We start from the raw sequence: 72,089 nt of genomic DNA, 5'->3' as shown, positions 1-72,089 counted from the left end.
CTTCCCATCCACGAGTGAAGAAGGGGGAGGTCTTTGAACTTCTCTCAGGTATTCAAACAAGTATTTTTTTTGGGAATTTGAACTAAGGCTCTATGGTTGTCGGTATCCTTCCACCATGGAGCTATCACTTGAAGCTTACTGTTTAAATGTTGATCAATTTGCAGGCTATCGATGCAGGATCGATGCTGAGTTTTCTGACCTATTCCTTAGCACACTTTAAGCATGTTCCTGAGACTACCAAGTACTGCAACATTATAGTAAGTTTTGGTTAGTTTCATCTTATGCTCAATTACAATTTTCTAAGATCATTTTTTCCTATTAAACTACTTCCTTATGACATTTTCCTTCTCAATCTTTTCCCTATTGATTATAGTAAACGTGCAAATATTCTTTTGCTTTTGTAGTCCCTCGTATTCTCTTTTGATATTTGGACTGTGAGGACACAACCTCATTTTTAGTTGGGGTTGCCTCCCTTGTACTCATTTTGTTGATTGTTTCTGCATACTGCGATTGTGCCCTGGTCAGGCGTACTTTTCTTTCTTTGTTATGGATTGGTGTGCACTTGTCGGGTTTTGATATTGTGGATGTTTCTATTTATATTGTATTAGATTGGTATATTTTAGTTTTTGATTTGTAGTTTGTAGCTTTTTTATTTTATTTTTTGTTAATATGATTTGGATTGACGATGCCTGATGATGGATAGAGTGACGACTTTCTAAAGGTTAAATCGTCGATTGCTTGTGAGTGCTTTATTGGCGTTGATTGTGACGAAGTCTGAGTAGTCGTTCCCGAATAGATGCAAGAGGTTGCTTGATGATGGATTGGTTGATAAGTTTCTTAAGGGCAAAATCATTGTCTTTTTGGGAAGGTTTTTACTTGGTTGGTACTAAGAGCATAGACATGCATCTGAACATTGTTGAGCATACCTCTATGTTTTTAAAAGGTTGAGAATGTTTTGAATGATTTTGTGACAACTCTAACTACTCTTTTTGTGACTTTTGATTCGTTAGCGGTACAAATGTTCACTGCTATTTGTATTTTAAAAAGGAAGTAAGATTTTGAACCATCTTGATTGATCTACAGGCCATGAGTGGTGAGTTGTTCAACAATTCGTGTGTTCACTTTTGTCACCTAGAACTTGCCTGTTTGGTCTTGAAATGTTGGTCTTGATTGAGTTTGGTTGGAGAAATGATCTTAGTCTTTCTTTGAAGTTCTTGAAGACCAATTGGCCTAAATATCCCATCTTTGCACTAAATATATCCTTAGTTGTCCCCTTTGAACGTAATCCTTTTTATTGGCAACCACATTACAGGCCTTATCTTTTTTGGAAAAGTAACCCTCTTTTGAAACTTCCTCTCCTTGAACTTGAGGTTGTGAAGGTTGAGGCAAAAAGCCTAAGTCGGGGGTGTTATGCGAAATTTATTCAAGAGGTGCTTTACCACATGAAGGTTTGATATAAAAAAAAAGGAAAAAGAAGAAGAGAGAAATTGAGGGATATATGGAAAGTCTTAAAGAAAGAAAAACCTTTGAAAAAGAAAGAAAGAAAGAAAGAAAATGAATAAATGAGACTTGAATCCTCCAAAAGTTTAAAATGGTTGCATGTGGGGCATCTAGAGTGGAAATAAGAAAATAAAAATGAAAAATATTGTGGAATGTGCATGGGTTTGAAAAGTGGAGAAAGTTGGAAATGATGAGTTGTTGTATAATGTTCAAGGAGGGTGTAGTCACTTATACCTAAATGATATCCTAACCTTCCCTAAGCCTATGTTACAACCTTCACAAAGTCCTTTGAGATTTCTAACTAAATGGAGTTGAGTAAATATTGATTGAAAATATGGGCAAGCCTATGGTGTGACATTTGTGTGCATGAGATGATTCTTTGTGAGTGTGAGTGTTGCATCTTTGTCCCTTGTCTTGTTTATATGTGTGTGTGGTTTTGGGACACTTCTTTCTTGTGAGGGCATGTAAGTTGAAAAAGTGGTGATTTTGAAAATTCCTAATGGAGTCAAGTGAGCATGTGAAAGAGTTAATTAGTTGAGTCATTTTTTGAGTTTGAGTTGTTGTCACTTAAATAATTCTTGGTTTTTGAAAATGTTTCATGAGAATGAGAGGATGTCTTTTGCGAAAAGTTTGCATGTGAACTATTTGTTAGTACCATCCGAAGCCATTACCTTTGTGCTTAATTGATAAAGGGAAATTGATTTGTGGTGTGTCTTGAAATAAGAGCCTTTTGTGTTTATGATTTTCCTTACTTTTGAGGACCAATAAAGTTTCTAAGTTGGGGGGGGGGGGGGGGGGNGGGGGGGGAATTGTTGATGAGTAGTGGATCTCCTCTCATTTGAGGCTCTTTTCGTAGTTATTTGGGCTTGCTTTAGTAAGAATTGGTGTTTTTAATGTGGTTTTATTCTTATTTGCATAAAAATGGAATGGAGAATTAATATAGGAGATATTTGAAGAAACCAAGTGAACTTGAGGCAAAAAGAGGTCAAGAGTTGAAAATGCAATTTTTGGCAGGGAAAGTATCCTTCGCGAACGCGCTTGTTGGGTATTTATATTGACGACTATCGCTTACTCTTTTAACTTATTTTGAGGGTACTTGGAACGTTATCAATTAGTTAAGATTTTTGTAAAAATTTATAAACATGTGTTTATATTACTTCCTAGTGATGCAAATCTCCAACTTCTTTTCACTGTTGTGGTGAATGCACCATCTGAAACAGTTTGATCAAATAGCACTGTTGCTCTTGGAGATTTGGCAGTTCATTTTCCTTATCTCTTAGAACTATGGACAAAGCTGTGTATGCATGATTAAGAGATCCATCAGTTTCTGTGTGGAAGAATGTTGTATTGGTTCTTTCTCAGATTATACTGAATGACATGATGGAGGTTTGACTGGATCATCAAACATTTATACATACCTAAATATAGCATTCTCAAATAGAGTTCTCTCTCTCTCTCTCTCTCTCTCTCTCTCTCTCTCTCTCTAATTCTATTAATTGAGTCTAGGTGAAACTTCTAAGCTTAATGGTTTGTTGCCTTTTCTTTTCTTAGATTAATTTTCATTTTGTGTTTTAAATTTGTGCAGATTCTCCCGCTGAGTTCTTTGCAGATAACAAAACATTGCTTGTTTTGACAATGTGGGTTTCTTATATGTTTAGGGTGCCTTAGAATTTCAACTTTTTTCTGATGTTATAATCACACATTAGTTTGATGATTAAGGATGTCAATGAAGTAATATTTCCCTGATGGCATTTGAGTGATATAGTTGTTGAATACAAAAATGCAGAAACACCAAAGGATTAGTGGAAAAGAAAAATGAATGCAATCAAAGAGTAATTGCAAAAAAAGAGAAACAAAGTTGCATAGTCTCCATAGAACTATAAATGGAATATTTTAGTTTTTAAGAAAATATTGATTTGCTAATTTATTTGGTTAATAGCCGTTATGTTGGAGAGCAACAACTAGTACCTTAAAATTAAGTAAAACTTAGGTACCTTCACAAAGAAAAGGTTTAAAATTTAACTTCCATGTGCCCCGTGGTTAGCATATAATCAGACTGTTGATAACTCATCAATGAATCTGTATGCCCCATGTTGAAAAGATGTTCTTATATTCATAATTATAGTAGAGTAGGTGGAGTATTTTTTTGGAATTGGTTTATTGTAGAGTAGGTGGATGATTTAAGGTCACACATTGTTGACATTTGCCAACAAAAGAGAATCAATCACATTGAAGGGCATGTTGAAGGCTAATGAAATAGGCTCTTCCTTTTTTAATAGCTCAAGATTTACATGAGGTGGAACTTACTTAAACAATGATACACTTAATGCGCTGTTAATCAAGTTAGCCTTTCCAAATTTTCAACCTAGGAAATGTCTTTACACTACTATGAGAGAACTTGTTGAGAATGCACTTGATTCTGCTGGCATTGTAGAGATAACCGTGTAAGTGATTATTTTATCTATTTTGGAAACTACTTCAATGAGCTAACCTAGAGTTATTGATGGGAACCTCTCTTCAAAGCTTAGTGTTGTTTTTTGTTTTTATTCAGTAGTGAAGAGATTGGCAGAAGTAAATTTACTTCCATGATTGGTCTGGCTGACCATGAATGTAGAGATGAAGCCCTGTATGATGATTTTGCGACAACAAAGGCTCGTGAGGTGTGTAAGCGGTGATTTACTCTCACTTAGATGACATTGTGATTTATATCTTATGCTCACTGTTTGACATTAAGCAAATTTGATTAGTGAAATATTTTTCTAATGAAATATATTTTTCTAGCAAATTTCATTAGATGACATTGTGATTTTTCTAACTATCGTGTCTAGAAATGACTTGCCAAGGAAGCTCGGGTTTTGGAGATTTAAGCAAAGAATGATGCTCTTGGGAAGAAAGTAAAAGACCCTGCAGCTACAAAGGAACCTAAGGGTAGGGAGGCATCATATTATAGGGTGGCATGCATGGTATCATCTGTTTCTCTTTGTTCTTCTATATGCTGACTCTGCTCTCAGTATTCAAGACAAGAATGGTACATTGTTGAATTAAATCAATTTGGCAAGTTAGTGGAAGATTATTCTTCCCTAAAAGACTTTAATTACTGTACTTTGTTTCTAATATAGGATAATGGAAGAGGAATGCCACATGATGATATCCTGATTATGTTTGGACGAGGTTTGATGTGCTTGCCTTTTCCAGTTATTTTACCAATGGAAACTTTTGCATGTTCCCCTTTTTTGTTATGTTCCAACTTCTTTCCTTTTATCTTGACCTTCAATTAGGCTGGACATGCATCAGAAATCAAGTAAATTAAAGTAATTCACATAGCATGCACAAACCCAAACCACTCAACTAGCAAGGTAATGTTCCCGCAAAAATGGCAATCAAACCTAAAACATGGTATCTAAGAAGAGAGGTAAGAATACTAGGTACCCGCCCCCAATTCACACTAATCAACATGAGTTCACACATTCAGGCCCAATCTAGATAGAAAGGAAGTTGTAGCATACCTGAAAGTCGACCGCGCGCGCTCCAAATCACAAGGCCGAAGCTTTTCCCTTTCGAACAACCTCTGAACGCTACCGCACTATCAAAAATAGGATCACAATGTCAATATAGTCGTTTAGATAGCAAAATCACCCAAAATCGAGCCGGGCCAATTTTTAGTGTCAAATGGGAATCATGGGACGGAGCCAAATTTTTGCAATTGACTCTGTCAAGTGGTCCTAAATTATGCCTCAAACTTGTATTCCAAAGATGAATGCAATTCGAGGCCTAAAATATCCCACAACAACACATGCAATAAAAACCCAATTCAAGCCAAAATTAAAGAGAGGGCAACAACTAAAATAAGAAATTAACCTCAAACGAGGCTTCCTAAACAACTTCTAATCATAAACCCAAGTATCCACACTCTCAACAATCATACAAGACTTCGAATCACTGAAATCAGAGCTTGGATGAAGGAGAAATCACTTTTTGAAAAGAAGAAATGAGGCTGCAATTTCGCTATACAAATAGCCCAGAACCAGTCGCTAAAAGTCTAATTCTAGTCGCTAAAGAGTCTGATTTCGGGTCGCTAAAACCCTGCACCAGATATCAACACTTCAGCTATTTTGCGTAAACTTCGAATTCTCTGATGCGGTGTCTCGGATTCGTTCAAAACCCCATGCACACAATCAAAATATGCTACCCCATTGAATTCGGCATTCCAAACTCAATGGAACAATCAAAACTTCCATTCGAGGTCGTTTCAATAAAAAGTGAGTCCCACACCCAATTTTCGTTTTAAGGACTGAAACATCCCACCGAACCATCTGATTATCTAAGGATTGAATGTTTAAAGCTAAAGGTCGCTCCATCGTAGATAAGAAGGCTAGACTTCCTATACTCAGTGCCTAGCGACTCAAGGAGTCTACTACTACATTCGCCTTTCCCGAATGATAGATAATAGAAAGGTCATAGTCCTTCAGAGAAGCTCAATGCAGAGAAACTGCCTAGAATTAAGATTCATCTGGCTCATAATATACTGAAAACACCTCTAATCAATGTAGATTTCATAACGAACTCCATACAAGTAGTGCTTTCAGATCTTAAGCGCGAAAACTACCGTTGCCAACTCCAAGTCATGAGTATGGTAGTTGTGCTCATGTAACCCTTGCCTCGACGCATGAGCAATGTCTGGCCTCGCTGCATCAAAACACAAGCCAAACCAACACCAGATGTGTTACAATAGATTGTGAAGCCCTTGCCCTCCTCAGCTGGAAGAGTCAATACATGAGTTGTAGACAGCAACTCCTTGAGCTTCCTAAAGCTCAAGTCACACTCCTCAGACTACTCAAAAGGAACATCAAGGCGAGTCAACCAGGTCAAAGGTGTAGAAATGGTGGAGAAGCCTTCCACAAACCGTCTATAGTAGCTTGTCAAACCGACGAAGCTCCGAGCCTGAATAATTGAAGTGGTCCTAGCCCAATCACGAATTGCCTCAATCTTTGTCGAATCTACCATGATACCATCCTTGGACACCACATGCCCCGAGAATGCTATAAACTCAACCCAAAACTTGCACTTTGAGAACTTGGCATAAAGCCGCTATTCTCTCAAGGTCTGGAACACAATCCTAAGATGCAACTCTTGATCAATCATGTTCCGCGAGTATACCCGAATTTCATCTTTGAACACGATGGTGAAAAATCAAGAAACGGTCTGAACACCTACATCATCAAGTCCATCAAGACGGCAGGAGCATTAGTCAACCCAAAAGACATTACTAGGAACTCATAGTGGTCATATCTAGTCCTAAATGCGGTCTTAGGGATGTCCGTTGCCCTAATCCTTCGCCGATGGTAACCAGACCTCAAATCAATCTTTGAAAACACTGCGGCACACTGAAGCTGGTCAAATAGATCATCAATCCTAGGCATTGGGTAGAGGTTCCTCACTGTCACCTTATTTAACTGCCTATAATCAATACACATATACATTGTGCCATCCTTCTTCTTCACAAATAAAACAGGAGCCATTCAACTCATTAAGCATATCATCTAATCTAGGGATAGGATGATGATGCTTTATCGTGATCTTGTTGATGGCCCGACAATCAACATACATGCGCCTGTTCCATCTTTCTTTGCAACTACTAGAACCGAAACGGCGCACAGACTCAATGCTTTCTGTCACATAGCCCTTGTTGAGGAGTTCCTCAACTTGCTTTTGTAGCTCTTTGGGGTCCTCCGGATTACTTCAATAAGCGCTTGTTTGGCAATTGGGAGCCCAACACGAAATCAATTTGGTGCTCAATTCCCCAAAGAGGGGGTAATCCACTTGGAAGCTCCTTAGGGAAGACATCCTCATAATCCTGCAAAAGAAGGGAAATAGAATGGGGAAAAGAAGAATGAGATTGGTTAGTTTGCAACACATGATCCCTATGTGTGCTAATGATCAAAGAACTTTTGGCCCCCACTTCCTCCATTATCTCTTTGTACTTAGCCAACACTTTAGGTATTTCCCTTCAACTTTATCCTTTCTTCCTCGGCCTCCACATGTTCTTCCTCACCCTTCATTTTCTCCCTCAACTCACTCATATTTTGATACACTTCATTGACTTGAGAGGGTGACATAGGATGAAGGACATATTTATGATAATCCAATAGAAGTGAATACTTGTTGGTTCTCGCCTCATGTTTGGTTGAACGATCATATTGCCAAAGTCTTCCGAGTAGCACATGACAAACTTGCATTGGGACTGCATCACATAGAATCTCATCTTGGTACTTCCCAATTTTTAACTTGATCAACACTTGTCTATGAACCCTTAACTCTCCACACTCACTCAACCATTGAAGCTTGTAAGGTGTAGCATTCTTAGTGGTAGGACGTTTTAAGAATTCCACTAAAGCGGTGCTAGTAACGTTTGCACAACTCCCACTATCAATGATCAAGGAACACACATTATCTTTGATGAGGCACTTGGAGTGGAAAAGATTCTCCCTTTAACTTGGGTCGTCCATGGCTTTGCTAATCATTACTCGCCTTAGCACATACATTGGTACGGTGAACTCTCCTTCTTAAGGCCAAACTTCTTCAATTGGGGCCTTTCTCATCAAACCAATAGGGACATCGACATCTTTACCCTCACATGGGTCTTGTTCCTCATCTTCATCACCTTCAAAGTCATTCTCTTCATGGGTTTCTTCTTTACAACCCTATTCTTGATCTACCCCTTCACCAAGATACAATTGCCCTCCTTGAACTAGAACATTCAATCGACTGGGACATTCACGCATCATATGACCCCATCCTCTACACTTGTGATACTGAATGCCTTTGAAATTTGGTTGGGTCATTATTACCTCCATCTCTTTGTGGGTATTTTGGAGTGTTTCCTTCAAAGGGTTTCTTCTCATAAGGCATATTGAAATCCTTATTCTTGTTCCAACTAGAAGATGTTTGAGCTGCCCCTTTGTTCTTAGGCGGAATGACCTGGGAGGTCCTCGTACGTGACTCCATTTGTAAGTTGGACCCTTGTACTTATGACTTTATCAACTGAACCCTTAAACTCATTCAAACACAATATTTTAAACCCCTTTCTCATCAGATGTGTGTGCGTGTATTACACTCGTTTTACACATGAAATTCCACGTCATTTTTTAATGACACATCAGTATAATTATTATTTTTTAATGACACATTAGAAATTAAATATTTAAAAATAAATAATGTTTTTTTTAAAGGTGAAAATTTTTCTCTCTCTCGCTATATTCATTTTCCATATTCCCACTTTATCTTCTTCCTCCCCACCCTATACCTTTCACCCCAAAAATAAAAATAACCATTTTTCGTCTTACTCACACTCAAAACTTTTCTCAAATGACAAAATGTGAAAGATAATAATTAGCTCTTAAACATGTTTTTGGATTTTATTTATTTAGATTTGGTAAAAAGATATATCAAGAAAGCTTCAAATTGAAAAAAAAAAATATGTTTATCAGTAAATTCAAGCAATAGATCTTGAAAAATTAACTTTTAAAAAAGGTGAATGAGATATTTTTTAACAAAGCCTTTTTATTATGATTTATGGTAATGGGGTGTATGTCAAAGAAGAAGAAAAGGAAAGGGGTAGGGGCGGGGGCGGGGGTGGGGGCGGGTGGAGTCTGGGGCCGAAAAGAAGAGGAAAAGGGTGTGGCTGGGAACTGGGCTAAAGAAGAATAAAAAAAGAGAAGGGGTAGGGGTGGAGATGGGTTGGGTGGGCTGAAGATGTCACACCCCAGCCCTAGGTGAGGCGGACAAGTACCACATGAACACATGCTTTACTAGTGACATATGATGAGAAAGTAAACTACTATGCAGGTAGATTTACTGATGAGAAGCTTCATATACAATACATGTTGACTTGCTGAACCGATACTCGTGACAAGTGAAACTATGAATATAGATGATAGCTTTACAATGTCTACAAAGCCTCTACTGGAATCCATGAAGGTACCACTATGAAAATACGGATAGAAAAGACTCGGCAAAGCCCCAAATCAACCTGATTCTCACCAACAACCGCTGAGTATCATGTGCTTCTATTGGGGAGATCTACTAGTTGAGTACCTGTACCTGCAGCATGAAATGCAGCGTCCCCAATAAGGGACATCAGTACAAAAGATGTACTGAATATGTAAGGAATAATACAACCATACGTAAAATGAGAGCTAAAGTGAAACCAAATAAAAATAGATAAGGATTTGAGACCACCTTTGCTTATACTTGTGGAATCCTATATGTTACATTATTTTCTTTACTTTTTTGTTCGTTATAATTTTATAAGTATGATACAATGACCAGCAGATCAGTGGTAAAAGAGGATGACCCATGCTAGGCATTTTAACCCCTGGGATGTTGTCCTCATAATTCCGCAAATTGGGATCGGTCCATGATAGGCTTTCGTCCCTGAGCTGCCAACCTTCCATACCAATTAGGAGATACCCATGCTAGGCTTTCGCCCCTGAGCTGCCACCCTTCTATACCAATTGGGATCGACCCATGCTAGGCATTTTCCCCTGGGCTGCCACCCATAATTATATAGATTGCTTCACTTAGATTCTTTAATCTTTGAGATTATTGTTTTGATGTTCATAACTCTTTTGAGATTGTTCTTTTGATGATCATAACTCTTTTGAGATTGCTGTTTTGGTGGTCATAATCATTGTTGAGATTTGGAACTATGGACCAGTAGAAGAAGACATGAATATGGACTTACGATAATAACAATGACATGGGAAGCAAATGTGACACCAACGTAATACTTAGGAGCTTATATGACTCAGTAAGCATTTTGACATCTCAAATTGAAGCACATATCAAGTGAAGATATTTAACATTCAACCAAGAGAATTGAACTCTATATGATAGCTAAATACTGACTAACTAATATCAAATACAAGGTATAAATAAATGTGGAACCAAGGGAGAACGTGGGAAGATTCAACTTAAGGACGGATACATATTCCAAGTAAATACATATAAAATGTACAATTGAGCAAGTAGGGATCTTATGAGGTAACATTATAGTCTAACACAATGGGAGTAATAACCAATAACGGGAACCTATGAACATGTGAAAGATGACATATATGACAAAATACACAATTGAAGCAAGTTGGCAAGATTTGGGCAATTAGTATATCCAACATATAAACATATGTACCATGTGTAATCTAGGTTACGTGCATGCTAATACTTGGTAGAGTAAGCACGTACATTTAGTAATAAACTCATATTAGAGTACTCACTTTAATGCTCTAGGGAGTAGGAACTGCAACTATGGATCAGCCACTACCAAGGGTACTTAGAAAGCTTACTTTTTGTAATGCAAGTGTTGGATTCATGCCAAAGAAATAGGAAATCGAATAGCCTTACATACCTAGCTATACAATTCAAAAAGTATGACTTAAGCTCCTTCTCTTCAGATTACTAATCTACAATAAAATAAGTTGTAAGACTAGTATTAGTAGTTAATCAATCAAGTTGAGCTACTTGATCTCACCAAAATAGTAACCAAGCAGTAAGCATGTAAGTTGTCTAGCCAATGTTTTCTTTCCTTCCCTTTCCCTTTAATCGCGTTTATATACTGCACAACCTTCGTATCAGGTCCTCCCCAAAACTCCCTACAATATTTAAGTCCTTTAACGTCTCCATAACTACCTCGCACATCCAGTCACATCCCATATTATACATACATAAAACAATCCTTGAACATAATAATGTAACAAAAGCAATAAGAATCATGATTTTTGATCACCAGCACTTGAAGAGCTAATATTACTTTTAAAGTGCTCAAACAAGCTCATAACTGAATTCAAAGAGGACTCCCCTCCATGGCTGTCCCAACATGCACTAATCACCAGAACATCCTCCCCAATATTACACCATGTAAAAGTAACAATTCCCAACTCACTAACACATACCAAGTGTCCTAATTAACTCAAGAACAAGAGGGAGAAAATTGCAGTAACTTACCTTGCTCAGAACTACCACTTGCTAAGACTTGGATTCTTCAACGTAAAGGTTGTCCTCCTCAACTTGTCTTAACTTATACCTTCCTATAGATTGAACTCCCTAATATTCAAGAACCCTAATGGTATTTAATGGTTGTTGTATGAATCTAAGAGAGAGAAGAGAGAAAGCTTTATAAATCAGATTTTTTTGTCAAAGTAAAAATGGTTGGAAAAAGTTGATATCAATCCCTTTAAAAGGGACCTTTTTCGGCCGACTTTCTCACTCATTTAGGGCCATAAATTATCAAGTAGTTGATCCACCTACTTGGACTTTTCACTTAGGCCTTTTTGGACTTTAGCATATTGGTACTTGGCTGTCCATTTTCCCCTTATTCTTCTATTCAACTTGGGCCAGATTAATGCAAGTAGGTGGTAGTGTACTTGGCCCAATAACATGGTCAAAAAAGTCTTAGTTGGTGATGCACCTACTTAGTCCCTTGGGCTGGTCAACAAGTCAAAGTAGGTGATGCATCTACTTGGTCCTTTGGGCTGGTCAATAAGTCAAAATAGGTGATGCACCTACTTGTCACCTACTAGCTTAAGTGTAGTCAAGCAAGAACCTCAATATTTTATTCCATTTCAAAACATTAATACCTTTAACTTAACTTAAAACTTATATACACTATGTCACTTTAAATTTTAAACTGAAATACCACCTTATGATCTTAATCTTAAATACTTCCATCGATTTCAACTTAATCGGGTCACATTAAAATATACGGACCGTTCACTTTAAACCTATTCTATTGTCACTAGTTGCATAGTAAACCGAGTCCATAACTATACCACAACGGAATTTATAAGCGTCATATAAATAGAACTAGTACACGTAGAATACGGGGTGTTACATCCTCCCCCCTTATGATCATTCGTCCTCGAATGATAGGTGCACCTGATAGTTCGGTTAATCTTGGAATTTCATATAAAGATTTTCGAGAGTTCCCATTGTAAATAGGACTATCCAAAATCCATAGACTAATCTATAATACGTATAGACAAGTCTAGCATGACATCTCAATAGATATGGTTCATGAAATAATAATATGACAAATTAAACCCCTTTTTTGACCATGTAATTCACTGAAGATACACAAGTAGAACTCATACAAATAAGGACTTTAATATACCTAAACACAAGACATGCAAATGACATATCAAATGAACAAGTGCTAGTAGGATTTATGATCTTATAAGGGGGTCGCATGATCTCAGATCCTTATGTTGATGTTTATAATGAGGAGGGGTATTTAGGATTTCTACCATCTTCTATTCCCAAGTACCTTATGTTATATTCTTTTCCTTCCACAATACTTCAATGGAGGTTACACCTTTTGAGCTTAACTTCCGGGCCTTAACAATCAAGAATAACTATAGTATCTCCCAAATTTTTTGTATATGGAACGGACACATAAAATCATAGGCCTAATCTATCGGGCTCTACTTTCCCTTATCTTTTATCTTATGACACTTTTCAAAGGTGAGTCTTATAAAAATACATAGATGTTAATATAAACTCTATAATTTTAAGCTCCGCCTTCGGATAAGGCATTATGCTAAGTTATTTATCTATGGTTGTGATAAAATTTACATATATCCCCAACCTTTTCTGGTCAAAATCTTCACTACATAATGATACAAGGAAATGATTTCCAAAAATGTTCAAAACTTAAGTCAATAAACACAGAGGGGCATAGTATACAAATAAATAAGTCACATTGGGTATGACACATAGACAGATTAGCACAAAAAGGAGCGCATAATATACGGGCATTAAGCTATAGAAATATATGGTGTACGCACGCATATGGTTCATAGGGTAGCGTGTGAGTGAATGAACTATAAGGAATGTAGGAAATGGACTAGATGAGCACATGATGCATGGGTACTAAAGCTACAAAATATATATAATACGTAAGCAAGTAGACTATATGAAATATGAGCTACATAACACAAATCACATTGATCAAGTGCGTTATATCGCATGGATTGGTGGACTAACATGTCAATAAGTACACTTATGAAATATGAGCAAGTGAACACATGGCACACGTCTAGAAAAGCTATAAGGCATGTAATGTTTAAACAAGTAGGCTACGAGGCATGTAATATACATAGAAATGGTTTATAATGCATATGACATGTAAATAAGTGATATGCGAGTCATATAACCCACGCGCATTAATTTTTCTCATAGCATATGATCAATTAACATACAGTGCCCATACAATTTGGACAAGTGACATGTGGAAAGTAACTAGTGCAATAAATAATATGTAAGGAAAAGGTCCTATGAAAACATATAACAATAAACAAGGGTGCTCTGAATCGGATAACACTTACATGTAAGCATTCTATGACATTAGGTAACCTGTGAGAAGGTAATCTACAAAGGGAAAATGACATACAGATAGATAAATTATAGAAAATGTAGCATGTATAATTATATAACAAACTATCTTTGGAAACTATGAGATATCCTATAGAACCACTATACCATAATAAGGGCAAACACACTATCTTAAGTGTTAAGTCACACGTGGGATAGTTCTGCTCATATTCCTTACTCGCCTCAAAACACATACAATTGATTTCCCCATCTACTCTCTTCAATCTCCTAAGAATTCTTATAGGTGTTCTGCTATTGGGACTTGGCTTTCGTCTAGGTTAATAAAAATACTACAATCAAGATAGAAAAAGAAAATCCTCAATAGTTCATCTTTTAGAATAGGATGCCGAGGTCAACTTTGCCTTCATTACTAGCTTGTGTTATCACGCTCAATGTCTGGTGCCCTTTGAATGTCGAAATAGAAAATAAACAGTGAAGCTTGAACGCACCATAAAACATGAACTCTAATAACATGTAAATATCAGGTACCTATAAAGTTATATAATGATTCATAACGTCTTAGAGTTAGCCGCTTTGGGCTTAACTAGATAGGTCTGGCCATACTAATAGATTTCCTCTTTTTTTTTTTATAACAAGTGAGGATGCTCCGACTCTTTTCCCATGCAAGATAGAAAATAATAACAACTAGCATATGATCAATTTTTTCCTCTACCTTAACTGGACTATGACTGACGAATTACTGCAGGCATATATTAAATGAACCCTTTAGTAGCTCTATTCAATTTGATGGAAGTCTATACATATGAATAATGCTCTACTTCTCTTTTGTACTAATGATGTAGATGAAATAGGTCCATGTATCTTCTATCTAGGTAACCTTTCTATTCCTCTCTTTTTTCTTATTGTTATCAGGACCAAATATCAAGACTTGAATCAATACTAAAATGACTTCTCTGTCTAACAAAGGTTCACAAAGTTGTTCCCGGGTGCACCATTATAACTCGTTAGGATTGAAGAGTTGATACTTTTTTATTGCCTCATACACTTAGCAACCTCTCTTTCATAATCACCTATCTCACTCCTTTATAGCATCCTCATATCACCCCTACTCCTATGTTTAGGGAATTTGACATATCCCATCTCTTTCTAACAAGAAGCTCTACGTACATATTTGGCCTGTGTAATTCAAGCTTCATTCTCACATGTTTTCTATCTAACAAGTACCATTTAATCAAAATTAGTAGCTTCATGTACTCTAATCCCACTATGTACAACTTGACTAATCACAACTTAGGTCTAACCAATCAATTTTCCTTTTGTTAACCTTACCCTTTAGTCACATACTAATTCTCTATAGCCAACACATAGATCATAATATGAACTACCATACATATATCATTTGCAGCAATTGGCACACTTATCCCTAAGTTTTATAACCATGAAAAGAATACAAATGTTATTAGTACTTATTCGGGGTTGTTGGCAGATACCATATAAAAGCCAAATATTAACATACTTGAGATGATATATGGTGAGAATTTGGGCCTTGTAAGCCAATTAGGGGTATCTCTAGTAACACTATTGCACTGATACATCCACCTATCAAATTGTGCCACTGCCTTCTTCCAACTAAAAGAAACTGGTTCAACATCATCAATTTTGAGAACATGTGTAACGCTGAAAATTCTATGGATATCACAGACTAAGAATAAGTGTCCTCTATAGGAATAGATCATATAAGTATGGAGGAAATATAGAACTCAAGAGTTGGTTACATCTTCCTAAGAAGATGTGCCTGGAAATGCTACAGCTCATATATGTAACTAGGTAACCAATCATTTTTTAAGCATATACTATATCTTTCTCAATTGAACCAACGTGATACAAATGGTACAAATGCAACTTTAGATGCAAATAAAATAAAAGCCTTTACATACCTTGTGGAGTGAGACGGTCGAATAAAATGAGCTCAATCTAGTTTAAATTTTGGTAACTTAAGATCTTTTTCTGTATGTTACATATTGACACTTTAGCTACCATTAACCTTAACCATAGTAAGCATAATATGAATAACATGATCAAGTACGAGTGGAAATTGACTTCTTAACTTCACTCTATCGTACGATCTGGATTATGAAGGAAGGTAACATTTCCTAATTGTCCAAGAAGTCCCCTAATTATAAATGTGGCGCGCAACACATTCATAAGTAAGGCTCTACTAGACACGGCTTGGTAGATTCCCTAGGACGAACTGCTCTGATACCACTTTTGTCACACCCCAACCCTAAGTGAGGCGAACAAGTACGATATGAACACATGCTTTACAAGTGACCTATGATAAGAAAGAAGTAAACTAATATGCTGATAGATTTACTAATGAGAAGCTTCATATACAACACATGTCGACTAGCTGAACCGATACATGTGACAAGTGAAACTATGAATACAGATGATAGGTTTACAATGTCTACAAAGCCTCTACGGGAATCCGTGGCTGTACCACTATGAAAATACGCATAGTAAAGACACGAAAAAGCCCCGAATCAACCTGGAGCTCACCAACAACCGCTGAGTATCATGTGCTTCTATTGGGGAGATCTACTAGTTGAGTACCTGTACCTGCAGCATGAAATGCAGCGTCCCCAATAAGGGACATCAGTACAAAAGATGTACTGAATATGTAAGGAATAATACAACCATACGTAAAATGAGAGCTAAAGTGAAACCAAATAAAAATAGATAAGGATTTGAGACCACCTTTGCTTATACTTGTGGAATCCTATATGTTACATTATTTTCTTTACTTTTCTGTTCGTTATAATTTTATAAGACATATGATACAATGACCAGCAGATCAGTGGTAGAAGAGGATGACCCATGCTAGACATTTTAACCCCTGGAATGTTTTCCTCATAATTTCGCAAATTGGGATCGGTCCATGCTAGACTTTCGTCCCTGAGCTGCCACCCTTCCATACCAATTAGGAGATACCCATGCTAGGCTTTCGCCCCTGAGCTGCCACCCTTCTTTACCAATTGGGATCGACCCATGCTAGGCATTTTCCCCTGGGCTGCCACCCATAATTATACAGATTGTTTCACTTAGATTCTTTAATATTTGAGATTGTTGTTTTGATATTCATAACTCTTTTGAGATTGCTGTTTTGGTGGTCATAATCATTGTTGAGATTTGGAACTATAGACCAGTAGAAGAAGACATGAATATGGACTTACGATAATAACAATGACATGGGAAGCAAATGTGACACCAACGTAATACTTAGGAGCTTATATGACTCAGTAAGCATTTTGACATCTCAAATTGAAGCACATATCAAGTGAAAACATTTAACATTCAGCCAAGAGATTTGAACTATATATGATAGCCAAATACTCACTAAATAATATGAAATACAAGGTATACATGAACTTGGAACTAAGGGAGAACGTGGGCTGATTCAATTAAGGACGAATACATAATCCATGTAAGTACATATAAAATGTACAATAAAGCAAGTAGGGATCTTGTGAGGTAACATTATAGTCTAACACAATGGGAGTAATAACCAATAAAGGGAACATATGAATATGTTAAAAGATGACATATATGATGGAATAGACAATTGAAGCAAGTTGGCAACATATATGCAGATTGTATATCAAACATATAAACATATGTACCATGTGTAATCTAGGTTACGTGCATGCTAATACTTAGTAGAGTAAGCACGTACATTTAGTAATAAACTCAAATTAGAGTACTCACATTAATGCTCTAGGGAGTAGGAACTGCAACTATGGATCAGTCACTACCAAGGGAACTTAGAAAGCTTACTTTTTGTAATGCAAGTGTTGGATTCATGCCAAAGAAATAGGAAATCGAATAGCCTTACATACCTTGTATACAATTCAAAAAGTATGACTTAAGCTCCTTCTCTTCAGATTACTAATCTACAATAAAATAAGTTGTAAGACTAGTATTAGTAGTTAATCAATTAATTTGAGCTACTTGATCTCACCAAAAGAGTAACCAAGCAGTAAGTATTTAATTTATCAAGCCAATGTTTTTTTCCCTTCCCTTTCCCTTTAATCGCGTTTAAATACTGCTCAACCTTCGTATCAGGTCCTCCCCAAAAATCCCTGCAATATTCAAGTCCTTTAACGTCTCCATAACTTCCCCACACATCAAGGTACATCCCTTATTATACATACATAAAACAATCCTTAAACATAATAATGTAACAGAAGCAATATGAATCATGGTTTCTGATCACCAGCACTTGAAGAGCTAATATTACTTTTAAAATTCTCAAACAAGCTCATAACTGAATTTAAAGAGGACTCCCCTCCATGGCTGTCCCAAGAACATCCTCCCCAATATTACACCATGTAAAAGTAACAATTTCCAACTCACTAAGACATACCAAGTGTCCTAATTAACCCAAGCACAAGAGGGAGAAAATTGAAGTAGCTTACCTTGCTGGATAGAACTACCACTTGCTAAGACTTGGATTCTTCAAGGTAACGGTTGTTCTTCTCAACTTGTCTTAACTTATACCTTCCAATAGCTTGAAATCCATAATATTCAAGAACCCTAATGGTATTTAATGGCTGTTGTATGAATCTAAAAGAGAGAACTGAGAAAGCTCTAGAAATTAGATTTTTTTGTCAAAGTAAAAATGGTTGGAAATAGATGATATCAATCCCTTTAAAAGGGACCTGTTTCGGCCGACTTTCTCACTCATTTTGGGCCATAAATTATCAAGTAGGTGATCCACCTACTTGGACTTTTCACTTAGGCCTTTTTGGACTTTAGCATATTGGTACTTGGCTGTCCATTTTCCCCTTATTCTTCTATTCAACTTGGGCCAGATTAATGCAAGTAGGTGGTAGTGTACTTGGCCCAATAACATGGTCAAAAAATTCTTAGTAGGTGATGCACCTACTTAGTCCCTTGGGCTGGTCAACAAGTCAAAGTAGGTGATGCACCTACTTGGTCCTTTGGGCTGGTCAATAAGTCAAAATAGGTGATGCACCTATTTGTCACCTACTAGCTTAAGTGTAGTCTAGCAAGCACCCCCATATTTTATTCCATTTAAAGACTTTAATACCTTTAACTTAACTTAAAACTTATATACACTATGTCACTTTAAACTTTAGACTCAAATACCACCTTATGATCTCAAGTTTAAATACTTCCATCGATTTCAACTTAATCGGGTCACATTAAAATATACAAATAGTTCACTTTAAACCTATTCTATTGTCACTAGTTGCATAGGAAATTGAGTCCATAACTATACCACAAGGAAATTTATAAGCGTCATATAAATAGAACCAGTACACGTAGAATACGGGGTGTTACAGAAGAAGAAGGAGTTTTTGATTTTTTAATTTATTATTATTGTTTTGTCTTATAATTTTGAGATTTTTAAAATAAAAAAAAATGTATCCACTTGCTTCAAAACGCGTGCGATCACGCGTTTGTCCATCTTAGTCATTTTAATGCTACATAAGCTCAGTCAATGGTCAGAGGGGTTTAAAAATAGAATTTCTTCATGTTTAAGGGTTCATTTGGAAGAGTAACGAGTATAAGGGTTCAACTGACAAACATATACAAGTACATGGGCCTCTTAGGTCATTCTGCCTTGTTCTTACTCCAAGAATTTTAAAATGAAATGCCCTTGTACTTATGTACTTTCTTCTCTTTGAGTTCCCACTTTACCTCATTGGTAGCTTCGAAGATGTCATTCGAGCTAGCCAACTTGTGAATAGGCATCTTGGAAGAGATCTCCTTGTTCAATCCTACCTTGACACGAATAACGACATGCTCCTCATTCTCGGTGTGCTCTAGCTTCAAGATCAAATTTTGGAACTCATCCGCAACATTTTTTCTTCCTTGCCTCAAGTTGTACAACTTAGCAAGTAACTCTTGGCGATACCTTTCCGGTACATACTTGACTTTCATAAGGGCTTTCAATCCGGTCCATTGTGGAGGGTGTCCATCTTGAAGTACTAGATGATATTGTTACACCCAATCGCACAAGCAAGTGTACGTGGTCGTGCAAGTAATAAAGTGGCTCATTTTAAGAGTCGGGTATCGTACCCATAAGGACTCAATATTAGATTAATTCAATTTTTCCAATACTTTCAATTTAAAATAAGTGTTATCAAGAAGAGTGAATTGGATTTTTTTATAATTTATATACTAATTAAGTTTAACTACTACGATTCAATTTCCAAAGGGTTTTAACAATGATGGGGGAAATTCTAGGTTTGCAGCTAACTTAAGGAGTCATGCATCTTATATTGTGAAATGGATATTAATTAACTATCGAATAAATGATCACAATGATCACATGGTTAATTATATGATTATGGTCTCCCGACATCTAATCGCCTACGATATTTGGCAGCCTAACTACATTGCTGAGCGGGGATATGCTGAACCAATTATCAAGTATTATGATTTCGTCCTATCTAATAACCAAGCAAGGTTCGTAGGTATATCCCTATTCTAGATACAAATCAACTCTAAATCTAAGAGTAAATCATGCTCCTTTTACCCCACGTTCTATCCTCTTATCCCTCTCCCGAGTTCAATTTAGACAAGATGTTTATTTCTGTGGTGATCAAGCACGAAATACTAAAACAAGAACAAAAGATTGATTCATGTGATAATTAATTTCAATCCATTAAACTTCAATAAAACACAATTATCCAGTAGCCACAACCCTAGCTACTCATACCAATATTCTTTATTACGCAATGATTAAATAACATAAAGAGATTGAATAGAGAGAGTTGAAGAATGAACCCTAAGAACAGATGAAAAAGCTGCCAAAGTCATCGTTCTTCAAAATCGAGAAAAAGAATAAATTGTAAAATAAAAAATCTAAGTCTATTTATATTTAGTCAAAATCGGTCAAATCTGGCACCAGGGTCCGTGATGCGGAGAGTTCTCCAGAATTTGGTTGTTAGCGAGCAACTCTTCTCTGCGATGCATGCACGCTACGTAGTCTTCTGTCTCCAACTTCAATTCGCGACCAAATAATAAATTCCCTCTCCACGATGCGGATGGGATATGGATATGCCTTGTTTTTCATTTTTCGTTCTCTTTTTTTGTTGTTCATTTATTTGGATCCTCTCGTGCTTCCCAATGCATGTTTCAGCGCTGGTTGTTCATTTAACCTCACCTACACAACTAATCATGTTGGTTAGTCTAAATGAATTCATATGACTCGACACTACTATCAATAAGTAAAGAATGATTCCCAACTTGGCCAAAATGCGGGTGTTATTTTGTTCTTAAGCATGCAAATACGCCCAAGATCAGATACCTTTTCATATATTCCCACCACGTAATAGCAAACCCTTCAAATTGAGCAATGGCAAAACAACTCTTCTTGACCTCGGTCAAATCATTGACTTGGAAGATTCTTTCACAAAGAGACTCCCATTCTAGATAAGCATCGGGATTGCATTCCCCTTTGAAAAGTAGGAGACTAGTCTTGATAGAGTTGATTCCAACATCCTGGCCTCCATTTCCACCTTAGTCCCCGTAATAGTTTCCTCGGCCCTCACCCACTTAGTTGTTGTTGTAGTGACCTCCTTGGACTTCTCCTTGAGGTTGGTTCCCATATTGTCTTCTCCCATGTGGCACTGGACCAAATCTATCTCCTCGCCCTCTATGTTCCATTTGACCTCTTGGTCTATTTCTTTATGCTTCATTCCATGGCGCTTCATCACCGTCACCTTTATATCCCCCTTGGTACTCATCATCCCTCACCTCTATCATGGGGATTGGTTGGGTTTGTGGCATTTGGTAAGGTGGATTTGGTTTTAGTGGGGCTTGGTAAGGTCGGTTTTGGTTTGGTGGAGCTTCTTGGTTGAGTTGGAATTGGAAAGGGCGATTGGTATTTTGGACATTGGAGCCAAAACGAATTGGTGTTGGGTTGAATAATTAATAGAAGGCTCCGGGTGTAATAGTAGGAGAAATAGTGTGGTTGTGCCCACTTCTGGAAGCAGGAAAAGTAGCTTGTGGGGTGGAATTAGTAGAGTTAACTCGATCCTCCACATTGTTCATTCTATCATCCATCTTCGACACAATACCTTTCATGGCGGCGATTTGTCCTTCCATGTTCTTCATCCTCTCCAACCCATATTAGTAATCACCTCCATGATAGATTCCTAAGTAACCTCTCCCGTTGGTGGTTGGGTTTCACTTCCGGTTTCTATTGTACCTAACAATAAGACAACTCAACAAAAATAAAAATAAACAATGTTAGCGTTAGTAAAATGAACTCACAATCACTCGTGTTTACAAACACGTTTGATTGCCTCTCAAATTGGCTCGACTAAGGTTGAAGATTGCTTATACTCGATTGATCGCAAAGTGTCAATTTCTACTCTTGGCCGGAATGGATTCTTGTTTCAAGAAAGACGAACGACTCGATAAAGCAAAACAAACTTGAATAAAAAAAGTTGACTACGAAGTAACACGAAAAAAGTACGAAAAGAAATGGCACTAGAAAAGAAGAGAATTCAAGAACCACTAATTAACAAGTAGATTAATTACAAGTTGGAAATTTGTTTAGGAATCTTGAGAACGATTGAGAATCAAGAAAAGGAAACTAAGGAATTAGAACCTGAGATTAGGGGCATCAAATGAGTTTCTGATCGCCAAATGCATTGTTTTCTTCGCCAAAGTTGAAGTACAGGTCGCCAAATTGAAGTTTAGCTCGCCAAAATTTACAGACTATCAAGGCAATTCGGCGATCTAGGGGCCAGTTCGACGAGTCGCCCTTTAGACTTTGGCAAGCAAAGTCGGGCTCGTCGAAAGCTCCAGTGAGTGCACTTGAAGACCTTCGAAATTTGTGCTTTTGTGCCCCCCCCCNCCCCCCCCCCCCCCCCCCTTACTTTTCCTTTATTCCTTACCCCTTTTGATAAATTCCCTTTTCTATTTCCTTTCCTTTTGGATTAAACACGTTCTTTTGAAGATTCCTTCTTCTTGAATATTTGAATATTCCTCAAGAACACAATGAACAAGATGAAGACCCAAAATAAAACCCTCAATAATTTTAGCTCGGAATTTCACAAAATTTAAGATACAAGCTCCCCTTGATGTAGGAAACAAACCCCAATATTTTTTATCTTTCAATTCTTTGCCAAAACCTTCAGATATCAAAACCCATTTGCACCTTCTTCAAGCTTCTTCACTCAATAATGGTGGAATCTCTAATAGTACTCCAATCAATGCCAAATCTCAGATTTAGACTCAAGTAAAGATAGGGATCACTAATCTAACCTTAGAAACTTTAAACAAGACTCAAATCAACAAAATATTTTTGGGATTTTCTTGAAAAACGTTTTGACTCCTTTTTTTGTAGCAAACCCAAGACTAGAATCTTAGGAATGAATCTAAGCTCAACTCTGATAGCAAATGATGTAATTCTCACTACGAATTACTGATAAAATGCAGAAATTAAAGACAAGAAATAAAGATAGATGGATGGACGGATGGACGGACGGACGGACGGAAAAGAGGAAACATAAAGTAACCAAAAGGTAGATTAAACCTTAAGACCTCAATTAGTTAATACTACAAGAAGCACCTAACTCTTACGAAGACCTTGAGGGAATTGAATTCACCTCGCAACCGACGTTTCTAAACAAAAGTCAATCCAAGCTTGTTCCAAGCTCTCAACACTCATACAAGAGTTCAAAAATCAATATTCAAAATAGTCTACCTAAAAGAGGACCCCAAACTAGCTATTTATAATTTTAGGCATTTATAACATAAGAGGCTCAAAAGTGACCCAAAAAGGACAAAGGACGATTTGGGTCAAGCTCGCCTAAAGGACTCGGCGAGTCGCCAACTGGTTCGGTGAGGTGTCCTTCCCATTGAAGTGTTCTGTAACTTTAGGCAAGCTGGGGTCATCTCCCAAGCCACTAGGTGAGTCCTGATGAACCCCTAACCCAAGAGGTCCTGAAGCTGAACACTCAGCTCCTTGAGCTTTACAAGAGACATCTGATATGGCAAAATGGAAATAGGTCGAGTACCTGGCTCAATCTCGATAGTAAAGTTGATATCACACTCAAGGGGTAGGCTAAGTAGGTCGGTAGGGAACATATCTATAAAATTTCGGACAACAGGCACTGACAGGGGCGGAGGCAGCATATACTTAGGGGGTTCATCCGAACCCTCTCAGCGGAAAATATTACTATTTATACAATGTTAATATTATTTTTTAGGTATGTATAATAGATTTCGAACCCCTTTTGTCATGACCCTGGGTACCCCTAGACGTAACATGGTGTACAAGACCCCGAAGGACCTCAGACAAGCCACTTAGCTTTCATAACATAAGATAATAGAAAATGGTGCGAAAATTTAAAGCATTTTCCAATACAATCAAAGTTCATAAAACAAAGCGGAAGTCTTTTGTTTCAAACCATCTAATACTTGAATAGTCTTGGGACACAACCCATAGAGAAGTTCTAACATAAAAGAAAGACATAAAAGGAAAGGTGATCAAGTCCTCGATGCTATGAGGACTCACCAATTCTTCGCTTGATTGCTTCTACTAATATCCTAGCCACTAGAATGGAAGTCAATATCGTCGGAACCTACATTTGATAAGAATGTAGGCAAGAGTATGTGTTAGTACAATAATGTACTAAATATAAATATAATGGCTAGCATAAATCATCAACATAAGCATAATATAGGCATTAGTCAACATAAGACATATACCATAATCATAAGAGATACATCATATACAAGAAAATAGTCGTTTAGCTACATACGCAAATCCTAGCTAAAGTGAAAAATCCCTAGCAGACTTTCAATCCTTGAATAGTGAAGTACATGTTTACTAGCTAAAACATGTCTTAAAACATAAAAACAGTAACATAAGTTATCTAAGGATTTGGGGTAGAACCAAATCCATCTGGTGGTGGTTGAGGAGTAAAACCAAGCATCCAAGCCACAGCAGCACGAACCGCAATAGTTACTTGAGCTTCCATATTTTCTCGAATTTCCATTTGCACATGGTCTTGCATATGTGTCATCCGTTGCTCCAACACACAATCAAGAAGTTGTTGAAATTCAGGTGTTTCAAATATTTGTTGAGTAGGAATATTTGAAGGATTCTGAGCAGTGGAAGATGCACAATTAGAATTCAAAGAATATGCCAGCAAACAATTTCTAGTTCCAAGCTCATATATTTTTCCTTTATTAGTTCCACCAACTGTTTCTATCCAAGTTTTCAGTAATTGCTCCTCCGAAACCGTTTTCAATAAATTCACATCATCTTCACTAGTTTTTTCTCATTCATCTTCTCCATTTGTGGTCGTGTTTCTCTCCATGTCTCTGTCATCTACTTCAAGACCTTCTTCATTCCTTAATCTTGAAGTCTCACCCACCTTATCCTTACTTATATTTATAAATGTATTCTGAAAAAGAATAAAGTAATTAGCTATAAGATGGTATAACAAAGCTATAAAGTTGCAAAAGGTGCTATGAAAGTACTCAAATTTATTCTGTAATAGAATAAATAGACAACAAGAAATAAACTTATCTTATTAAAGGACTAGAATACTCTAATTGATGAAGTAAACAATGAAATATATATTTGAACGAATACAAGAACATCTTTCCTAAATGCTCTATTGAAACCATATAGGTTCCTTATTCAAACCTTAAGATGGAATGAGAGTCAGGCAGAAACAAAATACAATGAGTTCAATAAGAAATATACAGATGGGAAGAAGTTTGGAACAACATGTTCATGTTGAACTATACTTTCACCACTAGTATGCCTTTAACCTATAACCCACCGAAGATAATTGATGGACGACCAGTAATTGTATTAAAGGCACCAGAAATAGCAAAATAGACCAATGTATGAAATAATGCTCTAGTGATGTATACGTTGTGAAGTACCTACTTTCTCCTACATGAACAATTATATTGATGGGTACTACAACTTTTTTGTGTACCTGAGTTATATTACCACAATGCAGGCTGCTACATAGTGAAATTCCAAAACCAAAACGATAGAGATGATGTCCTGTTCACTTGCCATGAATCTGGATTTTATGGGTGCCTGGTAAAATGACTATTCTGATGGAAGAAGTGCATGATCATTTTATGCATATAAAGGTATAAAGTAAGGTTTCCAATTTTTATTGTCTGCTAACAGTGATCTATGCCAAAAATTGTAGAGAGGAAAGGAGAAACTTATGGCAAGAATTACTTAGAATAGGTTTTATCATCACTGAACCTTGGTGTATTTGTGGAGATTTCTATTCTCCCCTACTAGATTTGGAATGAATGAGGGACCAACATGTAAGTGAATCTAAATCAAAAGACTTTCAACAAGTAATTAATGTATTAAATCTTACAGATATGAAATCTATTGGAAGAAGGTATACTTGGACAAATTGTGACATATGGAGTAGAATTGACAGGGCTCTTTGTAATGATTCTTGGATGGTATATAACACAGAACTCTAACAGCTCAATTCAAGAAGAATAATTTTTCTGATCACTCACCGATTCTTATTGAGCATTACAGTGCAGATAGTGGACCCCACAAACCTTTCAAATTTTTGAACATACTGACTAAACATGAAAGCTTTTCAAATAATGTTACGACCATTTGGAAACAAAATGTAAAAGGAGGAGATATGTATTGCAAAAAATGAAGCTGTGTAAAGAACCTCTGTAGAGGTTATTGACATAGGAAATGGGGAGCTTGAACAATAGAGTCGCTGAAGCAAGAGAGAAGTTAGAATCCATCCAAAAATAGATCACTCAGCATGTGGGGACTAGTGTATCCAACACTGTATTTGACATAGAAAAAAAAGTTGTAGTTGAACATAAAAAATGGTCTTATCTTCGGAGAAGGTGTTGAAACAGAAATGTAAGGCTCACTGGCTCGAAGTAGCAGGATACAACAACAATAAGTAGTTCATTATCTGTGTGAAAACTAGAGCCAACATGCATAATATTTCTATTTTAACCAGTCTTGATAGTAGACAGCTCCTTAAACATGAACTAACAAAATTTCTTTCGCTGGAATACCAAAAACAACAGTGAACTAACATAAGTTCTCTAAATGCATGGATACGATAACTAGAGGCAAGAGTTATGCGCATAACTACTCATTAGCCAAAAATAGGAGAATCTGGTGGTGAAATGACTATTCTGATAGAAGTAGAACATGATCAATTTATGCCTCTATAACTTCTCATTACCCGAAAATAGGAGAATATGGATTTTATGGATGCCTGGTGAAATAACTATTCTGATGGAAGGAGGACATGATCATTTTACACATATAAAGGTAGCAAGTAAGTGTTTCAATTTTTATTGTCTGCTAACAGTGATATATGCCAAAAATTGTAGAGAGGAAGGATAAACTTATGGCAAGAATTACTTAGAATAGGTTTTATCATCACTGAACCTTGGTGTATTTGTGGAGATTTCTATTCTCCCCTGCTAGATAATTGATGGACGACCAGTAATTGTATTAGAGGCACCAGAAATAGCGAAACAGACCAATGAATGGAACAATGCTCTAGTGATGTATAGGTTGTGAAGCATCTACTTTCTCCTACATGAACAATTATATTCATGGGTACTAAGTGCACCCTCAAACAAGTGCATATAACACCAAACCTAACAACCAAATATACTTAAAGTTCTTCCACATGTTAAATCACTCTCCTGGCATTATTCCCAAAAATTAAAGAAAAAGAAAAATTATCAGTAAAAGAGCAATTTCTTTTTTCTTCTTAGAAAACAATTCACATGGATTTAAATTGAAACAAAAATAACTTTCAGAATAACTATCGCTGTGAAATGATATAAAAACATACCCACATCCTTTCTGACTTTCCACAGATCCACTTCTTTTCGTTTTTGGTTTTGTGAGTCTTTAGAAATAATTCATCGTTTCGAAGCTCTTTTCCAGTTAGGTCCTTCTACAACCATTAAATATATTGTTAATTTTCAACATAAATCATAGTATAACATAAGACTAATATTAATTAATACTAAACAAAAATAAAGAATAACTTACATGTCTTTTTCTGTACTCAGCAAAGGCAACTGATCCTCCAGTATGTAACCCTTCTTCGTTATTAGATGACATTCTATTCTTTGAGTTGACTGCTGATATTTTCTTAAAACCGTCAGAGTTCCAATATTTCATCAAACCGTCCTAGTGAACTTGAGCAATCCACTTTGGTGTTTTCTTTGTTCTTGAAAATGTTCTCTTTGCTTTTCCCAAACTGTCACTCAATCTTTCACTACCCACCCGATTAAAAGTTTTTCGAATAAGTACTTTATCTTCACCAGAAAAAGAATAATTCTTCTGCAAATATAAAATAAATAATCAATTTAGTACTGTTTCAAGTTGAGACGCACAATCTAGTTAAGAAAATAACTGGTTATCAAGAAGGTCGGCCTTGGAAACTTAGGAGACATTGTGTAAACCGAGAAGTGTAGGGGGCTTTAATATAATTGATTGCCAAGTGTGTAACAAAGCTGCTAAGCTTCTATGTTGTATCCTTCAAAAAAATGAAACAAATGGCTACACGACTTCTACATAAAGAGATAAGATATATGCATAATGAAGACTCCTAAAAAATCTTGTTGGCATGTGAGAGATTTTCGAAGGTAAAATTTGATTCAATCATAACACACTACTCACTGATCTAAAGCAGTTAGCCTGAAAAGGAAAGCACAATATAAAAGAAACTTACCTTTTATGTCAAAATTCTAGAAAGTGATCTGGAAGAGTTTGATAATTATCAAAGAGATAGTACCGAAAAACACCAGTACATTCTATGAATAGCATTACATGAAAGATTAGCTACGGTATATAAATTAGAGCAGTGGTGAATACACGTGCCACTAGATTGCGCGCAATGTCACACAAGAGAAGTGGAATCTTTCATAATCTATTCATTAAATGTAGTTATGCAAGAAAGTTGTGGAAGATACCAATTGATTTGTTGAAAATACAGAGACAAATACTAAAATGGAAGGCTGGTATCTAATGGTTGTCGTACAAGGTGAAATAAAGGAAATATGAGTCGCATGTACTAGAATCATTGTTTAATGATTGCATATATCATGTTTGAACTTAGCAAAATGCTACATCACTTCAACAACACCAGCAAGAAAAAAAACATTAAGCTCGAGAAATCATCCTCCAAATCCACACAAAAAGACAACATCATGCCAAATGGAGGAATATCCTTTAAAGACAAAACAATTTTCCCATTAACAAGTATACTATGAGATTTATGTATCGATTAGTGTCTTCTCACACACGTGCATACATACCTTTTTTATTTTTAGAATTTACTAATGCGAAAAATCTAACGCTTAAGTTAAATTCGCAGATTCTTGTTTAGGTATAAATACCTCAAAATCATTAAACCATTTGTCTCGTACATGCTCTGGAACTTTGCTCCAACAATGCCATGGTCCGGAGAAGCTTTTTTTAAAGGCTAACACCACATCTCGAACAGCCTCATGTGGGAAGAATCTTCAAAATAATTAATACAATACATTATGAGAAGATTATTAAATGAAAACATATTTAGCCATTACTTATATAATTTTGTATTACTTACGTATCTCCATTTACTCTCAAGGATTTCATGCCACCAAATGTATCTTGTCTGACCTGTGGATTACTACTTTCAAATGATGCAGGTGTTTGTTCAGGAGAAACATCTTGAGTTGGAGTTTCTTGTTGAGCACCAACATTCTGAGAAAAAGGTGTTTCTTGTCGTCCAACATCCAGAGAAGTGTGAGCTTCTTGTTGACCACCAACATTTTCAGGAGTAGTTATTTGTTGAGCATTGGCTTCTTGAGATGTATCTACAATCTGTTGAGAACTACTTTCATGTGATGAGACAATACACTGGTTTAAACCAACCTGCTGAGATGTAGGAATTGATGATTCACTAACATCCTTTTGAGAAGTGCCTGGTGGCAGCTTGCAGCCTCCTCCTCCTTTGTTAGTTATGCCCCCACGGCCTCCCCAACAACGATTAATGCCTCTTCCTCTTGTCATATTTCCTGATCAAAATCTAACAAGAACTATAGAATAATACTCAAGCAGTCACTATAAAATTTGCAATATTGCATGCTATAAAAATGATTGATGTAGAGAAAATAATGAAGCTCATTTGCCCTCAATGTTCACTAATATAACAAAAGCAAACAAGATAGACCAATTCACCCATTTAGACGGTGAATCAGTAAAAAATGTACTCCTACAATGATATTATGTAGTATACGTTGTTGCAGCAAGGGTAGAGTTTGCTTTTATTCAATAAAAAAGAACTATAGTCCTGCACGGTCAAAGTGTTACATCGAATTCTTGACACATAATAATGGTACGATTAAGGGCCCGTTTGGCCATGCAATATGGTATCATGATATGGAATCATGATATGGTATTATGATATGGAATCATGAGATAAAATTGAAGGTTTGTTTGGACATGCGATATGAAATTTTTGTGTTGTATATTTTCTCATAAACATAAAAATCACATAAGTTGTAAAACTATTAAAATAGCGTCAATTGTTTATTCAATCTTATCAAATAAACAAAAAATTATAAAATCGCTTCATAAATTATTACAAAGTTATTTGTTCTCCACTTAAGTAATTGTTTCATCTAACTTTAATTTAATAAAAGAAATTGAACATAAATTGTAGTGTACTAGTCTTTAATATAATCCTCCCACATAGTACAGACAATTTCCTCACGTTGAACTTGCATTTCTCGATCATGTGACCGAGAAGACGAACCAACATTGTTACGTTGAGCCATTTGTTGGTCAATATCCTCCGCAACTATATATTTATGTTCATAGACCATAAATATTTCATCACTACTTTGGTATTCTCACAAATAATTATGTAACACTGCACAAGCTATGACAATTTTCACTTGTGTATCAATATGATAATGGTTCATGCCTTGTTTCAGTATTCTATCTATTTTTCCAAGCTCCAAAGTTCGTTCAATCACATTGCGCAGAGATGAATGCCTATAATTAAATAGTTCTTTGGCATTTTGAGGCTCTCTTTCACTTCCTCGGTAATCTTGCAAATGATAGTATAGTCCTTTGTATGGAGCTAAAAGTCATTTTGTGTTTCGGAAACCAGTATCAACAACATAAAAATAGTGCTTCCAAGACAATGCAAAGTCATAAAATAAATATTATCTCTTTAAACAAAGTTGATAGGAAATATGTAACTAAATACTAATAACTTACACATAAAATATAAATGTTCACTTATTAAGGCCATAAAATAAATTTATTAATGTGATTGAAATTTTACCTTAAACCAAGGCCAAAATCGAGTATTATGTCGAATTTTGGAATGTACATCATTCATATTTTTTGGTTGTATAAATGTTGGTGCCATCTTGCTAATTGCCTTGGCAACTATTTTAACATACCAGTTAATTATTTCAAGTGAATGTTGAAAAGTTTCACAATCGTGAGGTGTGAATTAAAGTGACTATATGTTGGTGAGAATAATAAATTTTATGTCGGTGAGAATAATAAATTTTAAAAAGTAATGATGTGATTATAAATTTTATTTACATATGAAACAAATGGTTAGTAGATATAAATGTGGGGTTGTTTTAACAAAATATAAACTCATGGATCAATTATTGTATTAAAATATCTCAAATCATGATATGGAATCACCATATAATTCCATATCATGGTTTTTGGAGAATATGGTATCACCTCTCATGATATGGAATCATGAGATGGAATCAGCGTAAAATCGCATGTCCAAACGCTGATTCCATCTCACAATACCATATCGTGATATGGTATCTCATGGCCAAACGCCTACTAAGACTCTACTGTAGTATTCTGCAAACTTTACTACTATGGAGACTACATTTCATCGTCACTTCTTCATATGCATATCACTAAAAATCTCCAGCTCCTCCTCTACTCCTTCCATAAATTCCATACTAAGGTAATTTCACTAACTCAACTAGTTTAGGGAAAAGTACCTATATATGACTAACTGAATATGAAAAAGTTTCCAGCAGTCAAATATTGTACTAAAACACATGATAAAAACTTTAATTGATAACTTTAATTGATGGTTGCTAGGCAACATCAACAACCTTCACTCAACAAAGTCAGTTAGTAGATGGCATCACTAGAAAATAAATGCAATTAAAAGAGTGCTAAATAACCATTTTAACAGATTGATGAATCAACTTCGAAAAAAAATACTTAGGTTTTCATAAATGACATCAAGCAACAAAAAATAGTAGCAATAGTAATAAAACAAAATACTCTAGAAACGAAATTACAGTAAAAAGTCATTATTATTCACTCTCATCGGTTTCAAAGTTTTCATCATCACTTTGTTCATCTTCTTCATCTTCAGAGAGTTCAAAATCAGATTCTTCTATCTCTTCATCACTTTCAATAGCATTAATACCATGCTCTCGATCAATTTCATCAATCTCATTTTCAATTTCATGTATTTCCAATTCACCATTTTCATGAAGTAAGCTATCAAGATCATCAGTGATATTTGGGATTATAGGGGTAAATTTTCATCTTCTTGGTATGGAATATTTGGGGAATCAATTTGATTTCTAGCTTTTATTTTACACACTGCCCACCAATCAACACTATCTTTCTTTTTATTGGGATATTATGCAAAATAGACTTGTTGCACCTGTTCATCCAATACAAAAGGTTCATAAGCATAGCTCGAGAACCTTTTTTTATGATTGATATCAATCAGCCCATACTGATTATGAACCTTACACCCTCGACCCATTGTTGGATCAAACCAATCACATTTGAACAAGACAAGAGTGGTTCTTTTCTTTGTCGGATTGGACTATTCTAGTTGTATCACCTCACCAAGCAATCTATAATAGTCACTTTCATAGTCATTCCAAGTTGTCCCTTTTATGCGCACACCACTATTCATAGTTGATTTGTTAGAGCCATAACTTAGTGTGTTGAACCTATAGTCATTTGTAAAATATTGAGGCCAAGTTTGCACCCACTTATAAGGACCAGAAGCCAAGTCTTTTAACCGCTCATCACTTATGTTGTTAGCTGGATTAAGAACCTAAATAATACATAAAATAGGCCGATGATTTGTATAGTTATGTATAAATTATAACTTGATGTAGATAAAAAATAAGAACTTCTTTATACTATAGTATTTTACTCACATAAGCTTCGAACCAGTTGGCAAATCTACTATTCGTCTCTTTATCAATTTCCTCGAGACTGATATTTTTTGAATTTCTTTTCAATTCAGCTTCAAAGATACTACAGAAGTAAGAATTTATTATTTTAAATTAGCCATTCATGCAGGACATGTATATATATATATATAGGTAAAATCTATAAACTTATGGGATGAATTGTTGAATCTCCTCACAATTCAACAAAAGTCTTTAGCTTTTGTCTCTCGTTGTCCATACTGTCCACTTTTATACAAAGTGTAGTTATGGCTTTGAGTATCTCTTCCATTGTATTTTCGTTCTCAGTCTGAGTAGCTTTGTCTTGATAAGTAATCTTCAATAACATTCTTATCAATTTTTATTACTTCAATTGTAAATGTGAAATTTAATATATTTAATACCAATCTCCTTATTTCTTTTGTTGTTACCGAATCTTGTATTTTTCTTGTTAGCCACCATTTTACTTGTGTATTATCTGTTCTTATAATAAATTTGTTATATACAATATATGGTTCAAATGATAATAAACACTTATATACTGAATATAATTCTTTTCTATTTATTTCCCATTTTATTTCTGTATTATTAAACGTTCCTGAATAATACCTGCAATGATGTTCTATCGTAGTGTCATCATACCTGTATTTTAATATTCCTCCATAACTTTTTTCACTTGCATCTGATTCTATTATATAAGTAAATTTTTTATTTTCATCTGGAAAGTATAGTTTAGGTAAGTTTTTACATAATAATTTTACCTTTTGTATTTGTATTTGGTCTTTTTTATCAAACTGATATTCTATATCTTTCTTTAATTTTTGTTGTAATGGTTTTAAATTCTCTGCTAATTTTGGTATGTATTCTCTTACTTGATTTACTAGTCCTAAGAATGATTGTAATTTCTTTTTTGTGTCTAGTTGTTCATTTGAGTTAATTATTTTTTGTACTATATGTGTTTGCATTTTTATTCCGTTTTTATCAATTTGTATTCCTAAGAATTCTATTTGATTTTTCATTATATCAGCTTTCTTTTTACTTAGACTTATACCTGAATATTCTATGATGTGTATAAATTTTTCTAATAATCTTATATGTTCATCTTGTGTCTTAGAATATAATAATATATCATCGATGTACACTACACAATTTTCTATTTGTTTAAAGTAATTGTCCATAAAGTGTTGATATCTACCTGGTGCGTTTTTATATCCAAATGGTAATACATTCCATTCATAAAATCCTTGTGGTACAGTGAATGCTGTTAGTTTTTTAGATTCTTCTTCTAGTTTTAAGTGGTAAAATCCTGATTTACAATCAAATTTGCTAAAATAATTATATCCTTGTATTTGTCTTATCTTTAGTATTTTATTTGGTATCGGATAATTATATGTTTTAGTTTTTGCATTTAAATTTCTATAATCAATAACCATTCTACTTTTTCCTCTTTTTTGTTCACTATGTTTATTTACGATAAATGCCGGGCTTGTATGCTTACTATTGCTTTCTTGTATATATCCTTTTTCTAGTAATTCATCTATATGTATCTTAAATTCGGTTAAATCATTAAAATTATACTTTAATGGTTTTTGGGTTATTATACTGTTATTATCAATTAGCTCAATTTTTACTTTTGTTTTATGTTTTTCCCATCCTTGTAAAGGATCCTCACTATATAATAATTCTAACTTATCTTGAATTATTTTTACTTTATCTATAGAGAATATAATTAATTCTATTTTAGGGTCTTCTTCTTTTATATTTTCTAATTTTTGTGTAATTTTTTCACTTCCTTTTATCCATTCTGTTGTTTTTCGTTTTTTATTATTTACTCTTTTTGCTCCTATTTTTTGTTTACACGGTGTTGTAAACCACCAGTGTGTTTTTGTTATTACATGTGGGTATAATTTTTCTAAAAATGGCATTCCTAATAGCATATCTTTTGTAGTTAATTCAAAGTTATATATTTCTTCTATAGTTAATATTTTATCCCATATTTGTACTTTTATATTTTTTGCCTTATATGTGATCATGCTTCCTTCATTATTAAATCCTGTTACTACTATCGGTGTTTTTAATTTTTCCCATTTATCTTCTGGTAAACAATTGTATTTACATATATTAGCTTCTGCTCCCGTATCTATCATTGGTGTATAATATCGGTTGTAGTATCCTTCTATTATTATCTTTGCAAGTATATATATTTTCATATTTTTATTATACTAAAGTCCTTTTTATTATTACTCTTTTATTTTCATAATTTATTGTTAACTGTTTGTCTTCTAGATTATATGGTTTTACTTGTTCCAACCATTTTATTCCTAAAATGATATTTTCATTTCCTTGATATATTTTGAATTTTATTACTATTGGTACTCCTCCGATGATTATTTCCTTTTCCGTAGTTTCTTCTATATACATTAATGCTTTTGGTAGTTCGGAGCATGATTGCTCAATAGTTATTATTTCATCTTCCGTTACTAATTCTCTTGTAATATAGTTTTCTTCTCGTCCTGTATCTATTAATATTAAATATTTTCGTTGTTCCATTATTCCCGTTATGTAGTAATGATGTGGTTTTATATCTTCTTCTATTGATTTTTGTGGGGTTTTATCTATTCTCCTTGAGGTACTCATTTTTGATGATGTTTGGGGTATCTCATTGTTTATTCTTTTCGATGTGCTTAGTCTTTCTTTTACTATTTCTAAATCTTCTTCTATATCAATTTCATTATAACTATAATCGTTTTTATCTATGACTGTAACTATTCTTTCAAAGGGATCTTCTATTTTTATTTTATCTATTTTATTTTTTGCTGTTATTTTATGTTTTGTTGTTAGAACATATAAGTTTTTACATCTAGCTGTAAATATTTTACTTCCTGGGGCTAGTTCTATCCCTGACATTCGCCAGTATAATACTAGTGATTTATCTATATTTCTGTCATTTATTGCTACTGAGTAGTTAGCACTTATTATAAATTTAAATTTTTGGTATATGAGGTTACCTCTTACTGCACTTATTATACTTTTTTCTATGGGTTGTATAATTCTATCATCCGCTAAGTATATTTCTATGGGTGTATCTATTCCTTCTCTAAAACATGCTTTTATTAATATTTCTGTTCCTCCTAAATGTACATATTTAATTGGATTTTTAGCCTTAATATCTTGTATTTCTTTATTTATTATTCGTTTATTTATTATTGGTATTTTGGCCTTTCCTTTAGTGTATTTGCAATCTATGATATGTTCTCTTTGACTTACTACATAATATTCTTCTTTTTGTCGTTTAAACCAGTTTCTTATTGTTGGTATTTCGAATATTTTTGCTACGCTCAGGTCTAATTCTTTTCCTTTTATTTGTTCAAATATACTATTATCAAATATTATTTTCTGTTCTAAAGATTCTTCGTCTTGATATTCTTCTTTATTTATTATTTGTATGTCTGCTTCAGTCATTTGTTATATTATAGAATTCTTTATCTGATTCTATTTCTATGTTACTATCTATTTCATTTTCTGATATTTCATATATGTTATCTTCACTTTATAATTCATAATCTATGTACTCTATTTGTGTATATTTTTCATCGTCTATTATTATTTCTGATATTTGTTTTTTCTTTGGATCTTTAGGTAATTTACAATCTCTAGCTATATGTCCTAATTTTCCGCAATTATAACAAGTACATTCCGTTAGTTTTCTTTTTGGTCTATACGGTCTTTTGGTTTTGTAGTTTTTTACATAGTATCTTCTTCTTGGGTTTTTATATTTATATTTTGATCTATATTTTTTATTATAGTTCTTTCTATTTTTATAATACCTATCCGTACAACCAAATTGAGGTGCTGTTTTATTTTTGCAACATGCTAAATTTTTTATTAATATTTTTTCCATTTTTATTTCTTCTTTATGTTTTTCACATAGTTCCATAAACCATTGTTGTAAGAATTTCATTCTAGCTCCTAAGGTGTCCGTTAATTCTGCTTCATTCCAACTTTTTATTATTTTTGAATTAAAAGGTTCTGGTAATTTTGTAAAATATAATTTTCTTATTTCTTTACTTTCTTCTGTGCTATATGTTCCTTTATAATAGTATTCTCTAAATGCACATGTATATTCATCTATGTAACACATATTACATATTGCTAATTTTGTCATTAGATTCCGCTTTATGATCTTTTCTTTATTTTGTTCTTTTACCTCTGTTGTCATACTACTAAATTCATTCCTTATAACTATTTCGTATTTATATAATATTTCCATGGTTGTAGTGGCTATTCCACCATCAATTTTTTTATTATTTCTTAAAGTTGGTAAGCTTTCACTTGTTAAATTTTGTAGCCATAATTTTACTGTTCCTATAAGTGTTCTTTCTTTGTATCCTGGTGTCTCTGCTATTACTATCTTGTTATCTATTAATTGTTTTGATATATATCCTATCCATAATTGGATTGTTTTATTTATATCTGCTACACAGTCTAAATCTAAAAAATCATGTTGTCCAATTATTGGTTTAGGCGTCCATTTTCTACTTAATCTTTTATCCCATGTAGTTTTTTCTTTATCATATTGTTCATAATTTTCATTATAATATTTTGGATTAAATTTTTTTGGGTTTTTTACTCCTGATGTGGTAGGTTTTTCGTCCATGTTTACGTCTTCTGTATTTACTTCTAAATTCTTTGTATTATCTATGTTTGCTAAAAGTTCCGTATATGTTTCGCTTGTTTCCGAATGTTGTTCTAGATCATCGTCGTTTATTTCATCAACTCTTATTTCGGGTAGATTATCATTTTCTTCTTTTTCTTCTATTTCATCTTCTAGTTGCATTTTTTCTTTAAATTTAATTATCTCATTTGATAATTTCGTTTTTTATTTTTTTTCTTTTTGTTTTATTTCATACATTTCTTTTAATATTGCTAGCTCTTTTTCTAGTTCTATTATTTTAGTTTTTTTTACTTCTTATCTCTCTTAATAGATGTCGTCTTAAATGCAAATATATCATCCTATTCATTTTTATTTGTAAAGTTACTTTTTAACATCTTTTTCTTTAATTTCAATCTAATATATATTATTAATTTTATCACACTTATTTATTTTTAAATATATTAATTTGATCCAAAATAAAGGTGAAATAATTAATTCATAATAAATTTTATATTAAAAGTAGGCATTTTTGATAAGCATAATGAATAGAAAAATACTAAGAATTATATTAAAGTAATAGTAAAATAGAGTAATGAATAGATATCACAATAACTCACAATAGAAAAGAAAGTGAATTAATAACAAAATAAGTTAGTGGTAATAACAATTACTAAAGATGTTTCTAGAACTATTTAATTTTCTTGCTATCATTCTTGGTAGATTTTTGTTAGCGTGAAATTACATTTTTACCCTTGATCATTATTCACTTCATATATAGAAAGATGTTTCTAGAATTATTTATTGTCTTTCTTAATAGATTTTTGATAGAATGAAATTACATTTTTACCCTTGATCGTCCTACCACTTCACTCTTCTATATAATAGAAATAGAAACTAGATTAGCTATGGCGCCCAACATGGTTGGTTTTGTTGTTTGCCTTTTTCTTTTTTGTAATAACAATATAAATTACACAGTTCAACTACATATAGTCAAATATCTTTGTACTAACATGGGTAGAACATGACATTTTTTCATGTACATATGCAAAAAGGATAAGCTCATATACTACCTTTAAATAATATTGATTTATTTTTACATCAAGACAGATAAAATCAACACTAATATATACTAAAGTTTAAACAGACAATATCCAATAGTCTATGTACGAGCTTGAGGCATAATTAGTTACTTCTATTATAATATATTAAGTGCATAAGACAATTCCATAAGCAAACATTTTAGACATAGATCAATAGTCTCTGCCTAATTTAAAAAAACTTCCACACTTCATGACAAATATTATACGTAGCCTTATCCATTTTGAAATTGTATACTTTGTTGTCCCTACAGGACCATGAACATAGGGATGTCACAATTTTCTTGCATAAGGGATATAAAATTTAGTGTATTGGTAATTGTATCTTGTTAAAGACCCCAACTGGAAATAAAGGAACCAAAGTCCTTACCAGACTATCTCTTCCAAAGAAGCGGGCTCAAAATAATACTTATTATTCACCTTTTCAAGATTGGATGTACACCTGTAAATGAAAAATAAACACAATCAATCCAATATCTTTTTTCGTCCAGATGTTGCCAACTTTTATACCTTTTCATTAATTTTCTGAAGCATCGAGCGCTAAGTGAGGTTGTTCAAGAGTAGAAAGAAGCAGACCAGGTAAAGTACTTACACTATTCACTCTAGTTAAAATTGCACGATCATAGTCTTCTCCTCTTCTGAAAGAGAGAAAGGAAACTTCTTCTGTTTATCAGCTAGCTTACTTCCCATTAACTTTCTTATATAACCTGTTTTGTTTCCATTCCCATAAAGAGATACAATCAAAATTCAATAGTGTCTCACCGTGAAGACGTTTTAAGGCCTTACTATCGTACTTGCACTCTCCTCTTTTCAGATACTGTGAGCACAGATTAAAGATTCAACATCAGAGCTGAGAAGTGCTATTAGGAATAACATGGTTACAAAAGAATTTGCATGCCTCCGTTGCCTCTTTTTCTTTTCGATCCCCAATGCTCATCACACACAATAAGTAGCAACCCAAATGCACATATTAGTGAACTGATAAAAGCAATTTCGAGAATGAATTCAATATCAACATATTACAACATCAACCACAGTCACAATCTAAATAACCGACAATGAAATGCAACTATTCAGAGGTTTTGGCCTCGTAACATATAATGTAACACAAATGCATATTGAATTGTGATTGGTTTGTCGAAGAGACAACTTAAGCTTAATATTCAAGACAAAACTAACAAAAAATTTTCTTAAAAATAAAACATCAATTTAGTACAATCTACTAAATTTAATTAAGATCTCATAAGAATAACAGAAACATAATAATATTGAAGAAGAGAGAAACCGTAACACCTCGTATTCTACGTTGCCTTGTGGTATAGTTATGGACTTGGATTCCTATGCGACAAGTGACAATAGAATAGGTTTAAAGTGAGATATTAAAAGGTGGTATTTGATGTAAGAGTCAAAGTGGTCAAGTGCGTATTAGTGTTACGGTCTTGTAAAGAAACTAAGATTGGGAAAATGGTGTAAAATAAGTGAGGTGCTTGCTTGACTAAATTGTGCTAGTAGATGACAAGTAGGTGATACACCTACTTAGAATAAGTGGACTGCACTCTAAGTGGAAATGGCAAGTAGGTGATCCACCTACTTAAACACTTGTGGCAGAAATTAAGGAGGTGATGCACCTCCTTGCTTAAAAGTAATGGACCATATTATATCTCCAATTTAATAAGTGAAAACGTCCAAAAGGGACCTCTAAAGAACTCAAGCTTATCACATCTCTTTCATCACTTATTCTTGAGAAAATTGCTCCCAAGGAAAGCCATAGAAGCTCCAAGAGTTCTGGACTATAGCTTCACCATTAAAATTTGAAGCAAAGCCTTTCTTGCTAAAGTACAAGTAAGTAGAACATATCCCATCTTAAGTAATTCAGGTGAATAATTTGATTTAACATCAAGTTATGGGGGAGAGGACAACCTAAACCTGGAAGAATCCAAGTCTTGGCAAGTGAGGTTTCTATCCAGCAAGATAAATAATCTGAAAGGAAGATGGTTAACTCATTGTAATATCCAAAGTTGTGCAGCAAGGTATGTAAGGCTATTCAATTTCCTATTTCTTTGGCATGAATCCAACACTTGTACTACAAAAAGTAAGCTTTCTAAGTGCCCTTGGTAGTGTCCAATCCATAGTTGTAGTTCCTANCCGGGTTACGGGTTGGCTTACCTAATGGTGGGTTATAGTAGGTGCCATCATGACTTGATAAATCGGGTCGTGACAAGTGAGTACTCTAATATGAGTTTATTACTAAATTTGCGTGCTTACTCTACCAAGTATTAGCATGCAAGGTTTAAACGTGTTTCATCGCCAAAGTACCCTTGGCACGTATTTCCCTTATATAAATCAAAGTGATCCTAGATTACACATGGTACATATGTTTATATGTTGGATATACAGTCTGCCCATTTCAAGCCAACTTCCTTCAATTGTCTATTCCATCATATATGTCATCTTGTCTCATGTTCATATGTTTCCTTTATTGGTTATTTCTCCCATTGTGTTAGACTATTATGTAACAAGATCCCTACTTGCTCTATTGTACATTTTATATGTACGTACTTGGAATATGTATCCGTCCTTAAGTTGAATCTGCCCACGTTCTCCCTTGGTTGTACTTTCATGTGTACCTTGTATTTGATATTAGTTAGTGAGTATTTGGATACCAAATAGAGTTCAAATATTTTGGCTGAATGTTAAATGTCTTCACTAGATATGTGATTCAATTTGAGATGTCAAAATGCTTACTGAGTCATATAAGCTCCTAAGTATTAAGTTGGTGTCACATTTGCTTCCCATGTCATTGTTATTATCGTAAGTCCATATTCACATGTCTTCTACTACTGGTCAAAAGTTCCAAATCTCAACAATTATTATGACCACCAAAACAACAATCTCAAAAGAGTTATGATCATCAAAAGAATAATCTCAAAAAAGTTATGGACATCAAAACAACAATCTCAAGAATTAAAGAATCTAAGAGAAGCAATTTGTATAATGATGGGTGGCAGCCCAGGGGAAAATGCCTAGCATGGGTCGATCTCAATTGGTATGGAAGAGTGGCAGCTCAGGGACGAAAGCCTAGCATGGGCCGATCCCAATTAGTATAGAAGAGTGGCTGCTCAGGGGCAAAAGACTAGCATGGGCCGATCCCAGTTCGTTGAATTCTGAAGACAACATCCCAAGGGTTAAATACCTAGCATGGGTCATCCTCTTGTACCACTAATCAGCTGGTTATTGGTAACATATGCCTTATAAAGATTAGAACACACAGAAAAGTAAAGAAAGGAATGTAACATACACGATTCAAAAAGTATAAGCAAAGTTGGTCTCTAATCCTTACCTATTTGTATTTGGTTTCACTTGAGCTCTCATTTTACATATGGTTGAATTATGCCTTACATATTCAATATATTCTTTGTACTGACGTCCCTTATTGGGGACGCTGCATTCCATGCTGCAGTAGAATTACTCAACTAGTAGATCTCCCCCATAGAAGCACATGATACTCAACGGTTGTTGGTGAGCTCTAGGTTGATTTGGGGCTTTGTTGAGTCTTTACTATGCATATTTTGATAGTTGTACAATCGTGGATTCTAGTAGAGTCTTTGTAGACATTTAAAAACTATCATTTGTATTCATAGTTTTACCTGTCACGTGTATTGGTTCAACTAGTCAACATGTGTTGTATATGTAGCTTCTCAGTAGCAAATCTATATGCATAGTAGTTCACTTTCTCGTCTTAGGTCACTTGTAAAGCATGTGTTCATATGGTACTTGTCCGCCTAACCTAGGGTGGGGTGTGACAAAAGTGGTATCAGAGCCGTTCGTCCTAGGGAGTCTACAAAGCCGTGTCTAGTAGAGCCTTACTTATGAATGTGTTGCGTGCCACATTTATAAATAGGGACTACTTGGACATTAAGCAAATGTTACCTTCCTTCATAATCTAGATCGTGCGATAGAGCGAAGTTAAGAAGTCAATTTCCACTTGTACCTGATCATGTTAGTCATATTATGCTTACTATGGTTAAGGTTATAGGTAGCTAAAATGTCAACAAAACTTTATTGAGCTCATTTTATTCGACCATCTTACTCCACAAGGTATGTAAAGGCTTTTATGTTATTTTCATCTAAAGTTGCATTTGTATCACGTTTGTTCAGTTGAGAAAGATATAGTATGGTTATCTATATGCTTAAAAATGATGGGTTACCTTGGTACATATAGGAGCTGTAGCATTTCCAAGCACAATTTCTTAGGAGGATATACCCACTCTTGAGTTCTATATTTCCTCCATATTAACAGGATCTATTCCTATTGAGGACACTTGTTCTTAGTCTATGATATACATAGAATTTTCAGCGTTACACATGTACTCAAAATTGAAGTTGTGGAAACCAGTTTCTTTTAGTTGGAAGAAGGCAGTGATACAATTTGATAGGTGCATGTACCAGTGCAATTGTGTTACTAGAGAGGTACCTAATTGGCTTACAAGGCCCAAATTCTCACCATCTATCATCCCAAATATGTTAATAGTTGGCATTTTATATGGTATGTTCCAACCACCCTGAATAAGTACTAATAACATTTATATTCTTTTCATGATTATAAAACTTAGGGACAAGTGTGCTAATTGCTGCAAATGATATATGTATGGCAGTTCCTACTACAATCTATATTTTGGCGATAGAGGATTAGTATGTGACCAAAGGGTAAGGTTAACAAAAATAAAATTGATTGGTTAGACCTAAATTGTGATTAATGAGGTTGTACATAATGGGATTAGAGTACATGAAGCTACTAGTTTTGATTAAAAGGTACTTGTTAGATAGGAAGCATGTGAGAATGAAGCGTGAATGACACATGCCGAATATGTACGTAGAGCTTCTAGGTAGAAAGACATTATACATGTAAAATCCCCTAAACATAGGAGTAGGGGTGATATGAGGATGCTAGAGAAGAGTGAGATAGATGGTTACGAAAGAGTGATTGCTACGTGTATGAGGCAAGAATAAGGTATCAACCTTCAACCCTAACAAGTTAGGTGCACCTGGGAACAACTTTGTGAACCTTTGTTAGACATAAAAGTCATTTTAGTTTGCTTCAAGCTTTGATATTTGGTCTTGATAACAACAAGAAAAAAATGGGGAATAGAAAGGCTACCTGGATAAAAGATACAAGGACCTAGTTCATCTACATCATTAGTACAAAATAGAAGTAGAGCATTATACACATGTATAGACTTCCATCAAATTGAATAGAGCTATTACATGATTCATTTAAAATATGCTTGTAGTAATTCATCAATCATAGTCCAATTAAGTGAGAGAAAAAATTCATCATATGCTAGTTGTCCGAATTTGATATCTTGCATGGGAAAAGAGTGGGAGCACTCTCACTTGTTATAAAAAAATGAGGAAATCTATTAGGATGGCCAGACCTATCTAGTTAAGTCGAAAGTGGCTAACTGTAAGACGTTATGAATCATGATATAACTTTATAGGTACTTGACATTAGTGTTCATGTTTTATGGTCCGTTCAAGATTCACTATTTATTTTCTATTTTGACCTTGAAAAGGCACCAGACATTGAGTGTGATGTAACACAAACTAGTAAAAGAGGTAAAGTTGACCTCGGCTTCCTACTCCAAAAGATGAACTATTGAGGATTTTTTTTTCTCTATCTTAACTGTAGTATTTATATTAACCTAGAAGGAAGCCAATCCCCAATAGCAGAACACCTATAATAATTCTTAGGAGATTGAAGAGAGTAAATGGGGAAAACAATTATATATGCTTTGAGGTGAGTAAGGAATATGAGCAGAACTATCCCACTCGTGACCTAACTCTTAAGACAGTGTTTTTTTCCCTTAATATGGTAAAGTGGTTCTGTGGGATATCACATAGTTTTCAAAGATGGTTTGTTATATAATTATATATGCTATATGTTCTATAACTCATCTTTTGTATGACATTTGTCCTTTATGGATTACTTTCTCACATGTTACCTAATGTCATAGAATGCTTGCATGTAAGTGGTTTCCCCTTCGGAGCACCCTTGCTTATTGCTATATGTTTTCGTAGGACCTGTCCTTACTTGTTATCTATTGAACTGGTTACTTCCCACATGTCACTTGTCCATATTGTGTGGGTAGGATAATTGATTATATGCTATGGGCAAAATTAGTGCTTATATGAATCGCATACCACTTGTTTGCATGTCATATGCATCATAAACCATTTCTATATATATTACATGCCTCATAACCTACTTGGTTAAACATTACAGGCCGTATAACTTTTATGGCCATGTGTCATGTGCTCATCTAGACCATTTGCTAAATGCCTTATAGTACATTAGCTCACACGCTACCCTATAATTCATATGCGCACATACACCACATATTTATATAGCTTAATGCCCGTATATTATGCGCTCCCTTTTGTGCTAGTCTGCCTATGTATCATACCCTTCTGTGCTTATTGAATTGAGTTTTGAACATTTTGGGAAGCATTTCCTTGTATCATTATGTAGTGAAGATTTTGACCTGAAAAGGTTGGGCATATATGTAAATTTTATCACAACCATAGATAAATTACTTAGCATAATGCCTCATCCGAGGGTGCGACATAAAATTTAGAGTTTATATTAACAGGTATGCATTATTATAAGACTCACCTCTGAAAAGGGTCATAGGATAAAAGAAAAGAGAAGGGAAAGTAGAGCCCCGATAGGTTAGGCCTATGATTTTATGTGTCCGTTCCACATAGTTTTTTTTTAGGAAATAATATAGTTATTCTTGATTGTTAAGGCCTGGAAGCTAAGCACAAATGGTGTAACCTCCGTTGAGGTGTTGTGAAAGGACTAGAATATAATGTAAGATACTTGGGAATAAAAGATGGTAGAGATCCTAAATACCCCTCCTCGTTCTAAACATCAACATAAGGATCTGAGATCATGTGGTCCCCTTATATGATCATAAGTCCTACTAGCATTTGTTCATTTGATATGTCATTTGCATGTTTTGTGGTTTAGTAGGTATATTAAGTTCATTATTTGTATGAGTTCTATTTGTGTATCATCAGTGAATTATATGGTCTAGAAAGGGGATTAATTAATCATATTTATATTTCATGAACCATATCTAGTGAGACATCATGCAAGACTTTTCTAAGTGTTTTAGGTTATTCTATAGATTTTGGATAGTCCTGTTTACAAAGGGAACTCTTGCAAATCTCCAAATGAAATTCAAGATTAACCAAACTATCAACTACACCTATCATTCGAGGACGAATGATCATAAGGGGGGAAGGATGTAACACCCTGTATTCTACGTTGCCTTGTGCTATAGTTATGGTCTTGGATTCTTATGCGAGTAGTGACAATAGAATTTGTTTAAAGTGAGATAGTAAAAGGTGGTATTTGATGTAAGAGTCAAAGTGGTCAAGTGCGTATTAGGGTTACGGTCTTGTAAAGAAACTAAGATTGAGAAAATGGTGCAAAATAAATGAGGTGCTTGCTTGACTAAACTGTTCTAGTTGGTGACAAGTAGGTGATACACCTACTTAGAATTAGTGGACTGCATTCTAAGTGGAAAGGGCAAGTAGGTGATGCACCTACTTAGAATTAGTGGACTTCATTATAAGTGAAAAGGGCAGGTAGGTGATCCACCTACTTAAAAATTTGTGGCAGAAATTAAGGAGGTGATGCACCTGCTTGCTTAAAAGTAAAGGACCATATATCTCCAATTTATTAAGTGAAAACGTCCAAAAAGGGACCTCTAAAGCACTCAAGTTTATCACATCTCCTTCATCACTTTTTCTCAGAAATTGCCCTCAAGGAAATCCATAGAAGCTCCAAGAGTTCTGGTCTATAGCTTCACTATTAAAATATGAAGCAAAGCCTTACTTTTTAAAGTACAAGTTAGTAGAACATATCCCATCTTAAGGAATTCAGGTGAATAATCTTATTTAATATCAAGTTATGGGGGAGAGGACAAGTGAGGTTTCTGTCCAGCAAGATAAATAATCTGAAAGGAAGACAGTTAACTCATTGTAATATCCAAAGTTGTGCAACAAGGTATGCAAGGCTATTCGATTTCCTATTTCTTTGGCATGAATCTAACACTTGTATTACAAAAACTAAGCTTTCTAAGTGCCCTTGGTAGTGACTGGTCCATAGGTGCAGTTCCTACTCCCTAGAGCATTAAAGTGAGTACTCTAATATGAGTTTATTACTAAATGTGCGTGCTTACTCTACCAGGTATTAGCATGCAAGGTTTAAACGTGTTTCATCGTCAAAGTACACTTGGCACGTATTCCCCTTATATAAATTAAAGTGATCCTAGATTACACATGGTAATATGTTTATATGTTGGATATACAATCTGCCCATATCAAGCCAACTTCCTTCAATTGTCTATTCCATCATATATGTCATCTTGTCACATGTTCATATGTTCCCTTTATTGGTTATTACTCCCATTGTGTTAGACTATTATGTTACCTCATAAGATCACTACTTGCTCTATTGTACATTTTATATGTACGTACTTGGAATATGTATCCGTCCTTAAGTTGAATCTGCCCACGTTCTCCCTTGGTTCCACTTTCATGTGTACCATGTATTTGATATTAGTTAGTGAGTATTTGGATACCATATAGAGTTCAAATCTCTTGGCTGAATGTTAAATGTCTTCACTAGATATGTGCTTCAATTTGAGATGTGAAAATGCTTACCGAGTCATATAAGTTCCTAAGTTTTACGTTGGTGTCACATTTGCCTCCCATGTCATTATTATTATCGTAAGTCCATATTCACATGTCTTCTACTACTGGTCTATAGTTCCAAATATCAACAATGATTATGACCACTAAAATAACAATCTCAAAAGAGTAATAATCATCAAATGAATAATCTTAAAAGAGTTATGAACATCAAAAGAACAATCTCAAAGATTAAATAATCTAAGTGAAGCAATTTGTATAATGATGGGTGGCAGCCCAAGGGCAAATGCCTAGCATGCGTTGATCCCAATTTGTATGGAAGGGTGACAGCTCAGGAGTGAAAGCCTAGCATGGGCCGATCCCAATTGGTATAGAAGGGTGACAGCTCAGGGGCAAAAGCTTAGCATGAGCCGATCCCAGTTCATTGAATTATCAGGACAACATCTTAGGGGTTAAATACCTAGCATGGGTCATCCTCTTCTACCACTGATCAACTGGTCATTTGTATCATATGCCTTATAAAGATTAGAATGCACAGAAAAGTAAAGAAAAGGATGTAACATACACGATTCCAAAAGTATAAGCAAATGTGGTCTCTAATCCTTACCTATTTGTATTTCGTTTCACTTGAGCTCTAATTTTACATATGGTTGTATTATGCCTTACATATTCAGTACATTCTTTCATACTGACGTCCCTTATTGGGGACGCTGCATTCCATACTGCAGGTAGATGTACTCAACTAGTAGATGTTCCCTATAGAAGCGCATGATACTCAACGGTTGTTGGTGAGCTCCAGGTTGATTCAAGGCTTTGCCAAGTCTTTACTATGTGTATTTTGATAGTTGTACAATAATGGATTCTAGTAGAGGCTTTGTAGATATTTTAAAACTATTATCTGTATTTATAATTTTACCTGTCACATGTATTAGTTCAGCTAGTCGATATGTGTTGTATATGTAGCTTCTCAGTAGCAAATCTATATGCATAGTAGTTCAGTTTCTCGTCATAGGTCACTTGTAAAGCATGTGTTCATATGGTACTTGTACACCTAACCTAGGGTGGGGTGTGACAGAAACATAATTCAAGAATATTGTTATGACATAAGTAAAATTAGCTGTTTGTGAGAAAATTGAAGCACACATGAGCACATGGGACAAAATTCATAACATGCATGAAAATATTCCAATAAAAGTTATCCAAGAGGAGGACAAAGCTAACACATACCCGTTAAAGTCCTATAAGAAACAATGGAATGTCTTACCCTTAAGAATAGAAGAATAATCACAAGAGTGGAAAAATACAGTACAACCAAGGATATATAACTTGAAAATTAAATAGGAAAAATCCAAGAAAGAAAAGAAGATTTTAGCTTTGGAGAATAATTACTAAATTATTATATGGAGATGCAGTCTAGCAGAATCGAGGGTGCACATTAAATACAATATAAGCACAAAACTGTACTTATGAAAAGAAATAGAAGCACAGAAGATTTGAAAAACTTACCCAAATAAATTGAAGAACTGTACCACTGAAGGAAGGAAAATTGGACACAGGGATACATAATATAATATTGTGGGTATTTGGAAAATCAGAACTGGTTTACTAAATTAAAAGAGCGCAGTACACGTGTCTTCGTTTATCAATAAGATAAGTCTAGTTTGTAGTGTAATTCACGTAACATCTTTTACAATTAAATATTACACTGTTTGTCCCATGTTGTTGACTTTAATATAAAAATATTTTAAGAAGTTATCATAAATGATGTTCTACAACACAATAAAAGTAATGCATTAGGAGAGAGGTGGGTATAAGAAGAATGTTTTCAGTTTTGTTGCATCATGTCCTAGCATTATCTTTTGGAAGTCAATCTTATGTCTACTGCTCTGTGTCTACCAGTAGAATCAACACATTATCTAACAGTACTATAAATTATATCACCAGAACCATAACCTTCCTTAGATATAAAAATCCTTCGGTTAGGAGACCAACAATATTGAGTGTTCAAGTAATAGAGGGTTTTATCGTTGTTACATGAAGTTTCACATTTTCTATTTCATATTGAGTTGATTAGTACCTCTAGTAGAATTATTCCCAATTGATATCGTATACTTTCTCTAATTCTTTCGTACTTAATCTGTAGTATACGACTGATGGAGCAAGCGAAATTAAGAAGTCAAAAATTAAGAAAATTGTTCAATTTATATTACTATAGATAAATGGTTCTTTAATTCTTTCACCACTTATGTAGGAAGTTTCTTTTATTTGAAAACCATAAATCCAATGAAAAATAAATCAATGAAGTATATCGCAATCCCAAATTAGTTGGTTTCACTATCAAAATCATCTTTATCCATTCCACTATTCGAGCCAATTTGAAATGAAAATTTCTTTTTTCTTGTCCGCTTCATATAAATCAAAATCATTAATAAGCACGGTAATGACATACTCAAAATTGAAATCTATATCTCATTTCTCTTAACAATTGTTCCTATTAATTAAATTTAGAGAGACCTAACAATAATAATTAGATAAAAGTTATCAAACCTGCCAAGCATTAATAGTGTGTTGAAAATCCTGTAGCCATTGATCGGCTTGTATGTGAACATTGTTAAGGTACAGTGGATTTAGGGCCTCTTTGATTATGTTATGTAGCTTCATGGTTCTTTCCTTGAGCTCCAAGAAAATTTTCCCAAAATCCTGATTTAGAATCAACAGACACGAAAATAAATATTCAGGTACCCATAAATTGTAATTTGAATTAGAATTTGTTAAGTGTTGTAAGGTAAAAGTTCAGTGTTTATTTCTAAAGAGAGAAGGAGAGAGAAAAAGAGATGGAGATGGAGAGGAAGGGCCGGGAAGACATGTAGTAAGATACCAATGTAGTAGTTAAAATATAGGTCAAATGACATTCTTACCCTTGGTCGTCCTTTTCATGCTTTTCTAAATATATTTTTCTAGCCATTCTCCAATATTTTCACATCACCATACTCTTATCTCTTTCATCTCGATTACCTCCATTCCCTGCATGAGCAAAAGACGATCAGTTAGAGCAGCTAACTTCCAATCTTTTAAATTACTTTTCATCTTTAGTTGACATCCATCTTCAGGGGAGTAACTACACAATTTAACATCACAATCAAGAGTAAAATTCATATGCCTTAAGATGAAAAAAAGTCTTAATGACCTCTAAAGAAGTCAAACATATACTCACATTTTTTTTGAACATCAAGGAGTAATTGGTGACAATGAACATAAATTCCTGCAGTTATGCTCTTGTATAATTTAACTATAGTTGACATAGTTCAGTATCGTCTGTTATAATGTACTAATAAGCTACATGCATAATAAAGTTTAAGTAAATACAAAACTTTAATCTTGATAGAACATTCTCTCTATCCATTTACAAGAAGAAAATGATGTTGATTAGCCACAGGCTTATCTCTCGTCCTCATACTCAACAAACAGACAAAGATGCTCAAATATTTTCTGTTTACATGATAACACTCATCATCTTAAGTTAACCAAGGTATGTATTTTGTCTTCTTAACCAATATGAATCAACTACTTTCCGGTGTTAGGTTTTAAGAAGTTCACTTCAAATATAATTATAGACAACATCTAATCACATGCCTTCTTGATAGAAACGGAAATGCATTAACAAATAGACACAATATCTATCTAAGTGGGTTCATCTTTGATCATCATATGGGTAATACACATACAGTGCTTCAGGTTTAGCAATTGAGTCAGCCCTCATGATAGGAAGAAATTAGACATCTCTAGGCATTACAATCTCAACTTATCCATCCTATAATCAAATTAAAATCTTAATCTAATATAATGAGAACAGAAATAATAATCTGATTTAAAAGCTAAAAGTCTTGCACAATTAAATAATTTTTTTTCATAAACTGCATTCACAACGTCTAGCTAAACCTGCATTAGATAAATCCAAATTTTTTCTAAAAAAAGTATATAAACTCAAAATCAAATAAAATCAAAATAGGTTACTGAATTTTAGACAAACATTTTGTCAATTGATACAAGAAATAGGTATAGAAAATTTCGAGGAGTGTTGCTTTTTTATTGGTTAAATGGTTTTCGAATAAGACTAATAATTATTTGTTATGTAGCAACAATGCAGATAAATAGATTATTGAACTTACTGTTGAAAAGATAGAACACAGAACTTAGTTTATGCTTACTTTCACATTACACTTCGAATCAAGAATGGTGCACCTAGTATTTCAGACCAAACATAAATTAGTCTTTATCATACCAAAACAATCTGAATTAGTAAAGTTTGCATCTGAAATAGGAACTCTGCCAGTTACTTCTCAAAACACACAAAAGTATTAATATTGATTTACCCTGCACTAATAAAAGAGGAGCACCAGATGCTATATTAATAACAGACGTCGCATAGTTCTAATGATTTTGTTATCAGTTCTTTCAGCAATAATAATATGGTAAGTTCTTTCCATAGACCATGAAATATTTTTATGAAAATATTAATGTATACCTTTAATAGTAATGCATCCTTAAACAAATTTCAATGATTTTGGTATTGCATATAAATGGTCTAAATTGGATCATCAAATTAGCAATACAGACTAAGTGCAAACGAAATAAAACACACAGGCACACATGAATGGTATTCAAAATGTAAACAATATTCTATAACACATCATTGTCACATTGTAAGAGCTGTCTATAATAGATGAAGCAACATAGCACATGAAGTTGTGCAAAAAAGAAATAAAAAAATTGAACCACCATTAATATATCGTGAAAAGTTTGAGAAGTCCACGATATTAGATTAAACACCGAAAAAGAAAAACCATACCAATCTATAGGGAAGCATGACAAGTCCGTTAAATTTTGAAAGCGTCAAAAAGGAACAACAATAACATATCTAGTGAAATCCCACAAGTGATGTCTGAAGGTTAGAGTGTATACAAACCTTACCATAGTCTCATGGGGTAGAGAGATTATTTCCGAAAAACCCTTGGCCTAAATGTAGCAAATGTAAGTAAAAAGAAGAAGAAAACAATATAAAAAAAAATGCAAGGTATCATCTTAATATTTATATCTATTTTTATTTGCTTATAATATTTAAAACTAGAATTCAAAAAATGTTCTATCAAATCCTTGCAAAAGACCACTCCGATAAGCCGGTTTGGCTAGACATTGTGAGCCCGCCACGAGGTCAATTTGGTGCTCAATACCTCGGGAGGGGGTCACTCCACTTGGCAGCTCCATTAAAAGGGCTTCACTAGGATCCTGCAAAAGGAAAGAAATAGAATGTGGAGGAGAAGAATTAGAGGGGTTAGCTTGCAACACGTGGTCCTTATATGTGGTAAGGATCAATGAACTTTCAACTTCCACGTCCTCCCTTATCTCTTTATGCTCAACCAACAACACTTGGGCTTTTCCTTTCAATTTCCTCCTTTCTTCTTCTTCTTGGCCCTCAACTTCCACACGTCTTTCCTCCTTATTCTTTTTATCCCTCAACTCATCCATATTTCAATACATCTCAATGACTAGAGATGGTGACATAGGATGAAGGACATACTTACGTCCATTCGACACAATTAAATAGGTGTTGTTTCTCCCATCACGTTTTGTCGAACAAAAATGTTGCCAAGGTCTCTTGAGTAGTACATGACAAGCCTGCATGAGGATCACATCATAAAGGACCATATCTTGGTACCTCCCAATTTGAAACTTGATCAAAACCTGTCTATGCACCCTCAATTCCTCACCCTCACTCAACCATGAAGTTTGTAAGGCTTAGAAAGATTAGTGGTACGAAGCTTCAAGAAATATACCATAACGGTGCTAGCAAGGTTTGCACAACTTCCACTTTCAATGATGAAGGAACATACATTACCCTGGATGAGGCACTTGGAATGGAAAATATTCTCTCTTTGACTTTGATTACTCATGGCCTTGCTAGGTATAGTTCGCCTTACCACATACGTTGATAGTGTGAACTCTCCTTCCTTGGGACAAGCCTCATCCTCCACATTGATCCTTCTATATTCCATCATGGACAGACATTCTTGCCAATCATTCATAGTTCTGGGTGTGATAGTAGAAGAGCTAGTTTGGTCGTGCCCACTTGTGTATGAGACTTATATGACTTGGTGTATCATTTCTGGAGAATAAGGTTGCAAAGGGGAGGTAAAAAAAAATCAAAGAATTCGACTAACGTTATGGGTCAAGGATGTCCTTCACCCCGCCCATTCGGAAAGTTCAAGTTATCCAGTACCTTTGGGTAAGACAAAGAGTGCCTTATATGCTAAGAATGATGTTTTATAAGGTGATATAGTTAACCAATGATCGTAAGTTACGTTTTGAAGTCAAGCAAGTTGATAAATAAAAAGTCGGCAAAAGTTAGAGTAAGTTTCTTTGATAAATTTTCTGAAATTTGGGTTAAATGTCTCGGAGATTTTATCCCAATATATAAAGCTTTAGAAGAACACCAATGTCTGAAATCGAAGGTCTACGAGTCTACTTTCCAATGCACTAAACCATTTGTCCATACAACTTCAGAATTGAGAGATATTCAGATTTTAGTGAGACTGCACAAGCAGGCTCATGAAGGTGGGCCCCTAGTCCCTATGTCGGTTTAGCTTTATAAGATCTGATTTCCCTTCGTTTTATCTCATTTTTTTCAACCAAAATAAGAAGAAAACAGTCCTAAATCCTCTCTAAATGTTCCCCCTATCATCCAAGGAAATATCTACAAGATTTCAACGTGGTTTCACCCTCGAAATGTTCATAGAGATTGTGTTACTTCTTCCTCCTCATTGGTTGTGATTTGAAGGATTCTTCATGGTAAATGAGTCTCGTTTTTTGTGGTGTTGCTTCTGTTTGGAGGTAATAATTCTCACCCTTCATTTTATTGAGTGAGTCCAAGTTATAGATATGCTATATAAGCAAGAACACGAATAGACGGCTGGAAAAATCGTATTTAGATAGTTACGTGATGTTGGGCTATTTTGAAGTATTTTCTGATATTGTTGTTGGAATTTTTTTGGAAATGCTTTGTATGTGTGTGGTTCTTGTTGATATGAGTCTGGAAGAGAAAAATAAGTATAGATGGACATTTAGTTGTAACATAAATTAGTGTAACGTTGGTTCTATTATTGTATTGCAATTTTCAAATTGTTTCTCTTTGGTTCAACGTCTTGTGTTTAAGGAGACTGTTTGTTATTGACAACACATGTTAAAGTACTGCAAGCTCCATCAAGTTTAAGTTAAGGTTTTGCCTTTTAACCTCTTATTGCTTATGAAGAGAAAGACATGACTCCAAATGTAATTATTGGATGAACGTATAGGATGATGATTGGAAGCGGTGAGTTCAAGTTATTATGGTTATATTGAACAATTATAGGACTGTATTACACATATTTTTATGACTTTAATGGTTTGAAGACTCTTGGTTAAGATTTGGTTATGGTTATTTTGGGGTTGGAAAAGAGGGGTGTGGCGGTATGCCGAGTTTTTATTGTTGTGCAGGCATACTCTATTTGGTTGTTGTTGAATATTGTGTAGGCCTCTACTTGTTAATTGCAGCTGCAAAAATGTTTCTTATGTCATTAATTTGAGGTTGTAATTTGGAGAAGAGAAGGTAATGAAGCATACATTTAAAAATGGTTTGGTGAGCTAATCACTCTGCTAGTGAGCTCTAAATTGCTACTTTGACCCTAACGTGTTAATATTCTGCTTGTAATGGTTGTGTGATGATTTTATGTAGACCACACACTGTAAGGAAGGGGTACAATCCATTGATACAACAAGACCCATACTTGAGGTATGTTAAGGCTAAGCGTTGTACTTCCTTTGAGCACAGATTTTTGAATCCTAAATCGTCAAATTTTGTTTTACTCTTCTATTGCTAGAAAGACCTTTTGGTGAAAGGCATTGAGATTGCAGCTAGCGTACTTTTGTGAATCCATTATGTTGCTATACCACTCTTTCGGTTAGATACGGTATTCGATGTCTTTATGTCATTTTGTTGATTCTCTTGACTATAGATCCATGTGTCCAAATTCTTATTCTTCTTTAGGTGTAGTAACTTAAAAAGATTAGGGATGAACAATATGAATTTGAAATCAGTCTTCCTTCCTCGCTAATTTATATTTTTGAAAAACTTTAAAATAATATGTCGATCTCCAAAACTCTTAAATATAAATTTTATGTTTAAACTACTAAAGTATGCATTTTTATGAAATATTTTCTTTTACAAACTACTAAGGAAACATATATAGATACTAAGTGAAGAATTTTAAGCTCTTTACGAACTTCCTAAATTTTAAGTTGCCTTTCTAAATCCAAGTTAATTGTTCTAGTTTAATCTTCAAGTATATGAGGTTCTACGAGACATTTACATGTGATACGAAAGTGATTACGAGATTATGAGGACAAGAGTACCAATGGGCCAAGATTGGCAACATGATTAAGGTAACAAATGCATTACGAATCCATGACATTACATGCTATGCATTCTACTTCCGAGCTATAATCGGAAGGTATGGGACCTATTGTGTATATTTATACGTAAGAGACACAGATGGCCACAAGTTGGCGAATATGATTTCGGTTCGCTACCGAAAGGCACCACCATTGCTAGCTCTTGGTTGGGTATGACATGCATTTGCATCTCTCTCTTTCTTTCTCTCTCTCTCTCTCTCTATATATATATATATATATATGTATTCACGACATACGATTATGCGAGCATACCATGCATATTTAATTTATATAAGGTTTGATGTCAGCCATCGCGACTACTAGAGTTTCTGTTTCAGGTGGTATCTTTATTAGCCTTATACATCAACTATTTATTATTCTATTTTCTGCCTTACATACCAGCACATTTTTATTCATAATGACGTCCTGTTGCCTGGGGATGCATTTTTGTTTCGTGCGTGCAGGTCCAGGTAGGGATTCTGATTGTCCCCTCTGCTAGTATTCGGGGTTCAACAGTGAGTTGGTAAGCTCCACTTCTTCCTGGAGCTTTCATAGCATGTTACTTTTATTGTATAGTTTGGGTATAATCGGGGCCTTGTCCCGACCAGTGCTTATGTCACTCATAGAGGCTATTGTGGACACAATATTCTGGGTTTCTTTCTGCAGCTTCCAGTTTCCAGCCACATAGGCTTAGCATGTATAGATATGTATGTATGTGTGTATATCTGCATTGTAGCCTTGTCGGCTATCTAGTACCTTATTAACTTTGGCTTGTCTTCCATCTTCTATATGACTTACCGATATTCAGGTTATGACCTTAAGGGTCCAGTCATAGTAGTTTAGATGTTATTCTACCCGACCTTCTAGGCCCTCAGTTGAGTCAGTTGGTATGTTTATGTGGCTAACTCGATTGCATAAGGTATCGAGTTCCAGTCACGCCTTCTCTAGTTTGGGGTGTGAAATCTACCTTGTTCATACTTTCATCTATTCTCGATAGACTACACTCCATGGTGGTCAAGTGTCTCTTCATGTGCCCAATTGTCTGACTTATATCAGTAAGTGCTCCCATGATAGATTCTAAGGTAACCTTTCCTTTAGATGGGCGAATCTCACTTCCGTTTGCCATGGTACCTAACAATTAAGACAACTCAACAAAAATAGCAAACAACGTTAGCGTTAGTAAAATGAACTCATAATCACCCGTGTTTACACACCTTTGATTACCTCTCAAATTGGTGCGGCAAATGTTGAAGATTGCTAATACTCAGTTGATCACAAAGTGTCAATTCTACTCTTGGCTGGAATGGATTCTTGTTTTAAAGAAAAGACAGACGACTCGATTAAAGCAAAATGGACTTGAATCATGAAGAATACTTTATCTCCAACTTGATATTCAATTTCACGCCTTTTAAGATCAGTGTACCACTTTTGTCTATTGGAAGAAATCTTTAGACGATCCTTGATAATTTTTACCTTGTCCTCTATTTGTTGCACAATTTCAGGACCAATAAGCTTTCTTTCACTAACTTCACTCCAACAAAAAGGGGTCCGACATTTTCTTCCGTATAAGGCTTCATAGAGAGGCATTCCAATACTCGATTGGTAGCTATTATTATAAGCAAATTCTATCAAAACGAAGTGTTTGTCCCAACTACCCTCAAACTTCATAATGCAACCTCGAAGCATATCCTCCAAAATTTGTATCACTGTTTCCGACTGGCCGTCTGTCTAAGGATGGAACGAAGTGCTAAATTTCAACTTAGTACCCAAAACTTCTTGCAAGATGCCCCAAAATCTAGATGTAAACCTTGGGTCTCGGTCAGATACAATAGACACAGGGATCCCATGTAGTCTTACAATCTCATTAATGTACAATTCGGCTAAACGCTCAAGTGAGTAATCCATCCTAATTTCTAAGAAGTGAGCACTCTAAGTTAGCCTATCCACAATCACCCATATTGCATCATGATTCCTTTGAGTGCGAGGAAGTCCACAAACAAAGTCCATAGTTATTCTCTCCCATTTCCATTCCAACATCGACAAGGGTTGTAGTAAACCAATTGGGACTTGATGCTCTGCCTTTACTTGTTAACGAACCAAAGATTTGGAAATGAACTCCGCAATGTCTCTCTTCATACCATTCCACCAATAATGTTCTTTGATTGTCTGGTACATCTTTGTACCCCAGGATGCATTGCATACGGTGCAATATGTGCTTCATTTAATATTTTTCTCCTCAATTTGTCATCATTAGGGACGCATAACCTGTTTTGATAAAATAAGCCACCATCATCTGCTAATGTAAAATCAAGCTTTTCCCCATTTTGAACTTCTCTGGTCAGTTTTACAAGTTTCTCATCTAACTTTTGTGCTTTTTTCACCTTTTCAAGTAATATTGGCTTTACTTGCAAATTAGCAATAACTGTACCATTTGAATCAAGTGTGAAACAAACATTCATGGCTCTTAACTCAAGGAGTAATGGTAGAGGACTCAAAAAATGCTTGCGAAGGATTTTCGACTTAAGGCATCTGCAACCACATTAGCTTTACCTGGGTTATAATCAATCATGCAGTCATAATCCTTGATGAGTTCAAGCCATCTACGTTGTCTTAGGTTTAGCTCCTTCTGAGTACCCAAGTAGTTTAAGCTCTTGTGATTAATGAATATATGACATTTCTTTCCATACAAATAATGCCGCCATATTTTTAAAGAAAACACTATAGCAACAAGTTCAAGATCATGAGTAGGATAATTCAATTCATGCGGTTTTAATTTTCGAGAGGCATAATAAATTACCTTCCCTTCTTGCATCAAAACGCATCCTATATCATTGTGAGAAGCATTATTGTATACTACATATTATTTCCCTTCAATTGGTAGAGTAAGTATAGGCGCTTGAGTCAACAAGGATTTGAGAGTTTCAAAGCTCTGTTGGCATTTGTCATCCCAAATAAACTTTACTTCCTTTTGCAAGAGCTTAGTCAAAGGGGAGACGATAATGGAAAAGCCTTTCACAAATCTTCGGTAGTATCCTGCTAAGCCCAAGAAACTTCTTACCTCAGTTGGACTTTTTGGGAGGTCTCCATTCAACAACTGCTTGTATCTTACTAGGATCCAACTTCACGCCTTTGGTTGATACAACATGTCCCAGAAAAGCAACTGCATCAAGCTAAAATTCACACTTGGAAAGTTTAGCATAAAGTTCTTTCTCCTTCAAAATTTTTAAAACAATTCGAAGTTGTTTATCATGGTCTTCACTACTTCTGGAAAATATTAAAATATCATCTATAAAGACAACCACAAACTGATCAAGATAAGGCTTAAATACTCGATTCATTAGATCCATGAATACCGCAGGAGCATTTGTCAATCCGAATGGCATCACCAAAAATTCATAATGACCATACCGAGTTCTAAAAGCAGTTTAAGGAATATCTTTCTCTCTAACACGCAGTTGGTGATATCCAGACCTTAAATCAATCTTTGAGAATACTTTAGCACCCTTCAATTGGTCAAACAAATCATTGATCCTTGGCAGTGGATATCTATTCTTGATTGTTATTCAGTTCAATTGTCTATAGTCAATACAAAGCCTAAGAGTGCCATCTTTCTTCTTTACGAATAAAATAGGGGCTCCCCAAGAAGAAACACTGGGTCGAATAAAACCTTTCTCAGGAAGTTCTTGCAATTGAGAATTCAATTCTCTTAATTTTGTTGGATCCATTCTAAAAGGAATGACAGAAATAGGGGTAGATTCAGGAATAAGCTCGATTGGAAATTCAACCTCTCTTTCCGGAGGCAACCCAACAAGATTTTTGGGGAAGACTTCTGGGAAATAACATACAACAGGTATGTCCTTGATACAAGGACTCTCCAACTGTGTATCAACTATGTGGGCAAGGTATGTCCCACAACATTGACACATCAACTTTCTCGCCAAGGCCGTATAAATAATACTAGATGTCAATGATCTTTCACTTTGTACAATGATGTGTGAAAATGTAGGATCTTTAAAAGTCACATGCTTTGACCTACAATCTACCACTGCATGATATTTATAAAGCCAATCCATCCCGATAATAACATCAAAATACTTGAAGGATATTTCAATCAAATCAGCAGGGAAGACTAGATTTTGAATCACGAAGGGACAATCTTGGTAAACTCGATTACACATAACTTGATAACCCAAAGGACTTTTAACCATCACATCATAATTAAGTCTCACAGATTTCACATTTTCAGGAAGAACAAGTGATGAACAAACATAGGAATGCGTAGAACAAGGATCAAACAATGTAAACACACATAAGCCAAATAAATGAAATTTATCGACAACCATGTCTTGTCCATCTTGATCATCTCTCTGCCTCATAGCATAAGCGCGTGTAGTAGCACTTGGTCCACTAGTTTTATTAGCTCCACTTGCACCTGTTGCTTGGGTGTTTTTAGGTCTTGCCCCTCTATTAGTTTGAGGAGGATTAATAGAAGGCTTATGAACAGAGCCTTCAGTTTTCAAGGAAGGAGAATTATTAGGATTAGGACAGTCCTTCACTTTATGAGCAAAGCTCCCACAATTGAAACATGCACCAGAAGCTCTCCTGCAAGTACCATAATGATTCTTTCCACATTGTGGACAAGTGGGATGCGAGGCTTGCCTTGGCCATAATTTGGAATGCTAGCTGTCGAAAATTCTGATATGTTTTGCTTTTGCTGAGGTGGCCTGTTAACACTACCAGCCTTAGAATCATCAAACCTTCCCCTTTTGGATGAACCTCCAAAATCTGGTCTAGGCTTTCAGAATTTGTTTTCATTAATACGAGCTTCTTCTTTATCAAGTCGTTCCCAAGTAAAAGTAGCAGACACTAACTTACAAAAGTTCTCATGTTGCAGGATCGCCACATTCTTCCTAATGGAATCATTTAAATCGTCTTCAAATTTCCTGCACTTATCTTTTTCCTCTTTAATAATACCTCCAGCATAACGACAGAGCCTTAGAAACTTCTGTTGGTACTCAGCAATAGACATGCCTCGTTGCCTTAAATTCAAAAACACCTTTCTCTTTGCATCACAATAAGCAGGTGGGATATACTTCATACGAAATTCCTTAAGAAAATCATCCCAAGTAAGAACAAGAGGTTTTACCTTGGCATTCGGAACACTTACCCACCAATCATAAGCATCCTTTTGTAATAGTGAAATAGAATACTTAAATTTGGCAACATCTGAACACTCCAACTGCTCAAATACTCTATATGAGGTCCAGCCATTGTTCAACATCAGTGGGATCAACAGTACCTTCAAACTCCACTCCACCCATTTTCCTAATTTCTCAAAGTTAATCCCGTTGGGATCATGCATCGATTCAGCCATGTGGTGGAAGAATTCAACTATTTGTTGAAAAAGAGAATTCATGGCTTGAGTACCACGACTCATATGAGGATGTGAACCAACTCTTACACCCTGATGATTTCCTATTTTAGACCCACTAGTGTGGGAAACATATTGATTCGAGAAATGTTTTCCAACCTCTTCCAGTGCATGAGGTTGGGAAACAGAGGTACCCGGCCCTTCACGAGCAGCTTCCATAGGTCAGTCAAAAGAAGAGGCCATAACTTAATTCCTTCAAAAGGGAAGATCACATTGCAGTAGGGACATGTACTTGATGCATATGCACTCTACATGCAATAAAAATATTATAAACCATGTAAGTGAACAAATAATCTATGTAGAACATATTTTGAAAACGAACAAGTATACAAGTAATTCACAACAAAAGTCCTAGAACCACAAACCTAGACTCTGATACCAACACATGTAGCGACCCTTTCGAAAGGATACTACCACTTAAATAAGAATCTAATTAAATGCTTGCGACATTTAAAAGAGATCAATTATGGCCATATTGATTATAATTTAGTAAAGGGATTGGGTTCATAAAAAAATGAAAAGTTAAGGATGTGCATCCTGCCAATTTAAACATTTATTTGATGTCAAATTGATATTGTGCAGAATTTTAACTTATGATGGACAAACCCTTCCAAAATAATCTAAGCAAATAACTTCTGAGATTTTCATGCATATATTATCCTCACACTTAAAAATGATATAAAAAGAATATTACCAACTTCCGAGTACCAAATTTAGCCTATCCATGCTTCACACAAACATCCAAACAATAGTAAATTTAGTATATTATAAGACTTGGGTTTAAACAACCCCAAAAAGAACAAAACATACAGTCACACTTATATTACAACCCATAGTGACATGATCAAATTATCCTTCAAAGCTCGTGTAAATGTACAACACATAGATCATGTACAAGTCCCAAGGTTTATACAAAATATAGATGCCTTATGCAAATGTGATCTTCCTTAAGGCTCTCAAAATATCCATCTCCAATGGCTAGCTTCATGCCTCCTCTCGATCATTCCTTACAATAGAAACAACTATCGCTAAGCATATAACTTAGTGTTGTAAAAATTATAGGTTCTGTGCCCTCAGATTCACAAAGCTACCTTTCTCAAGTCATAGGCAGCTCAATTGAAACATAACAAATAAATCAAGTAAACAATATATAAACAGTATCAAGTTTGATATTTAGAGATCCAAATGTCAAGAACGCTCATAGCATGATTTTCCAAGAGATTCAACAACAAGGCTATCCCAATATATACATCATGTCGTCACACCAAGCACAAGCATGTATCAAGAAGGGCCGACACCTTGTATCAAGAAGGGTCAAAGACCAATAATCAAGAGAACCAAGAACCATATTAAAAATGGCTTTCTAGTTCGTACTTAAAATGGACAACTTCCATTCTTAAGACAAACTAAAATCCAGAGTCAAGATGGCAAATGATCCAAATCATGAGGCATGCCAATAGTGACAAAGTCACAGCCACAAGAAGGACAAGGTCCCAACAAGAGTACCAAGTGATCAAACATTCCGTACAAGTGGGCGAGTTACACAAGCGTCTTTAATGTCTTAAAAGATACCAACACGACAATGCAAAGTGACAAGGGGTAACCAAGGTACCAAGATAAACTTTCAGATATACCAGCATGTAAAAAGAGTACAAGTACAAGTTTATACACAAACTTCAGTGCTTAGCTTAGAAACAGTCCAACACAACTTTAAGAGTTCAAACCATAGACCAACCAACGTATCAAGGTCCTCAACTTGTTCACGAGTATATACAACCAAAGAGAAGGGTGTGTCTAGAATTCCAGCCAGAAGGACCAAGTTTCTCTCTTGTGATTTTGAAGAACAAATTGTTAGATAATGTTCTAAGGTTCTTAGACTTCAGGGGAAACGAATTTCACTAGAGGAGGTGGCAGAATATAGTCTTAAGAGTGACGTTTATCACATGAACAATTGTCTCCAACAGGTGGTTCCCCAAAAAAAGGTTGGTTGCCCAAAATGCATACATATATACCTATATGTATAACCCTCACCTCCCTTTCAAGTTATGCATAATTCTAATTAGAATATTACGTAAATACCTCAATACAATCCCTTAAATGACCGTCTCAATTTATGTTAAGAAAGTTTGCAAATATGACAAAATTTCAAGTTCCCAAAATGAGAATAAAACATATTGTAGTAATTAAGCAATGGTAAATCGACATGTGACTCTTAGTTAGTATCTTGGGGTGATACACTTAGATTTAGTATTTGGAGATTAGATGTCCTTGATGTGATGACTTTCAGGTTATGGGAATGACATCTAGTAGACTTTAGTGAATTTATGTTTCTTACCTTAATAAAATTTGAGCTTCTGCATTATTATTGTATTTTGTAAGTAGAACAACTAAAATAAGTTGGGTTGAATTCGTTGGTTCTCCCACCTAGGAGGTTAAGTGTGGGTGCCACTCATGACTCGTTTTGGGTCATGACAAACTTAGTATCAGAGCTTTAGGTTCGGTGATCTCATCACACAAGGACAAGTCTAGTAGAGTCTTGCAGAACGGTACGGGGACGCCTTTACTTTTCTTCGAGAGGCTATAGGACTTTAAGAAAACTCTTTTATTTCTTCCTTTTGTACTATTACTTGAATCCAATTGGTAACTAGGTAATACAAATTTGTATATGAATATCTTCACTCTATTTCACATATGGTCAGAACTAGAGCAATAGAAGTGACAATAGCAACACCAAAAGAAAGGTTGTGTCCTTGGAAATAGGCATGATTCTCCAATAGACTACGTGGCCTATAATGACTAGTGACCAACATGATCTCTTTAGTAAGTTCTTAAAGTTGAAAACGCTCATTCTTCATGGGTACTGAATACTCAGATGCTTTTGATTTCTTTGTTGATTGTCATGTGCTTCTTCTAAGAAGAATATACTTGAGAGGTTTGGTGTTGAGTTTGTGACATACCAGTTCTTGGGAGCTGCCAAAATGTGGTGGCGATCTCATGTTGAGTGCCTACCAGTATAGACACTACTTATGACTTGGACAACATTTTTTAGCTTCTTCACGTAGAAGTATGTACCTCGATCTTTGAGGTAGAAGAGGAGAGATGAGTTCCTTAATATAGAGGAACGAGAGATATTTGTTGCAGCCTATGAGGCCAAATTTCATGTATTATCAAGATATGTGATTCAGATATGCAAATTCAAGCTTTATAAGGGGTTGCTTTAGCAAAATCTTTTTAGGAAGTGGTTGATTTTGTGATAGAGGTAGAGGGGGTGAAGTTAGATGAATTTTCCAAGGTTACAACATTCAAGAAGTTTCCTAAAGGACGACTATAAAATGAACATCCTTACTTGGAAAATACAGTTAGTAAAGTTGCCATAACACGCATAGCAAATGATGAAATTATGTTGCACCAATTGAGGTCAAAATCTCTACTACGATTCATAGATTGAGTGTATATCAAAGAGGGTCATGATACGACTACTACAACAGTACCAATACTTACTTGGTTAGAATTATGAAGTGTGTTACTTTTGTTATCGACCTGATCTAATAAAGAATACATATCGCTTGGGCTAGAGACATAAGAGATTTGATAATGTTTTACATCTATTCAATGGGTAGAAATGTGTGAGCTATTTGGGTATGATCTTTTCGATAAGTATGATGTATTTAGTGATAGATCTAATGGACTTTCACGATGTGGTACTAGTGTTATGTGGAAACGAATACGTCGATTGTCAAGTGTGAATACTAACTATTTAAAGAGTTATTAGTTGTATGACATGTTCAGATAATGAGATTCGATGTTGCATTCACATTTGAGAAACCAACTAATTTGTTACTACAGATGCTTGGGTTAAGTATTGTTTGAAGGATGATTTTACTGGTGGATCTTTGGTAAGGTATTAGTGCATTTAGGTTGTGCAGTGTATCTTGAGGATTCTAAATGAGGATTGGTAATTTTATCTTAAGCTCCAAAGGAGTGGATAGATATCAGAATGACAAGATTATGAGTAAAGGAAGTCCCGGTAAGTATACTTGGGTGAAGGAAATTGAAGATTTTAGTAAGAAAGTATGTAAAATTGGGTTAGTCCTTTGAATTTTATTGGTATAACTAGATTTGAGGTGTTGTGTCAATGAAAAGGTTGATTTCGTGGTGATGGTAAGGGCTAACTAAGCATGATGGTAATAAGAGTTCATGAAGGATTATGATTGAGATTCAACTATATGATAAGATTGTTTATTAAATGAATTTTGTATGGTAATAACGACTTACGAGTATCTAAGGTTGTGACTTTCTACTATTTGGTGAGTAACGTGGTTGTATGGAAAATTTAGGAGATGTTAGGACACCGCTCGAATTGAATTTAAATTAAGGAGCTGGAGTCATAATGGAAAAAATAGTGGGATGTAGTGTAGCCTTCGGAAAGAGGTGAGAGTAAGAATAATTTCTATGTTTGTAAGGGCTAACAAGGTATCTTCATAGGGGTTGAGAATTGGGTTCAGAGACGCGTGATTTCATCCATATTTCTCTGGTTATGGTAATAGCATCACATGTACATCAGGTTGGTTAAAAACTATTGGATAGGACTTGAGAAATGAGTGTATAGAAGCTCAACTCGAGTGTGATGAGAAGCTCTTTTGTTGGTTTGAGTTTGGTAATGAGTACACTTGGATTTTTAGTGAAGGATATGATAAGATCAATGGAGAGGCAATCAATGATAAGCTAAGATACAGGAACTCATAAAAATCTTCAAGGTATGAGTTAATATTGATAGATAAGGAGATCAGATTACATAGTCGAATTCACAATTCATTTTTTTTCATTGTAAGTCTACATTCGTAGTGGTATATTTTGTCAAGACATGAATTTGTAAGATAAGAAATGATTGATTAAATTGGATATTGAGCATTTGGAAGCACTTATGCATGGTTTTGGTCATAAAGTTTGTTACTTTTGATTTTTAAAGGACATAAGGAAGGGTTTCACTTAAAAGTGTTGGTTTAAAGTAAGGTAAATGGCCGGAGTGGTTATGATGGTTGCTAGTATTGAGAGTGTGAGCTTCAGTAGAATGATGTGAAGAGTATGTGGAGTTTGGTAAATAGAGTATAGGTACGATCATAATGGGGACTAGACTGGTGGATTGTGGGTAGCTAAAAATAAAATAAACGGAGTCAGCTAAATGGAAATGTTTGATATGGGCTCTTGAGAGGAAGCATTTAGTGTTATTCAACCTTGGTTCAATGCTTTTTAATGTAACCACTTATTTTCTTTTTGTACATGGTTTGGATATGATACACTAGCTATGCTCATGCGTGTTTTAACTTTTGTGGGTGGATCCCCAATGGTGTCTCGGGTGTACCGATCCTGTTATGTCCTCTTGGTTGGGTAGGATGTTTGGGCATACTTAGTTATCTCAGATAACATAGTTGGTGTTGTCTTGGAGCTTTTGAAGTGTTCAAGTGGTTCTACATATACCATATTGCTTATGAGAATTTATAGAAGAGCTAACCTGGGTATTTACAGTTGTTGACAACCTTAATATTCATCTAGTCGTCGAGGTCATGTTCCAATTATGTGTTGTTGAATGTGTGGACCATTTGGTCTAGCTCTATCGTTCTTAAGGGTTATCAACAACTAGAATTTCGACTGTGTTGTCAGAGGTTTTGTATGCTTGGTGTATCATTCGATGTATGGTGACTTGATCATTTCCTTCTTTGGGTTAAATAAGTTTGGTTTCCTCTTTATGAGTACATGATGTCTAAGGAACAATTTTTTTTTATATATATATAACTTAAGTCATGGAAAGTTTATGTTGCGAGAAGGAAATATCGATAAGGTCTATGATGGTTTATGCATTATGAGTGTATGGTGGTTAGTTGGTTCAGGTTCACTTATGGTTGTAGTCAGTATTGATTCGGGATTTTATCATGGTTATGTGAGAAAAAAATCGTTTTAATGGTTGTGTCAAGGTCGTTGGAAACATGTTGTCGACATGTGTACAATTAAATTTGGTGGATATTAGGCTTAGATTTTGTTGTTAGTTGAGTTTACATACAACAATAGTATCACTCGAGTATTGAGATGACCCCATTAGAGACATTGTATGAGAGGAGGTGTAGGTCTCCTATCGGTTGGTTTGATGCATTTGAGGTGAAATCATGGGTACTGATATTTTGAAGAAATCATTAGAGGAAATGAAATTTATCCAGGAAAAGCTTCTAGTAGCTTAAATCATGCAAAATGAGTATGTAGACCGGAAGGTTAGAGACTTGGAGTTTATGGAGGGAGAGCAAGTGTTGCTGAAAGTTTCACCCATGAAGGGTGTGATAAGGTTTGGTAAGCGGGGTAAGCTTAGTTCGAGGTATATTGGGCCATTTGAAGTTCTTAAGCGTATGGGAGAGGCGGCCTATGAATTGCCTTTGCCTCTAGGATTATCAGGAGTGCACTCGGTGTTTCATGTGTATATATTGAAAAAATATCATGGTGATGGAAATTACATTATTCAGTGGGAGTGGGTCTTACTTTATGAGAATTTATCTTATGAGGAGGTGCCTGTAGCTATTCCAAATAAGGAGGTTCGCAAGTTGAGGTCAAAGGAGATTGCATTTGTCAAGGTCTAGTGAAAGAATCAACTGATTGAAGAGTCCACTTGAGAGACTGAGGCTGATATGCATGAAAGATATCCACATTTTTTATCGATTTAGGTACCCTTTCTTACCCTCGCCTTCCTTTGATTGTTCGAGGATGAACGATGGGTAAATTGGTATCTAATGTAACGACCCATTACATTATTTTGAGTACCAGAACTATTTTGAATTTTCCCATAAATTTTAAATGATGATTTTGAACTATATATTTAACTACAGTGATTTAGTTGATGGGTAATTATTAAATAATTAATGTTATTTATTTAGTTGGTGGTTAATGGGCCAATACCATAATTTATTTAACACCTTATGTCACTTGGCCCATATATAAAAACCGAATTTAAGTAAAAAGGGTCTAATATTTGTGAATCAAAAATTAATGAGGAACAAAAGTAATTTTTGGGAAAGAAGACGGTGGTGCAGCGATAACAAAAGGCAATCCTTCTTCACCAGGTAAAAATTTAATACATCCCATACATGTATTGGTCATCATGGATAGAGTATATTATATTATTATTATTATAAGGAATTTCGTTATTATAATTTGTTGGTCAAATAAGAAATTAGTAGGAATATAGCGTTTTGGTTGGAATTTAAGGGGGGAAGTTTCAATGATTTTAGGTGTAGTATTAGTTTCCACGTGAAAATTTTGATTGGAACATTTGGAACCAACAATTATGAGCAGTAACTAAATTTACAAAGGTTTATTAATTTGAGGCCTATCCGTTAAAGTTTGGATTGGGTTCTGGGTGTTCTAATGATTTTATCTTTTATTTTCTTTTTCATGGTGAAGTTCCTAGTAGATAAACATGTGCTAGGGGTTTAAAGTTTCATGGATATCATGGGGTGAAGCAGGAGGAAAGGAAGCTTGGTCAGAAGTTCCTGGTAGATAAACTTGTGGTAAGGGGTTTAAAGTTACATAAATACCATTAAATTTATGTTATTAGAGGATTGAGACTTAACCCTAGACTTGAAATTGGAGACATATGAGATTTGATAAATTAGTTGGTATCAAAGTTTAGGAATTTGACTATGGATTTGGGTGATTTTTTGAGTTTAGGCTAGATATATAGTAATATGGGTTTCAATGGACTCATTAACTTACGAATATTATATATTTGATAGATTGGAAAAGTTCGGAGGCATTGAGGAAAGGAAAAGTATTGGAGAAGTAGCTTGCTTGACTTCGGTTCTTCGGTGGAGGTAGGTTATGGTTTATTATATGTGATAGATAGACTCTTAGTAGTGATTGATAGTCATTAAGTGATATTGTGAATTTTTCTATGTACTTTGTTGTTGTAGTTTGGATAATTCATGTGTTATTGTGATTGGTCTGTAATTCCAAGACCGCGGAATCCATAATCTTGAACGTATTCAATTAAAGTGATGCCTTGAATAAAGAAGCCTTAATGAAATATTTTTAAGAAATGGAAAGAGATGATAAAGAATGACAAATGAATTAAATATATTGTTGGATCGGGTGGCACGAGCCAGCACGATATATTGGATCGAGTGCCACAAGCCAGCACAATATTATTGGATCGGGTTTCATGTTCCGACACGGTATTATTGGATCGGGTGTCATGTTCCTACATGATATTATTGGATCGGGTGTCACGTTCCGGCACGGTAACATTAACGGAAAAAATATTGAATCAACTTAATGTACTCAATCTAAAAGGACTCATTTCCCAAATGAGCGTGGTGTGGAGGAATGAGTCCTCGTGTGTGTGTTCGATATTATGACTGATTACGTACTTGCTTCTGTTGTCACTGTTCATGTCGTTTGTTGTGTTTGATATTGTGACTGATTACGTACTTGCTTCCGTTGTCACTGTTCATGTTGTTTGTTGCTTATCACTTGCTAAATGTTAGAGTTGATTTTATACTATTACTTTATGCATATTAGTTACTATTTTTAGTCGGCTGATGATATCTACTCAGTACATGTTGCCTTGTACTGAGCCCTACTTGTGTTTTTCTTTGTTTTCCTTTTGTGGAGTGCAGCGTGTGTACCAACTACTTTGACTCGCCCTCAGCTCTAGCTAGTCTCTAGCATATCAGGTTTCTGGGTGAGTTATTCATTTGAGCTCGTGTTGGATTCTCTCGGTCATGGCATGATGTCCTTAGTTTTCGGACACAGACTACTTTATTCTTTTATTTTGGTTTATTTGATACTCTTAGACTTAGTATTTGGAGATTAGATGTTCTTGATGGGATGACTTTCATGTTTTGGGAATGACATATAGTAGACTTTACTGAATTTGTGTTACTTACCTTAATATGATTTTAGCTTCCGCATTATGATTGTATTACGTAAGTAGAACAACTAAAATAAGTTGGGGTAGTGTGGGTGTCATTCATGACTCATTTTGGGTCGTTACAACTATTAATCCCATAGATGCAGAACAAGTACAATTGTTATTCTTCTCAACAACAGGATAATACCACCTAAAAGATGATACCTCCACAAGTTGAAATACCTTCAAACATTCACCGGGATCAAAATGATAGAAGGCCCACATAACTGGATCAGACCAATAATTATAGACCTCAATGATACCCCGATCCATATGCAACACACATTTAATCCAACTAGAGATCTCATCATATACAAAGAGATAGTAAAGGCAGGTACAAACTTCACCTTCTTTTGGCAAATATCTCCTACCCCCATAAGATGCACAATCAACAAGATCATGCTCAAAGTAAGAATAACTAAAGGGGTCTAGGATGCTATCCTTCCCCATACACAATGTAGGCCCTTCAAGTGGATGGTAAAACCTCAAGAAGAGCTTTCCTGCATAAGGAAAGGTATCAACAATTTCACCCATATTGTGCCTGCCATTTCGACCAAGCATCCCCACACAAATACTATAATTCAGCTCACTACCGGGGTCAAATGGAAAGGCAATCCATGAACTTGGATCAAGTGCACCTCCTTTGATCATATAGGCACTCTTACCTTCCAACAACATACTCCACTCAATAGCATGAGCATCATGATATGCAAACAAGTAGTAGAGAAAGGTGTCGCCTAAATACACTTCAATCAAGGAGTTCCCAACTTTAGCCTCCACTCTAGATACTACAGAAAGACAACTCATACGAGGTCTTGGAACATGCAAGGAAAAAGTAACATTTAGAACATAGGCATCCCTTTTCATCTTAACACTACCCTTCCCAATAAATGTATTATGATGATCACAAAAGAGATTTGCATCTTTGGAAAGTGTGTCATCACATCATAGTGGATTCTCAAATACATTAACAACATTTATGAGAGTTCCACCTTTGGAAATTGTGCCATCACTCCATAATGGATTCTCAAACGATTTAGCAACACTTTCATCAAACAAGAATGCCATATTGGAAGCATCATCCCATTTATGACATGGAGTGGGATGAGCCATCTTTGATAACACACAATAACCATTGAGCCCATCAATCAAATCATCTAATCTAGGGATAGGGTGACAATACCTTAAGATAATTTTTCTAATGGCCCACAAATCAACACACATGCGCCATGCTCCATCTTTCTTTGGAACCAATTGAACCGGAACAACGCACGGACTTGTAGTTTTCCTCTCATAGCCTTTGTTAAAGAGTTCCTCAACTCACCTTTGTAGCTCTTGGATATATTCCAAACTACTTCTATGAGCCGGTTTGGCTAGACATTGTGAGCCCGTCAAGAAGTCAATTTGGTTCTCAATACCTCGGGGAGGGGTCACTCTACTTGGTAGCTCCATTAAAAGAGCTTCACTAGGATCCTGCAAAAGGAAATAAATAAAATGGGCAGGAGAAGAATTATAGGGGTTAGCGTGAAACACATGATCCTTATATGTGGTAAGGATCATTGAACTTTTGACTTACACGTC

The 72,089-nt window shown here is 35.0% G+C and overlaps 1 protein-coding gene and 1 long non-coding RNA gene across 3 annotated transcripts; both read right to left on the bottom strand.

Annotated features, from left to right (window-relative positions):
• Positions 1–28,040: 28,040 nt before the first annotated feature.
• LOC125875582 (uncharacterized) lies at positions 28,041–29,987 on the bottom strand. The gene is made up of 3 exons (XM_049556569.1): positions 29,541–29,987; positions 29,329–29,452; positions 28,041–28,270 (listed from the first exon to the last, which is right to left on the bottom strand). The coding sequence occupies exons 1-3, from the start codon at positions 29,984–29,986 to the stop codon at positions 28,118–28,120; spliced, it is 723 nt and encodes a 240-aa protein (XP_049412526.1). The 5' UTR covers position 29,987; the 3' UTR covers positions 28,041–28,117.
• Positions 29,988–38,953: 8,966 nt separating this feature from the next.
• LOC125875588 (uncharacterized) lies at positions 38,954–52,661 on the bottom strand. 2 transcript variants are annotated; one of them, XR_007447446.1, is made up of 5 exons: positions 52,615–52,661; positions 50,562–50,667; positions 50,191–50,343; positions 39,515–39,739; positions 38,954–39,364 (listed from the first exon to the last, which is right to left on the bottom strand). It is a non-coding gene; the product is annotated as an uncharacterized LOC125875588 (long non-coding RNA). The 2 variants fall into 2 exon arrangements; XR_007447447.1 differs by lacking the exon at positions 52,615–52,661 and adding an exon at positions 51,813–51,896.
• Between the last annotated feature and the right edge of the window lie 19,428 nt (positions 52,662–72,089).

The sequence above is a fragment of the Solanum stenotomum genome, chromosome 9 (genome assembly GCF_019186545.1).
Source record: "Solanum stenotomum isolate F172 chromosome 9, ASM1918654v1, whole genome shotgun sequence".
Lineage (NCBI taxonomy): Eukaryota > Viridiplantae > Streptophyta > Magnoliopsida > Solanales > Solanaceae > Solanum > Solanum stenotomum.
Note: the sequence above shows the minus strand (reverse complement) of the source record. Positions and strands in the feature narration are given on the sequence as shown.

Excerpts from the sequence above, each read along its gene's own strand:
- LOC125875582 (XM_049556569.1), bottom strand. The coding sequence starts at position 29,986 with ATGACAAGAGGAAGAGGCATTAATCGTTGTTGGGGAGGCCGTGGGGGC. Across the intron at positions 29,453-29,540 it reads TTGAGAGTAAATGGAGATAC|ATTCTTCCCACATGAGGCTG; the intron begins GTAAGTAATACA and ends ATTATTTTGAAG. Across the intron at positions 28,271-29,328 it reads AATGGTTTAATGATTTTGAG|AAGAATTATTCTTTTTCTGG; the intron begins GTATTTATACCT and ends TTATATTTGCAG.